At 40.9% G+C, this 64,137-nt stretch overlaps 1 protein-coding gene, 1 long non-coding RNA gene and 1 pseudogene across 2 annotated transcripts; 2 read left to right on the top strand and 1 right to left on the bottom strand.

The window, feature by feature from the left end:
* Window positions 1-5,717: 5,717 nt before the first annotated feature.
* LOC149750615 (N-alpha-acetyltransferase 50 pseudogene) lies at window positions 5,718-10,302 on the top strand (annotated as a pseudogene).
* Window positions 10,303-24,063: 13,761 nt separating this feature from the next.
* LOC149750614 (uncharacterized) lies at window positions 24,064-46,410 on the bottom strand. Its single transcript, XR_016393831.1, has 3 exons — window positions 37,790-46,410; window positions 37,077-37,296; window positions 24,064-26,979 (listed from the first exon to the last, which is right to left on the bottom strand). It is a non-coding gene; the product is annotated as an uncharacterized LOC149750614 (long non-coding RNA).
* On the top strand, window positions 45,076-47,100 carry LORICRIN (loricrin cornified envelope precursor protein). Its single transcript, XM_030759550.2, has 2 exons — window positions 45,076-45,170; window positions 46,409-47,100. Exon 2 carries the CDS (start codon window positions 46,433-46,435, stop codon window positions 46,859-46,861), a length of 429 nt encoding a protein of 142 aa, XP_030615410.1. The 5' UTR covers window positions 45,076-45,170; window positions 46,409-46,432; the 3' UTR covers window positions 46,862-47,100.
* The last annotated feature ends 17,037 nt before the right edge of the window (window positions 47,101-64,137 follow it).

The raw sequence follows: 64,137 nt of genomic DNA, 5'->3' as shown, positions 1-64,137 counted from the left end.
GGAACTTCTCTAGGCAGGAAATACAAGAGACAGAAAAGACCTACGATAACAAACCCAAAACAATTAAGAAAATGGGAATAGGAATATACATATCAATAATTATCTTAAATGTAAATGGATTAAACGCTCCAACCAAAAGACATAGACTGGCTGAATGGATACAAAAACAAGACCTGTATATATGCTGTCTACAAGAGACCCACTTCAGACCTAGGGACACATACAGGGTGAAAGTGAGGGGATGGAAAAAGTTATTCCTTGCAAATGGAAATCAAAAGAAAGCTGGAGTGGAAATTCTCATATCAGACAAAATAGACTTTAAAAAAAAAGACTATTACAAGAGACAAAGAAGGGCACTACATAATGATCAATGGATCAATCCAAGAAGAAGATATAACAATTGTAAATATTTATGCACCCAACATAGGAGCACCTCAATACATAAGGCAAATGCTAACAGCCATTAAGGGGAAATTGACAGTAACACAATCAGAGTAGGGGACTTTAACACCCCACTTTCACCAATGGCCAGATCAACCAAAATGAAAATAAATAAGGAAACACAAGCTTTAAATGATACATTAAACATGATGGACTTAATTGTTATTTATAGGACATTCCATCCAAAAACAACAGAATACACTTTATTCTTGAGTGCTCACTGAACATTATTCAGGATAGATCATACCTTGGGTCACAAATCAAGCCTTGGTAAATTTAAGAAAATTGAAATTGTATCAAATATCTTTTCTGACCACAATGCTATAAGACTAGATATCAGGGCTTCCCTGGTGGCGCAGTGGTTGAGAGTCCACCTGCCGATGCAGGGGGTGCAGGTTCGTGTCCCAGTCCGGGAGGATCCCACATGCCATGGAGCGGCTGGGCCCGTGAGCCATGGCCGCTGAGCCTGCGCGTCCAGAGCCTGTGCTCCGCAACGGGAGAGGCCACAACAGTGAGAGGCCAGCGTACCGCAAAAAAAAAAAAAAAAAAGACTAGAAATCAATTACAAGAAAAAAACTGTAAAATATACAAACACATGGAGGCTAAACCATACACTACTAAATAACCAAGAGATCACTGAAGAAATCAAAAAGGAAATCAAAAAATGCCTAGAAACAAATGACAATGAAAACACGGTGACCCAATATCTATGAGATGCAGCAAAGGCAGTTCTAAGCGAGAAGTTTATAGCAATACAATTCTACCTCAAGTAACAAGAAACAGCTCAAATAAACAATCTAACCTTACACCTAAAGGAACTAGAGAAAGAAGAACAAACAAAACCCAAAGTTAGCAGTAGGAAAGAAATCATAAAGATCAGAGCAGAAATAAATGAAATAGAAACAAAGAAAACAATAGCAAAGATCAATAAACCTAAAAGCTGGTTCTTTGAGAATATAAACAATATTGATAAACCATTAGCCAGACTCATCATGAAAAAAAGGGAGAAGACTCAAATCAACAGAATTACAAATGAAAAAGGAGAAGTAACAACTGACACGGAAGAACTACAAAAGATCATGAGAGATCACTGAAAGCAACTATATGCCAATAAAATGGGAAACCTGGAAGAAATGGACAAATGCTTAGAAAAGCACAAACTTCCGAGACTGAACCAGGAAGAAATAGAAAATATAAACAGACCAACCACAAGCACGGAAATTGAAACTGTGATTAAAAATTTTCCAACAAACAAAAGCCCAGAACCAGGTGGATTCACAGGTGAATTCTATCAAACTTTTAGAGAAGAGCTAACACCTATCCTTCTCAAACTCTTCCAAAATATAGCAGAGGGAGTAACACTCCCAAACTCATTCTAAGAGGCCACCATCACCCTGATTCCAAAATCAGACAAAGATGTCACAAAAAAAGACAACTAGAGGCCAATATCACTGATGAACATACATGCAAAAATCCTCAACAAAATACTAGCAAACAGAATCCAACAGCACATTAAAAGGATCATAAACCACAATCATGTGGGGTTTATCCCAGGAATGCAAGGATTCTTCAATACACGCAAATCCATCAATGTGAGAAACCATATTAACAAATTGAAGGAGAAAAACCATATGATCATCTCAATAGATGCAGAAAAAGCTTTTGACAATATTCAACACCCATTTATGATAAAAACCCTCCAGAAAGTAGGCATAGAGGGTACTTACTTCAACATAATAATTGCCATATATGACAAACCCACAGACAACATCATTCTCAATGGTGCAAAACTGAAACCATTTCCACTAAGATCAGGAACAAGACAAGGTTGCCCACTCTCACCACTATTATTCAACATAGTTTTGGAAGTTTTAGCCATAGCAATCAGAGAAGAAAAAGAAATAAAAGGAATCCAAATCAGAAAAAAAGAAGTAAAACTGTCACTGTTTGCAGATGACATGATAATATACATAGAGAATCCTAAGGAAGCTACCAGAAAACTACTAGAGCTAATCAATGAATTTGGTAAAGTAGCAGGATACAAAATTAATGCACAGAAACCTCTTGCATTCCTATACACTAAGGATGAAAAATCTGAAAGAGAAATTAAGGAAACACTCCCATTTACCACTGCAACAAAAAAAATAAAATACATAGGAATAAACCTACCTAAGGAGACAAAAGACCTGTATGCAGAAAACTATACAACACTGATGAAAGAAATTAAAGATGACACAAACAGATGGAGAGATATACCATGTTCTTGGATTGGAAGAATCAACATTGTGAAAATGACTACACTACCCAAAGGAATCTACAGATTCAATGCAATCCCTATCAAACAACCAATGGCATTTTTTACAGAACTAGAATAAAAAATTGCACAATTTGTATGTAACACAAAAGACCCCGAATAGCTAAAGCAGAGTTGAGAAAGAAAAACGGAGCTGAAGGAATCAGGCTCCCTGACTTCAGACTATACTACAAAGCTACAGTAATCAAGACAGTATGGTACTGACACAAAAACAGAAATATAGATCAATGGAACAGGATAGAAAGCCCAGAGATAAACCCATGCACATATGGTCACCTTATCTTTGTTAAAGGAGGCAAGAATATACAGTGGAGAAAAGACAGCCTCTTCAATAAGTGATGCTGGGCAAACTGGACAGCTACATGTAAAAGAATGAAATTAAAACACTCCCTAACACCATACACAAAAATAAGTTCAAAATGAATTAAGACCTAAATGTATAAGTTCAAAATGAATTAAGACCTAAATGTAAGGCCAGACACTATAAAACTCTTTGTGGAAAACATAGGCAGAACACTCTATGACATAAATCACAGCAAGATCCTTTTTGACCCACCTCCTAGAGAAATGGAAATAAAAACAAAAATAAACAAATGGGACCTAATGAAACTTCAAAGCTTTTGCACAGCAAAGGAAACCATGAGCAAGGTGAAAAGACAACCTTCAGATTGGGAGAAAATATTTGCAAAAGAAGTGACGGACATAGGATTAATCTCCAAAATACACAAGCAGCTCATGCAGCTCAATATCAAAAAAAACAAACAACCCAATCCAAATATGGGCAGAAGACCTAAATAGACATTTCTCCAAAGAAGATATACAGATTGCCAGCAAACACATGAAAGGGTGCTTAACATCACTAATCATTACAGAAATGCAAATCAAAACTACAATGAGGTATCACCTCACATCAGTCAGAATGGCCATCATTTAAAAATCTACAGACAATAAATGCTGGAGAGGGTGTGGAGAAAAGGGAACCCTCTTGCACTGTTGGTGGGAATGTAAATTGATACAGCCACTGTGGAGAACGTTACTGAGGTTCCTTAAAAAACTACAAATGAACTACCATATGACCCAGCAATCGCACTATTGGGCATATACCTTGAGAAAACCATAATTCAAAAAGAGACATGTACCACAATGTTCACAGCAGCTCTATTTACAATAGCCAGGAGATGGAAGCATCCTAAATGTCCATCAACAGATGAATGGATAAAGAAGATGTGGCACATATATACAATGGAATATTACTCAGCCATAGAAAGAAATGAAATTGAGTTATTTGTAGTGAGGTGTATGGACCTAGAGTCTGTCATACAGAGTGAAGTCAGAAGGAGAAAAACAAATACCATATGCTAACACATATATATGGAATCTAATTTTTTTTAAATGGTTCTGAACAACCTAGAAGCAGGACAGGAATAAAGACGCAGATGTAGAGAATGGACTTGAGGACACGGGGAGTGGGAAGGGTAAGCTGTGACAAAGTGAGAGAGTGGCATGGACTTACATATACTACCAAACGTAAAATAGCTAGCTAGTGAGAAGCAGCCGCCTAGCACAGGGAGATCAGCTCCGTGCTTTGTGACCGCCTAGAGGGGTGGGATAGGAAGGGTGGGAAGGAGACACAAGAGGGAGGATATATGGGTATATGTGTATAAGTATAGCTGATTCATTTTGTTATACAGCAGCAACTAACACAACCAAGTAAACGATTATACTCCAATAAAGATGTTTAAAAAAAAAAAAGATGACACTATCTGCTGATAAAGGATGGATGACAGAGCAAAGCATGAAAGGCCCTGTTACTGTTATTACGGGTAAAGATGATAGATGGCAGCCGTGGAGACAGAAGAGGATGCATCTGAGAAATGCTTGGTAGGAAATTTTAACAGGTGGATTCTATGTATGGAGTAAAGGAGAGAAAAAAAATAAAGAAACACTCCCATGTTTCAGGCTTGGTGGATGGTGGAGCCTTACAGAGAGATCAAAACTAATAGATAATTGGATATTTAACTCTGGAGCTCAGAGATATTTCGGCCAGAAATACACATTTGAGAGTCATCATCACATAGAAGGTAATGTGGGAATAAAGTTGTGGGAATAGCTGCGATCACCCAAGGAGAAGAGAAGCAGCCCCACAGAGCAGGGGACACTGCAGGGTCTCAAGGCTGGCAGTGGAGGAGAGGAGCTGGTCAGCCAGCTGATCAGGAGCATCCAGGGAAGGAAGGCGAGGTCTGGAGAGATTGGAGGAGAGAGGAGCCCAAGAAAGCAAGGAGAATCAGTTGGGTCAAACAACACTAATAGGTCAGGGAACACAGAGGTCGCTGGTGCCTTGACAAGAGTAGTCTGGGTGATGGCACAGAAGCCAGTATAGAATAGGGGAGGGGACTGAGGAACAAAGGGTGGTTCGGAGTCAGGGATGGTCTTAGTGGACTGTTTTTCAAGATGTTTGGCTGTGAACATGAACAGAGAAATGGGGTGATAGCTGGAGGGAAACAAGGAGCCAAGGAAACTTTTGATGTTTCTTTTTTAGGATAAAGGACACTAAGAAATGATCCGGTGGAGAGGGGAAGATTGAAGATAGAAAAGGAAGGAGAAACTGAGGACTGGAGTACTTAAAAAACAGGCCTGGCAGCCGCACTGTCTTAAGTCTCAGCTCACATGCTAATTCTTCAGAAAGGTCATTCATGGCCTCCCAAGCACATACACACATGCACCCTCAGCATCACCATCACCATGCTCTTTTCTATGTGTTGAGTTCATTTTCTTCTTAGCTCTTGTCTGAAATAATATCATTTTTTGCATGTTTATTATCTGACTTTTCCCACTAGAATATGAGCTCCAAGAGTGCATGAATTTCTCCATCTTCTTCACGATTCTATCCCTACCATCAGAGCAGTGGCTGGTCCACAGCGTGTATTAATAAGCGTGTGTGAATGGAAGGACCCGCGTGGAGGGACAGTTCTTTAGGAGGAGGAGGGGCACCTGCTCAGCTTTGACCGGAGGGAGGATGAGGAAGACAGGCGCAAAGGCAGGCAGGCCGGTTGCTTTGGTGGAGGGGAGACAAGGAAGCTCTCAGCTGAAGGCTTCTATTTTCTTAAGCGCAAGTTGAGGTCCAAAGTCTTGGGCTGGGGGTAGGGGCAGGGAGTGTAGGAGTTGAGGAGAAAGAACGGATGAAAGACTCATCCAGCACAGCGTGGCGGCGGGTCTGGCTGGCGACTGCTGCGGCGGCGGGCTGGAGGCGAGTGCCCCGTGTGCACGTGTGGAGAAGCAGCGGCAGCAGCGCGGCGGCGGGAAGCACCCCCGCCCCCTCTGGAGACGCAGGGCCGCGCTAGGCTCTCGCGGCCTCCGTCACCCGCTCAGCTCCTTGCCCTAAGCGAGGAAGCCGGCTTGCGGGGTGGAGCTGCGAGGGCGCGGAGAGCTCAGGGCGGCGACGACAACGGCGTTGCTATCGGTGGTAACAACGGCCTCAGCAGGCGGGGAAGATGAAAGGGAGCCGGATCGAGCTGAGAGACGTGACACCACATGTTATTAAACAGTTGAAGAGATTAAACAAGGTCATCTTTCCAGTCAGCTCCAATGACAAGTTCTATAAGAATGCGCTGGAAGTTGGCGAGCTAGCAAAACTTGCCTATTTCAATGGTATTGCAGTAGGTGCAGTATGCTGTAGGGTGGATCATTAACAGAATCAGAAGGGACTTTACATCGTGACACTAGGATGTCTGGCACCACACTGAAGGCTAGGAATAGGAACTAAAATGTTAAATCATGCCTTAAACATCTGTGAAAAAGATGTCACTTTTGACAACATGTATCTACATGTCCAGATCAGCAATGAGTCTGCAATTGACTTCTACAGAAAGTTTGGCTTTGAGATTATTGAGACAAAGAAGAACTACTGTAAGAGGATAGAGCCCGCTGATGCTCACGTGCTGCAGAAAAACCTCAAAGTCCCTTCTGGCCAGAACACAGATGTGCAAAAGACAGACAACTGAACAAATTACAGATGAACTTTCTTGCACTTGCTTGTCGCCAAATAAAAGAGAGGCCCATTGATTTCCCACCCCCCTCCTTTCTTTTAAAGCTTTCCCCCTTCCTTGTTCTTGTGTTTCCTCCTTTCAAAACTTCCTTCCCTTTCCTCTAAAAGTTTTAAACTTTTAAGGACTTATTAATCATGTTTGGATAGTTTTAGTTTTCTTATTTTTGTGAGGTGGTTTGATTGTAGGAAGGAGAAGGTATAGATCTGTTTAGTTTCACAGTTAAGATATATGGTCCCAAAAATCTTGAGTGTCAATTTCAATTTTTTTTTAATGCCCTGCTTTCACATTGAAGGGCAGAGTCTACAAAATATTGTATATTTCAAAGGACAAGAAGCAGCAGCAGCAATATCTTGTTCTCTAACTCATAGACAAGTTTAGTGTGTTTGTGGTACTTTGGGGTTTTCAAGATTTTGTGGGATACTAATCCCTGTACATTGCCTTCACTCCACCTTTTGTCCTTCTGAGTATTACCTCAGGAGTTGGACCATTGTTATCCTTGTAAGAAATACTAAGCTTATTTTGTTCTGTTAAGCAGTTATTTCTTCCTTCCTCGCTGGTGGCTGACGGTGGGTGGGACTGTCTGAGTAGGTAGTATTATACTTTGCTCTCAGTATTTGAGTTAAACTGCTTTTCTCTAATGAGTGGGCTGGTTGTTAGCAGGTTTATTTTTCCTGCTGTTGATTGTTAGAAGTGGCGTTAACTTTTAGAGTGTGGGCTGGTGAGATTAAATTTTTTTAATATCCCAACTAGAGATATGGCCTTTAACTGACCTAAAGAGGTTTGTTGTGATCTGCTTTTTTTTCTCCTGTCCTTTTTTGGTAAACCCACAATAGTTAGTCAAACCTTAAAAATGGAGTTGATGTCCTTATAGGTCAACGCCCCTAAATAAACCTGAAGCAGGTGTTGTCTCTTGGACATATTAAAAAATACCTAAAAGGAAGCTTAGATGGACTTGTGGCACAACAAATGCATTTAATGTCAGCTAATGCAGACTGTTAGCAGTGTGGCCACTGAGCATTTGATTTTAGAGGAAAGAATATCTAGACAGTATTTTTGAGAATGACATAGCTGTGCTATGGCTTATCTGTTGGAGAACATCCCAGATTTGCTTACATTCTGTGCCTGTGATATTTAGTTTAAGGATTTGGGGATGGGGGAATTATTAAACATATTGCTTCTATTCTTGGAAAAAGTGGAAGTCTAGAAGTGTTAATAACATAAATGTCACTGTGACCTCCTCTACTGACAGGACTGGTTTATTCCAGATCGTTTCCTGGCACATATGGAGTGGCTTTGACAGGTTGATAACTTTTTGTAAGATAGAAGACATCTGAAATTTTCATGTTTTCCTCCATAATCCCATCTCCAATATTTAAAATATTCTACACTGCCAATACCATTGCCCAAGAAATGTTTTCATTAGACTTTAAAACAATGCACAGGGCTTGAATTTTCTGTCATTTGACTTTAAAAGGAAGGTTGATTCATAATATTTATCCTCTTATGTAAATTCTGGCATAAAAGTTCCATCTCTTCAAATATTTTGAATGATAAAATTATTTTATAAAATGTTTATGCACATTTTATAATCTTAAATTCTTATTTGAGAATGTAAAAATACAAGGTACAATAGACTTCAACAGTCTTAGTTGAGTGCCAAGAATAATATAGAAAAGGAAGATAGTTGATAAATGAGTTTATAGGGTTATAATCTTAAGGTAGTAAAAATGTGGAAAGACCATGCTGGTTTCTTGGGCATCAGTTTCTTAAGCAGTCCAAATCTAAGCTTAGAAGAAAAGTTTAGCATTAAGCACATTTACCTTCATGGATAAGCTTCAGCTTGCTCTTGCCAAGAGAAGAGTTCTTGAGTTGCAAAAGCATAATTAGTTTGAAAATTCAGCCTTTTTGTAAACTTCATATATCAAAATAGATTTTGATATATAAATGAGTTTTGTGAGATGGCACTGCCTGTATTTCTATAACCATTTCACCTGGACTATCTAATCAGTCCTATGAATGTATCCCTGAATGTGGTTAATGAAAACCGAATAGCTGCCTCATGACAATTAAGTACATATTATTTATGGAGGAAAAAATATTAAATTTTGAATTGAGTGTGTAGGCTCCCTATCATTTTAGTGTTTCTTTTTCCACACTAGTCACTGACTTTAACCTAAATTGTAAGTGTTTGTAAAGGGTGAATTGTCCTACATCAAACTTACATGAAATAATTCCATCCACTTATGGAGGAGGAGGATGTAGAAGAGGTAGAAGCTGGGCAATAGATCATGTGCCTATGAGTCAGTAAAGACTGAAATAATGTCCCACGTTCAGTTGGTTATTTTCATAAAAATTATTGTTGAGGTAAAACAATTCTATTAACTGGAAGATCACAGGATATATCCATCATATTTTTCAGGACAGATAGTTTTTTTCTGTGGGGCAAATAGGTAAAAATTATATTGTATGGTAATTGCATTTAGGTTCTAAAGAAAAGAATCTGCAGAGAAATCTATGCAATATATAATTTGTCCAGATTAGTTTTCATTTGGAGAAAGAAGTTCAGAAATATCCCCAAAGCAGTTTACTCATCAACTGAAAGTCCTCCAAAAATAGAACTATTGGGAAACCATGACATATGGAGTGGAAAAGAAAAGCTCCCTCAGTTTTTTGGAGGGAATAACTTTAAAAATACTTAAATAGCTGAGTTTACTTGGTGCAGTTAAGATTTAAACTTGTTGATTTTAACGTTGCCGTTACATCTGAAATAAACTTACATGATGTTCTGATAAAACAAAACAAAAACAAAAACAAAAAGACTCATCCAATAAGCAGTGACTGACAGCCCTAACTGTTCCAAACTAGACTGTGCATATGTTCTTCCCTTTGCTGGGTTGGTCTTTTCACTGCTTGTCTTCCAGGCAAATGCCTTCATGTCTTAGCCCAAGTGTCACATCCTCTGTGGGGCTGTCCTGACAGGGCTGCTTCTCCTGACAGCCTGAGCTCTGCTCACCCACTTTGTGTCCCCAGTTCACCTGTTCACACACATGCTATCCCTTGGAGGTAACCCCATTGGATGCAATGTATTTCTTGGTATGGTTGTCTCCCCTATCGGACTATGTGCCTCCAGAGAGCAGGGCCTGTTATTTTCTCCCCTGAATCCCAAAGGTCAACATGGAACCCCACACAGTGGTACTAAATATAGGGCCTCTGGATTCGACTGGATTGATTTGCAATTCAGAGAAAACCCCAGACCAGAGCTCCCCTGGGACCTCAGAGGCCTCAATGAAGGATGTCTGGCTGCAGGTGTCAGGTGTGGGCAGGCTAGTGGGCAGAAGCAGGGCTGGGCAGCTTCTTCCCCAAACGAGGAACAAACCAACACTTAAGCCTAGGTTTCCATTTATAGGGCTTCCAGGGGTGGACTTGGCACTCGCATGAACGCTGCACCCCAGTTACAGAGGCAGCCCCGCCTGGGCCTTTAACACCACAGAGGCTGAAGCAGGTCCAAATGGCATCCATGCTTCAGGCCATGGTCAGATACCACATGGGGCTGCACCATAGAGTCCAACTAGCCCAAACCCGCCTCTCTGCCTCCACTGTGTTCTCCTGAAAGAGGGAGTACCTCCCCCTCTTTACCCTTTAGAGCCTCACAAACACAGGCGGTTTACACCCTGCACCCACACACACACACACCCTCCACACCACACAACATAAATGTGCACACACGTACATGCATACAAAATACACACACATACAGACACACACACACGGAGAGACTCCCCACTCCCTGAGCCAGTGCAGACGACTCTGGGTGCTGGGACCATGTCTGTCCCCAGCCGTTGCCTTCTGCCTGAAGCACAGGCCCTGTTGGCCGCAGAGGCAGAAGAAAAGTGACAGTTCTGCCATCTGATAACGTACCTCTGCCACTTGTGTCCATAACAGGGTCCTTCGCCTGAGGCCTGAGTGGCCATAGATTTCATCTAGTGTTGGAGAAATATCCCCTCTGATGACTGAGCCCTGACTGTCAGAGACCTGCAGTTTGAAGACAGGACACAGCAAACCTCAGGGAGACCCCAGCCCTACCCTCTGGACCCTCCAGAGGGATTGGAGAGACATGGTCCTGGCCTTCAGGCCACCCCCAGTTTGAGGGGCAAGGAAAAGACCCTGGCCTCAGAAGACACCCACATGCTAATGTTCCTACAAAGTTTGAGAAGACCCATCTCACGCACCTTCATCTTCACCCTTTCAAAACTTTGGTCTTTAAGAAGATATGGTATAAAAAACAAAACAAAAAAACCCTGAATAACTTCTTTATCACATTTAAAAAGCCCTGTTCAAACTATGGTAAATGTTTTTCCATCCATATATTCAATACTCTACTGAGGTTTAGCCCAGACTGGGGTTGCAACATTGATTCTGACACTCCCAGTCCTTATATCACTGCAGTTTAATATATCTATCATTAACACCATCACCCACATTTTAAATCTGACCCAATTTTAAGTGTAAGAATTTTTGTGTCAGAGGTGGAGCAGTGGTCAGGAACCAGGGATGGTGCCAAGCTTCCCGGAATGTGAGCTGCCTGTGTTCACACACCCATGGCAAAGCATTCATCAGGGCCACCACACTTCTGCTCTCTACCCTGGCCCTCAGCTTTCCAGACCCCAGGTGACACTCCTGAGACCACACCCTCTTGAGTGGTGACGCCGCTCAGTGGAGCTGACTCACAGAATGAGTTTCCCCAAGTGAATTTGAAAGAAGAGGACAGTTGTGCAAGGTGTGTTTGACAGGCTCTGAGGAGGGGCCAGATGTGAGGCAGCAAGAAGGAGGACCAGCTGATAATTACCATTGCTCCTACTAGAATCTCCAGGTGACAAAGCCACCTTGGTGCCCACAGCCCCACATGTTGCTAAAGCCCAAAGTTGGTGGGTCTCATTGACTATTCCACCCACAGTCTCAAATAGTATAAAGGGATCACTCTATTTCAGCTTCATCTAAAATCAAATCGTCCATCTCTTCTGCCTGCCCTCTGGGTTCCAGCTCTGGGGTAGGTTGGTACAAGAGTTAGGGATATAAAGCCTGTTCAGCCCCCTTATCTGTGAAAGGAAGGGATTGTACCAGATGCCCTTTCAGGTCCCTTCTACCCTGGACATCCTGCGGCTCTTAGCAGGAGTCAGGAGGGACCCTGGAGTGGGAAATCAGCCATACATATATGAAACAGTGGGGGAATCCAGCCAGAGCACCCAGGTCCCAAGAGCACAAGGTCCCAAGAGAGATGGGTCCAATCTCCAGCTCCACACTATAGATTAGTGGTACATCCCTGGTATAAAGAATGCTTGGCAGGACTTCCCTGTTGGTCCAGTGGTTAATAATCCTCCTTAAAATGCAGAAGAGCCAGGTTCAATTCCTGCTCGGCGAACTAAGATCCCACATGTCCCAGGGCAACTAAGCCCGAGCCCACAAGACACAACTAGAGACCGCACATGCTGCAACGAAGATCCGGCGTGCCTCAACTAGGATCCGACGCAGACAAATAAATAAATTTTTTAACATCTTTATTGGAGTATAATTGCTTTACAATGGTGTGTTAGTTTCTGCTTTATAACAAAGTGATTCAGTTATACATATACATATGTTCCCATATCTCTTCCCTCTTGTGTCTCCCTCCCTCCAACCCTCCCTATCCCACCCCTCTAGGTAGTCAAAAACCACTGAGCTGACCTCCCTCTGCTATGCGGCTGCTTCCCACTAGCTATCTATTTTATGTTTGGTAGTGTATATATGTCCATGCCACTCTCTCACTTTGTCACAGCTTACCATTCCACCTCCCCATATCCTCAAGTCCATGCTTTAGTAGGTCTGTGTCTTTATTCCCGTCTTACCCCTAGGTTCTTCATGACCATTTTTTTTCCTTAGATTCCATATATATCTCTTACCATATGGTATTTGTTTTTCTTTCTCACTTACTTGACTCTGTATGACAGACTCTACGTCCATCCACCTCACTACAAATAACTCAATTTCGTTTCTTTTTATGGCTGAGTAATATTCCACTGTATATATGTGCCAATCTTCTTTATCCATTCATCTGTTGATGGACACTTAGGTTGCTTCAATGTCCTGGCTATTGTAAATAGAGCTGCAATGAACATTTTGGTACATGACTCTTTGAATTATGGTTTTCTCAGGGTATATGCCCAGCAGTGGGATTGCTGGGTCGTATGGTAGTTCTATTTGTCCTTTTTTAAGGAACCTCCATACTGTTGTCCATAGTGGCTGTATCAATTTACATTCCCACCAACAGTGTAAGAGGGTTCCCTTTTCTCCAAACCCTCCCAAGAATTTATTGTTTGTAGATTTTTTGATGATGGCCATTCTGACCGGTGTGAGATGATATCTCATTGTAGTTTTGATTTGCATTTCTCTAATGATTAATGATGTTGAGCATCCTTTCATGTGTTTCTTGGCAATCTGTATATCTTCTTCGGAGAAATGTCTATTTAGGTCTTCTGCCCATTTTTGGATTGGGTTTTTTGTGTTTTTGTAATTGAGCTGCATGAGCTGCTTGTAAATTTTGGAGATTAATCCTTTGTCAGTTGCTTCATTTGCAAATATTTTCTCCCATTCTGAGGGTTGTCTTTTGGTCTTGATTATGGTTTCCTTTGCTGTGCAAAAGCTTTGAAGTTTCATTAGGTCCCATTTGTTTATTTTTGTTTTTATTTCAATTTCTCTAGGAGGTGAGTCAAAAAGGATCTTGCTGTGATTTAGGTCAGAGTGTTCTGCCTATGGTTTCCTCTAAGAGTTTGAAAGTTTCTGGCCTTACATTTAGGTCTTTAATCCATTTTGAGCTTATTTTTGTGTATGGTGTTAGGGAGTTTACTAAGCTCATACTTTTACATGTACCTGTCAAGTTTTCCCGGCACCACTTATGGAAGAGGCAGTCTTTACTCCACTGTATATTCTTGCCTCTTTTATAAAAGATAAGGTGACCATATGTGTGTGGGTTTATCTCTAGGCTTTCTATCCTGTTCCATTGATCTATATTTCTGTTTTTCTGCCATTACCATACTGTCTTGATTACTGTAGCTCTGTAGTATAGTCAGAAGTCAGGGAGCCTGATTCCTCCAACTCCATTTTTCATTCTCAAGATTGCTTTGGCTCTTCGGGGTCTTTTGTGTTTCCACACAAATTGTGAAATGTTTTGTTCTACTTCTGTGAAAAATGCCAGTGATAGTTTGATAGGGATTGCATTGAACCTGTAGATTGCTTTGGGTAGTAGAGTCATTTTCACAATGTTGATTCTTCCCATCAAAGAACATGGTATATCTCTCCATCTATTTGTAGCATCTTTAATTTCTTTCAACAGTGTCATAGTTTTCTCCATACAGGCCTTTGTCTCCTTAGGTAGGTTTATTCCTAGATATTTTATTCTTTTTATTGCAATGGTAAAAGGGAGTGTTTTCTTAATTTCACTTTCAGATTTTTCATTAGTGTAAAGGATTGCCAGAGATTTCTGTGCATTAATTTTGTATCCTGCTACTTTACTAAATTCATTGATTAGCTCTAGTAGTTTTCTGGTAGCATCTTTAGGATTCTCTATGTATAGTATCATGTCATCTGCAAACAGTGACAGCTTTACTTCTTCTCTTCTGATTTAGATTCCTTTTATTTCTTTTTCTTCTCTGATTGCTGTGGCTAAAACTTCCAAAGCTATGTTGAATAAGAGTGGTGGGAGTGGGCAACCTTGTCTTGTTCCTGATCTTAGTGGAAATAGTTTCAGTTTTTCACCATTGAGGACGATGTTGGCTGTGGGTTTGTCATATATGGCCTTTAGTATGTTGATGGAAGTTCCCTCCATGCCTACTTTCTGTCGGGTTTTTATCATAAATGTGTGTTGAATTTTGTCGAAAGCTTTATCTGCAGCTATTGAGATGACCATATGGTTTTTCTCATTCAATTTGTTAATATGGTGTATCACGTTGATTGATTTGTGAATATTGAAGAATCCTTGCATTCCTGGAATAAACCCCACTTCATCATGGTGTATGATCCCTTTAATGTGCTCTTCGATTCTGTTTGCTAGTATTTTGTTGAGGATTTTTGCATCTATGTTCATCAGTGATGTTGGCCTATAGTTTTATTTCTTTGTGACACCCTTGTCTGGTTTTGGTATCAGAGTGATGGTGGCTTCATAGAATGAGTTTGGGAGTGCTCCTCCCTCTGCTATATTTTGGAAGAGTTTGAGAAGGATAGGTGTTAGCTCTTCTCTAAATGTTTGATTGAATTCACCAGTGAAGCCATCTGGTCCTGGGCTTTTGTTTGTTGGAAGATTTTTAATCACAGTTTCTATTTCAGTGCTTGTAATTGGTCTCTTCATATTTTCTATTTCTTCCTGTTTCAGTTTCAGCAGGTTGTGCATTTCTAAGAATTTGCCCATTTCTTCCAGTTTGTCCATTTTATTGGCATAGAGTCGCTTGTAGGAATCTCTCATGATCCTTTGTATATCTGCAGTGTCAGTTGTTACTTCTCCTTTTTCATTTCTAATTCTATTGATTTGAGTCTTCTCCCTTTATTTCTTGATGAGTGTGGCTAATATTTTTATATGAGATTCTGATATGAGAATTGCTACTCCAGCTTTCCTTTGATTTCCATTTGCATGGAATTTTGTTTACCTTCTCAAAGAACCAGCGTTTAGTTTTATTGATCTTTGCTATCGTTTCCTTCATTTCTTTTTCATTTAGTTCTGATCTGATTTTTATGATTTCTTTCCTTCTGCTAACTTTGGGATTTTTTTGTTCTTCTTTCGCTAATTGCTTTAGGTGCAAGGTTAGGTTGTTTATTTGAGATGTTTCCTGTTTCTTAAGATAGGATTGTATTCCTATAAACTTCCCTCTTAGAACTGCTTTTGCTGCATCTCATAGGTTTTGGGTCGTCGTGTCTCCATTGTCACTTTTTTCTAGGTATTTTTAAATTTCCTCTTTGATTTCTTCAGTGATCACTTCGTTAGTAAGTAGTGTATTGTTTAGCCTTCATGTGTTTGTATTTTTTACAGATCTTTTCCTGTAATTGATATCTAGTCTCATAGCGTTGTGGTCGGAAAAGATACTTGATACGACTTTAATTTTCTTAAATTTACCAAGGCTTGATTTGTGACCCAAGATGTGATCTATCCTGGAGAGTGTTCCATGAGCACTTGAGGAAAATGTGTATTCTGTTGTTTTGGGATGGAATGTCCTATAAATATCAATTAAGTCCATCTTGTTGAATGTATCATTTAAAGCTTGTGTTTCCTTATTTATTTTCATTTCGGAAGATATGTCCATTGGTGAAAGTTGGGTGTTAAAGTCCCCTACTATGAATGTGTTACTGTCGATTTCCCCTTTTATGGCTGTTAGTATTTTCCTTATGTATTGAGGTGCTCCTATGTTGGGTGCACAAATATTTACAATTATTATATCTTCTTCTTGGATCGATCCCTTGATCATTATGTAGTGTCCTTCTTTGTCTCTTGCAATAGTCTTTATTTTAAAGTCTATTTTGTCTGATATGAGAATTGCTACTCCAGCTTTCTTTTGATTTCCATTTGCATGGAATATCTTTTTCCATCCCCTCACTTTCAGTCTGTGTGTGTCCCTAGGTCTGAAGTGGGTCTCTTGTAGACAGCATATATATGGGTTTTGTTTCTGTATCCATTCAGCTAATCTGTGTCTTTTGGTGGGAGAATTTAAGCTACTTACATTTAAGGTAATTATTGATATGTATGTTCCTATTCCTATCTTCGTAATTGTTTTGGGTTTGTTATTATAGGTCTTTTCCTTCTCTTGTGTTTCTTGCCTAGAGAAATTCCTTTAGCATTGTTGTAAAGCTGGTTTTGTGGTTCTGAACTCTCTCAGCTTTTGCTTCTCTGTAAAGGTTTTAATATCTCCATCAAATCTGAATGAGATCCTTGCTGGGTAGAGTAATCTTGGTTGTAGGTTTTTCTCCTTCATCACTTTAAATATGTCCTACCACTCCCTTCTGGCTTGCAGAGTTTCTGCTGAAAGATCAGCTTTAACCTTATGGGGATTCCATTGTTTGTTATTTGTTGTTTTTCCCTTGCTGCTTTTAATATGTTTTCTTTGTATTTAATTTTTGATAGTTTTATTAATATGTGTCTTGGTGTGTTTCTCCTTGGATTTATCCTGTCTGGGACTCTCTGTGCTTCCTGGACTTGATTAATTATTTCCTTTCCCATATTATAGAAGTTTTCAACTATCATCTCTTCAAATATTTTCTCTGTCCCTTTCTTTTTCTCTTCTTCTTCTGGGACCCCTATAATTCGAATGTTGGTGTGTTTAATGTTGTCCCAGATGTCTCTGTGACTGTGCTTATTTCTTGTCATTCTTTTTTCTTTTTTCTGCTCTGCAGTAGTTATTTCCACTATTTTATCTTCCAGGTCACTTATCCATTCTTCTGCCTCAGTTATTCTGCTATTGATCCCTTCTAGAGTATTTTTAATTTCATTTATTGTGTTGTTCATCATTGCTTGTTTCCTCTTTAGTTCTTCTAGGTCCTTGTTAAATGTTTCTTGCATCTTCTCTACTCTATTTCCAGTATTTTGGATCATCTTTACTCTCATTATTCTGAATTTTTTTTCAGGTAGACTGCCTATTTCCTCTTCATTTGTTAGGTCTGGTGCGTTTTTACCTTGCTCCTTCACCTGTTGTGTTTTTTTCTGTTTTCTCATTTTGCTTATCTTACTGTGTTTGCGCTCTCCTTTTTGCAGGCTGCAGGTTTGTAGTTCCCATTATTTTTGGTGTCTGTCCCCAGTGGCTAAAGTTGGTTCAGTGTGTTGTATAGGCTTCCTGGTGGGGGGGACTAGTGCCTGTGTTCTAGTGGATGAGGCTGGATCTTGTCTTTCTCGTGGGCAGGTCCACATCTCGTGGTGTGTTTTGGGGTGTCTGTGGCCTTATTATGATTTTAGGCAGCCTCTCTGCTAATGGGTGAGGTTGTGTTCCTGTCTTGCTAGTTGTTTGTCATAGGGTGTGCAGCACTGTAGCTTGCTGGTCGTTGAGTGAAGCTGGTTGTTGGTGTTGAGATGGAGATCTCTGGGAGATTTTCGCTGTTTGATATTACATGGAGCTGAGAGGTCTCTTGTGGACCAGTGTCCTGAAGTTGACTCTCCCACCTCAGAGGCACAGCACTGACTCCTGGCTGGAGCACCAAGGGCCTTTCATCCACACGGCTCAGAATAAAAGGGAGAAAAAGTAGAAAGAAAGAGGAAAAAATAAAGTAAAAAGTTATTTAAATGAAAAATAATTATTTAGGAAAAAATATTTTTTAAGTAAAAAAAAAAACGGACGGACATAACCCTAGGATAAATGGTGAAAGCAAAGCTATACAGACAAAATCTCACACAGAAGCATCCACATACACACTCACAAAAAGAGGAAAAGGGGATAAAATTATATATCTTGCTCCCAAAGTCCACCTTCTTAATTTGGGATGATTCGTTGTCTATTCAGGTATTCCACAGATGCAGGGTACATCAAGTTGATAGTGGAGATTTAATCCGCTGCTCCTGAGGCTGCTGGGAGAAATTTCCCTTCCTCTTCTTTGTTCGCACAGCTCCCGGGGCTCAGCTTTGTATTTGGCCCCGCCTCTGCGTGTAGGTCGCCTGAGGGAGTCTGTTCTTCACTCAGACAGGACGAGGTTAAAGGATCAGGTGATTCGGGGGCTCTGGCTCACTGAGGCCGGGGAGAGGGAGGATTATGGATGCAGGGTGAGCCGGTAGAGGCCGGCGTGATGTTGTACCAGCCTGAGGCACGCCGTGCATGCGTTCTCCCGGGGAAGTTGTCCCTCGATCATGGGACCCTGGCAGTGGCGGGCTGCACAGGCTCCAGGGAGGGGAGGTGTGGATAGTGACCTGTGCTCGCACACAGGCTTATTGATGCCCGTCTCTGGGGTCCGTGCTTTTAGCCGCGGCTCACGCGCGTCTCTGGAGCTCATTTAAGCAGCGCTCTTAATCCCCTGTCCTCCCGCACCAGGAAACAAAGAGGGAAGAAAAAGTCTCTTGCCTCTTCGGCAGTTCCAGACCTTTTCCTGGACTCCCTCCCGGCTAGCCGTGGTGCACTAACCCCTTCAGGCTGTGTTCACGCCACCAACCCCAGTCCTCTCCCTGGAATCAGACCTCCGAAGCCAGAGCCTCAGCTCCCAGCCCCCGCCCGCACTGGCAGGTGAGCAAAGCCTCTCGGACTGGTGAGTGCCGGTTGGCAACGATCCTCTGTGCGGGAATCTCCCTGCTTTGCCCTCCGCATCCCTGTTGCTGTGCTGTCCTCTGCGGCTCCGAATCTTCCCCCTTCCGCCCCCCGCAATCTCTGCCCGCGAAGGGGCTTCCTAGTGTGGAAACCTTTCCTCCTTCACAGCTCCCTCCCACTGGGGCAGGTCACATCCCTATTCTTTTGTCTCTGTTTTTTCTTTTTTCTTTTGCCCTACCCAGGTACGTGGGGAGTTTCTTGCCTTTTGGATGGTCTGAGGTCTTCTGTCAGCGTTCAGGGGGTGTTCTATAGGAGCAGTTCCACATGTAGATGTATTTCTGATGTATCTGTGGGGAGCAAGGTGATCTCCGCGTCTTACTCTTCAACCGTCTTCCTCCTACCCACTTCTTTATACAATTTTTAAAAGTTGCACTCCATTTACAGTTATTACAAAATACTGACTATATTCCCCGTGTTGTACAATATATGTAGCCTGTCTTACACCTCCTGTAACTCTAAAACTATTCTAAAATTAAAAGTTTGTTTTAAAACATGTTGTTTATTCAGAAGTAACTTCTATGTTTCTAGGTAAGAAAATGCAAAAGCAGTAAAAATATCAATTCTCCCCAAATAAATTTATAAAATTAATGCAATTCTAATCAAAACTAATATTCTTAGAAATGACAAAAATATTCCAGAGTATTTTTATAGAAATAATCAGATAATAGCCAAGAAAATATTTCTCAAAAATTAGTGAAAGTAGGCTTGTATCAACAGATATTAAACTATTTTATAAAGCTATAAAAAATTAAAATACAAGCATAGGAAAAGACATACAGATTAATGGAACAGAGAAGACAGTCAAGAATACATAATTTAGTCTATAATAATTAATTGATAAATAATTAAACAAAAAGTGGAATAGTTAATTATTAAAATTCCAGATTAATTTCATTTGAATTCAAAAGTGAAATAAATAAATAAATATTTTTTTAAAAAAGTTAAAAGTAAAAAATCATTAAAAATTTGAAAATTGGGAAAATATAAGTAATATATTTCATGGTGAGCTTTTCGTGAAAGTAGAGGCAAGGACAATAAGGAAAAATACAACTTTTGTGTCCACAAATAGAAATGAAATTAAATAACACAAGAAAAACTGGGAAGAAATACATTTACAACATACATGACCAGCAAAAGATTAATATCCTTAATATATTAAATCCATAAGAAAAAGATGAGCAAATCACACAAAACAGGAATAAAATCAGGAACAGGAAATTCACTCATGAATAAATTAATGCCAATAAAGCCATCAAAAAAAATTCTCAACACGGGTAAACAAAGAAGTAAAATTAAAGAAACAAGTTTCCCTACCAGGCTGACAAACAATGAAACAATAAGAGGAATGATAACACCCAGTGTTGACAAAGGTGTGTGGAAATGAACACTTTCATACAATGCTCATGGGAGTTAAACTTGGGACACTTTCAGGAGGACAAGTTGGCAATGATTAATAACAGTAATAATAGCCAAGAGTTCTGTGCTCACTGTGGGCCAGGCCATGATCTAAGGGCTTACCATGTATTGCACCACATGCATCTCCTAGTAACTCAATAAAGGAGGTACTGTTATTATCCACATTCACCAGGAAGGAAACTGTGTCTTGTGAGATCCTCTAAGGCCATTCAGTTAGCAGGCGGCAGAGCTGAGACTCAATCCTAAGTGGTCTGACTCCTGAGCCTGCATCCTCACCTGTGATGGATGTGCTGTTACCCAGGGATCCTGCTTCTAGGAATTCACCTTAAGAAAACAATTGGCAATGTTTCCACACTTATATGTGCAAGGATGTTTATTGCAACAATTTTATTTTAAAAAGGGGGAAAGGCAAAAATGTAAATTATCAGCAGTAGAAAACTGATTAAATAAATTCACATCTATCTATACAATAGGATATTTATTTTTTTAGTCATTAAAACACACTGTGGAAAAATAATGACATATTATTGTTAGGTGAAAAGCAGTAGGCTTTAAAATAACCAATATGCAGTTATATACTCTAAAGTAATGACAATGTAATGTAGGCCATAGATGAGTAAGCATGCATTGCTTTTGTAATAACAAGTTGTATACTTTGTTCCTTGCTTTAAAATGATAAAGAAAAACTGTTTCTTTTGAGTCCCATCTTTGATGTGTCTTCCTTCCTTCATTCTAATTTCTATTTCACAAAACTTGTAACACAGGTACCCCTTGCCCTGGGTTGGAGAACAGTATATTAAGAAACAAATGAACAAAATACAATACAATAAATGATCCTTGACTGAGGCCTTTGAAGGACCAGGAGATGACAGGTCACAAACACAAATTAGTGAATTCAGAGTTAATTCATGAAGCCTCTCCAGCTTCCTCCATGTGCTTGTGCTTCTCAGACCTTCAAGCACAAGTCCAGGGAACAGGGATTCAGGACCGAGTGGACGGGAGCAGTCCCCGGCCCCACGCCAGGACGAGCACCTGGCCTTTTTCTGCTGAGCATCCTCCTGGCCCCAGGCAGACACGGTGGAAGAAGCTGGAAAATGGCGGGGGTGGGGGGGGGTGTCCCCTCATAGCTTGTGAAAGTTGGGCAACAAGTACAGTGCTATGTCTGACCCCTAGAATCTTGCAGGCCAAGACTACGAGGAGCCCAGCTGAAGTGGTGTGGTGGGGCAGTCACAAGTGACAGGTCTCCTAAACTTTCTGATCCACAGTGTTATCCAGTTTTCACAGTGTGCTGAACCTTTATTCCTGCCAGGATGTCCCCTAGAGGCTTGTGGCACTTTTTGGTCTATCAAACACATTCATGTCCACTATCTCTTTCCATCCTGGGAACAGCCTGCCTGGTGCCACTGTAATCAAGTCCTTGTGGCCACGTTCTCTGCTGTCTCCCCAGCATCCAGAACAGCACCTGTCTGTGTCCGCTGAATGGCAATGGATACAGCATCAAACGGATATTAATGGCAATGTGCATCACATTCTTATCTGTTAGATGGAGGCATCAGTACCCACTCTTCTGGGTTATTGTGGACATAAAATCAGGTCCTGCTTGTAAAACCCTTGTCGAGACGGCTGACACATTGTATGAGGAAAATGAATGTATCTGAAGAACCAAAGAAATTAAGTGTGGAAGGCATCCCCCTTTCCTCAATTCAGAGGTGGAGTAGCCTGCCAAGTTCCCGAGACCCAAGCTTTCCACATGCGCAGGAAACCTTGCAGGGGGTGGTGAGGCTGTACCCCAGTTCACCAGTGCACCCTCCACCCATTCATTATTACAGCTGTTAAGAAATCCCTTTTTCTTGTTGCGGAAACTTTGCAGAAGAAAGGCAGCACCTGAGGGGCTGTTTTGCCAAACTGACCTGCTGAGCTTTGTTGGCAGAGTCAGCATGTCCTGGGAGAAGTTTTTGCAGAAGGGGTGATGGAGTTATGCCGATCTAGCCTTTCCCTTGTGATGAAAGCCACAAGCCCCTCTTCCATCTGCAAACTCTGGAGGTCTCACCTGCTGCCTCGGCCCTGGGGAGAAGGGGAACCGCCTAGAGGCTATGCAGGATTTCTGGGTCTCCCCACACCCTTCCTCCTTAGTAGGATATCTGGTCATCACCTCGGATACCAAATGGGGCCCCATGGGGCCATTTTACCAGAGAACTAGTCGTCCCTGGGCGTAACTGCCCTCCATAGCTACATAAAGTGATGCTCCATAGGAGAACGTGGCATAACAGACTCTGCTCTCACTTCTCCTGGCCTCTGATGACAGCCAGGGAGCCCTGGATGGTGCAGGGCTTCAAATGAACACTCTAGCCCTCACACGCTTGTGTGGTTTGAAGCAACTTCCTCAGCCTTGCTGAGCCTTCATTTACTCAGCTGCCCCATGGTCGTAACAACAACGCCAAAATCACAAGCTAACTTAAAGATTAAATAAGGGCTTCCCTGATGGCACAGTGGTTAAGAATCCACCTGCTAGTGCAGGGGACATGGGTTCAAGCCCTGGTCTGGGAAGATCCCACCTGCCGTGGAGGAGCTAAGCCTGTGCACCACAACTACTGAGCCTGCGCTCTAGAGCCCACGAGCCACAGCTACTGAAGCCCACACACTCTAGGGCCCATGCTCCGCAACAAGAGAAGCCACTGCAATGAGAAGCCCGTGCACAGCAATGAAGGGTAGCCCCTGCTCGCTGCAACTGGAGAAAGCCTGCGCACAGTAATGAAGACCCAACACAGCCCAAGTAAATAAATAAAATTATTTTCTTAAAAAAGATTAAACGGAAGAACTCTGTGACAACTGGTCAGGGCAAAGGTTTTCAACGATTTATTTGTTTGTTCCACGTGACAAGGGAGCCAGTCAAACGCGGTCATCATGGCAAGGTCCACCTTCTAACATTTTCCGGGGCCACTGCCAGCCCCTGCCTGGAACTGTTCCCACTGTGCTTTCTCTCCAGCAAGCCCGCTCCCACCTCCAGGCAACTCAGCTTTTCCTCTGGATGCCAATATTTGAAGAAATAACTTCGCTAACAAAATTAAGATAAAAGTCAATTCTCCTCGACATGGCTTTCAGCCCCCTCCGTGATGCAACCCAGCGGTGCCTCACCCTCCACTCCGCACATGCGCCATCGCGCCGTCCTTCCAAACCCAGGATGACTTACACTTGCTCTGCTGTCTTACACCCACACCTTCGCACATGCCCTTCCCTCTGTCTTGAATTCCTCCTCTACCCTTTTGTTCCTCTGACATATTCTGAAGGATCCAAGCTCTAGGAAGACCCCACCACTCTATGCGCCTCTAGTGCAGCCTCTAGAGGGTGTCCTTGTGTATCACCCCGTACTGCAATCATTCATCTACGCATCTGTCTTCCGTGCTTCCATGCAAGCTCCTGGAGGGGCTGTGTCTTCTACATCTCTGTATCTCCGTATTCTACCCCAGAGTAAATGTTCAATGAGAGAGTGAATGCCATTTCCTTCTTGGTCCAACACAATTTTCTGGGTCAGAAGGAAAGTCCTTTTCTAGTCCACCTCCACTCTGACATCTCAAACCAGCTGACCTCTCCTCAAGTCCCAGGTACAGTGTTCCCCTCATTCATCTCGTTCCTGGGCATCCAGTATAAGTCAGCTCCCTATCCACCAGCAATGAGATATTATATGTACCCACATTTGCATTTAACTATATTTGCATTTATCTTCTTTGTGGGCAAACACAGAGCAGAGGGTGTTAATTTCAGCAGGTGCCCTCCAAGGGTAAGTATGTGGTCTGTGGCTATAGAGTAGAATCAGAGAGATTGGTCAGCCAAGGCTTGAAACCACAATTTCCTATTATTTTGTTAAGACAAATGAAAGAAATGCCCCAGAGATGAGCTCCATCACAATCTGAGGACAGTAAGGGTAACAGTAAATAATAATTCTGGAGGCTTAATAATATACCAATCAACCCTAGAAAAACGCTAACACTTACTGAATGTTTTCTAAGTGCTGAGCAGAATACTAAGACGTTTACATGGACTAAGGACTCAACATCCATACCTGTATAAAGGATCTACCACTTATAGTTGTGCAACCCAGAGTAATGGCATTGCTTCTTTTTGCCTCCATTTCCTCAGGGGTAAAATAGGGATAGTCAGGGTACCTGCATCATAATGATTAAATGAGTTATTATATGTAAATATTTAGTATGCCTCCCAAAAATGTGACCCCACCCCACCCCCAAAGTTAATCTGAACCTGAGGTTATTAGTCCTAACCACTGGGGTCTATCACTTCAGAGCTGCAGTGTGGTTCAGGCTGCCAAAGGGAGGAGAATTAAACCAACAGGTGGGAGGAACAGGAGGCAGCTATCTACTCATTATAATTATGTTTTTCTAATAAAGCCTTTAAAATGACAAATGCACGCAACAGGGAGGAGATATGGGGATATATGTATATGTATAGCTGATTCACTTTGTTATAAAGAAACTAACACACCATTGTAAAGCAATTAAACTCCAATAAAGATGTTAAAAATAAAATAAAATAAGTGCAGCAATTTGACTTCTTCTCTACCTTTGAGATACTATCATTCATGTGTATAAGTAGGCATATATGAAAACACGCATAGAAGCCATGTTTGCAATCATGAAAATTGGAGTAATCTCTATGTCCATCCATTTAGGAATGGTTAAATAGACTGTGGCAGATCCAACCTATAAATTACTAAGGAATACCAGCAAGCAATAATATGACTTTATACCTGTCAACAGTATGGTTGAGGCACTGTTCTAAGTGCTTACATAAATTAACTCATTTAATCCTCACAAGAACTGTATGGGTATAGGTATGCTATAGTCCCAATTAACAAAGGGGGAAACTGGAGACTAGGGGAGTTTAATAATTTAGATCATGCAAATAGCAAGTGACAAAGCTGTGAACTGAAGCCAGGCAGTCTGGCTCCAGAGTTCATCGTCTTAACAATTGCACTAATCTATTGTTGAGTGGGGGGAAAAAAGTAAGGGACAGAAAGACACATAAGACACATGGTATTCATGTAAAATGTACATATACTACTATATTGTTTCTAAATATGTACATAATGGCAAGAAAATGATCTACCAAAAAAATCATACCAAATTATAACACTGGTTGCCTGTGAAAAGGCAACATGGATTTAGGAACAAGGATTGGGAGGGATGACCAGGAAGAATATCACCCTGATCCAAAATGTCTTAAATTTTTAAAAGATAATGTATTTCAGTATTGTGGAATAATCAGAAACTTATAAAAATAGCCAGAAGAAACCAGATGTTTCAGGATTAAATGACCTCCCAAATACTAAAACAATTGAAGATATATACCTTAGATTGCCACTCTTAAGTGATTCTATAGCAGGGATTCAAACATCAGTGAGTGACTGGTTGTCACCTTAGGTAAGTAAACTCAACATGCTCCAAATTACTCATCAAATTCCAGATTTTATCATCAAACTTCTCACCCCTCTTGTCTCCCCTAGGTCCATGAAAAACATTGCTTACATTTACCTAAATGTCACTATAATTCCTTTAATTCTGTCCATTTTTCCAACTCTAGCTTCTTTGCCCCTACTAAGACCTTTATTCTTCTGTAGCCTTTTAATCCTTTGAAGATGGCTCTTCAGCAAGCCCTAAGTCTTTTCTTCTCCGTGCTAGTCGTGGTGCTGGTGAGAATGAGAAGCAGTAGTGATGGTGGTGGCAATGGTGGTAAGAAGAGAATGGATTGTGGTAGCAGTGGTGGTGGTGGAGTTGCTGGTGGTGATGACAGTGGTAGTAGTGCTAAAGGCGGTAGATGTGATCGTGGTGATGGCAGCGGAGGTGGTGACAGGGGGGATGATGAAGGTGATAGAGGTGGCAGAGGTGGTAGTGGTGGTGAGAATTAGTGGAGATGGCAGTGGTCGTGCTTGTAATTGTGGTGGTGTTCATGGTAGTGGTGAAGGTGATAGAAGTGATGGAGCTGGTGGAGGTGGTAGTGATGATGGTGAGAATGAGCAGAGGTTGCAGTGGTAGTAGTGGGGTAAAGATGATGCTGCTGTAGCAAATGATAACATATAGTATTTGGCACTTGTTGTAGTATTGAAAGGAACGGCAATGTAGACATGGTGGCAGTGGGGCTGGAGATCATGAAAATAGGGGTGTTGAACTGAAACTAGGCACATTGCAAAAAGCAACTCTAGATGTAGGGCTGATTACCTGTCTACTAAGACCAAAGTCCCTTCCCCATTTCTGCTGCTCCCTTTGGGCAGGATAAGCAGAGGGAAGGGTACATGAGCCAGAATGAGAGGAGCAAATGGGATGATGCTTCCCAGGCAGGGTGGTCTCTAGGACTTTCCTCACCTCTCCACAGCCACAGCAGTTTGTTCTGGATCTCAGCTTCCCATGTCTATTCCATTTTGTGTTTGTCCATTATGGCAATTTCCTGGGTGCTTCTGAGAGAAAGAAGAATGGGAAGAGAATAAGGTAAGTCTGCCAAGGGAGGCCCTTAGAGTCTCTCTTAGCCCACCCTGGGCAAACCTTGGCCAGACCTGTGAGAGCCTAGTCCTTCTAGTTGTCATTTCCCATGTGGAGAAGTCAACAAGAAGCAGTGTGAGCCCACGTTCCAGAGGTGGTGGCCACGCCCCGCTAGCCACACCTGTCCAACGCCCCCACAGACACTGAGCCCTGCAGAGGGACACTCGGCCTGTTCTGCCACAGAAAGCAAGGTGAGCAATTAGGCTTGGAAATCAGAAACAATATATTTTAAAGGAAAACAAATCACTGTGCCTATAACAGCCTGTCCAAACAGAGCAACCACAACAGCCATGGCATCTCTGGAACTCACTGGCATTGCTGAGACTCATTCCAGCAAAGAAAACAATTAAGTTGGACTTGAACCAGGTTAATTCCATCTGAAGCAACTTAATTGTCTCACATTTCATTCATTAGGGGTTTAGGCATAACGAACAGCAATTCATGTCACCCTGCTCTTGCTGGTGCCTTCCTCTGGATTTAATTGGGTTTCCAAGATCTGACACTTCTGAGCAAGGCTTGGGATGAAGTGTGGCATCAATATCTCTTGTCTGTAGCCAAGTCTTAAGTGGTGATGATAATGATGCTGATGGTAGTGGTGCCACTAAGGACTCCCAACCAGAGCTGGATGACCTACTCACCAGGACAAACTCATCTTCCAATGAATAATAACATCCTCCTAGGGCCACAAATTCCAAGCATCTCCTAAAATTATTACTCTTTCTTTTCATTCTTCCTCTTATTCTCTCAAAAATCTGATTATCTGCTCCCTATTAGGTACAATCACCTTGGTTATGATGTTTCCCCTTATTTTGTTTAACCCACCTTTACAGGGCACCACTACATGACAGACACTGGAGTAAGTACTGAAGGTTCAATGATCAGTAAGTTTCAGTTCTACCCTCAAGGAGTTCTTAGTCCAGCAAGGTAGACAGACATTAACACAGAATGTAAACACAATATGGAAAGTGATTTTTAAAATAATAATAATAAGCTCAGAATATTTCAGGGGTTCAGAAAGAGGGCACATAGCATTAGAAGAGGCTTCATGGAATGGGTAATATCTGACTTGGCTAAGAATCTCTTTTCCAACCAACCCAAAGCAAGGATGACTTGGGGTCCCAAAGCCAGGACATCCCCTGCTGAAGGGAGCCACAATAGTCCCCCCATTCTATCATGGAAGCTTAATAAGTCAGCTTGAATTCCAGCTTCTAAGGGTCCTTATTATGTGGGTTCCTTGGAGATCTCGGCCTGGAAGGGGATCTGTGTATGTGTGTTTTGTCCCTATTTAGAGTAATGTGACAACTGGACAGCTCTCAGAAAATATTAGCTGATGTTGATGTTGATACAGAATTGTATCACACAGGATGGTAGAGTCTGAAAAGCCTGGGCTTTGGAGTCAGACAGACCTGCCTATAATCCTGGCTCAGTTACTTTTGAGTGTGTGACCTTGGGCACATTATGTTTTACATTATGTGTTAATGTCTGTCTCCCTTGCTGGACTAAGAACTCCTTGAGAGTAGAACTGAAACTCATCATTGAACCTCCCATACTTAGCCCAGTGTCTGTCATGTAGTGGTGCTCCTTAGACTTCACTTTAGTCATCTGTAGAATGTGGATAATAGTCCCCGGGGTGTGGTGAGGTTTAAATTAAGAAACACTAGAGTATTCAGCATAGCATTTGTCACACAGTATGAGCTCAACAAACAGTAGTTGCTATGATTGGAAATAATAGTGTTAAGTACTGAATGAGTGACTCAGAGAAGAACATGGGAGAGAACTGGACAAAGGGACAGGCTAGTCAGACCTCCAATCCAACTTGAACCGTAGGGAAGGCAAACCCACTGGAGAAAATCTGTCCATGAAAGATTTCCCCTGTTCACTTTCCACTCTCATCCCCTCAATGACACCTGACATTTCACTGTAAGAACTTCAACCTTTCTACTATAATTCTGACCCTAATAAACTGCATGCCCCCAATGAAGACCCACTTTGAACTACTATCAAATGTCTACACTCTGATTTAACTGAATTGTACAATCTTTCCTTGAATACAGCATTTAATTAAACGCCTACCATTTTCCAATAGCTTTTCCAAATAGTAGATCTTGTTTAATCCCCACAACACCCTCAAAACATAGGCAGATCAAACCCATTTTCACACAAGGACATAGGCTCAGAAAGGTTCAGTCACAGTACATGTGGTCCCATGGCAGGCAAGTGATGAAACCGGTCTGCTGCCTCACATATCCTCACGGTCCCCAGAGTCTCCTCACAACCCAGGGATCATCTTCAAGAATGAGTTGGAGGCAGAAAGGAAGAGGCTGGGGCACTAACAGTAGGACTAGAGGCTCAGAGGACACGCAGCCTACTTCACGATGTGTCTCTGGCTTGCCTCCAAGACAGCCCCTCCTGAGTCTGCATCTCCCTCAGGTCCAGGGATCTGCTTCAGCAGGGAGAGAGGTGGACCTGCCCTCACACTTATGACCCTTCCCCCTGCCCTTAACTGAACATGGGGTCAGGTCTCCTACAGCACAATCTGTATAACCCAGGAGGACGTTTGGAACCCCCCAAATGGAGATAGCAGGGCCCATGTTAAAATCTAGGTTTTATGAAACCTTAATCATTCACAGACCTCCTTCATAGATTTTCCCTTATCCATGCATCATCTGTATTATTAATACTTTTCTCTAGGTCAACTCACTGTTTACTTAGCCAAATTTATTTGAAAAGGTGTATGACCGCATAGCACTTTCTTTTTCCTCATCCTAAGCAATAATATCCATAAAAGTCATAAATAGGAGGTGTTTGTTCTAATACACATTAAAAGTAGTGCATAGCTATAAACAGTTCCGGAAAATATATCAAATGTTATGATAATATCACCTTTGCATTCTATTCAAGGCATGAAGAGATGATTAAAATAAAATTTTACTTTGACAATCTATCCAAATTAGCAAATGAGTGAAAACATTAAGCTCATTAAGATCTTTTTGAAAGTCAGAAGTAACATTTGAATAGTATTTTCTTCACTCTCTTTGCAAATTATCACCCAGTTATATATTTACACCTGTATAATAAATATTTTCTACCTCTCTCCACAGTCTTCAAATATAAACAGGTCATTTTTTATTTTTAAAGGGAGGGATGGGGAGAAGTATCTCTTCTCTTTTGCTCTTCCTTCTCAAGTGTTCAAACGAGTGGTTTATATTCCCAGATTGCATTTCCTAATCCTTTCTCCCAATTAAAAATGTTCATTCTCATATTTCCTGGAGGAAGATAATTCAAAGTGCAATGTAACATTGACTTCAGGGACACTGAAATTCAGAAACTGGAGATATATGTCTGGTTGTGAATGAAAGAATCCCCTATAGATTTATATAAAATACTAGGTATTATATAAAGATCTAAAGAAAAAAATTTTAATTTAAAAAAATTAAAATGCACAGGGAACTCTACTCAATACTCTGTAATGACCTATATGGGAAAAGAATCTAAAAAAAAAGAGTGGATATATGTATATGTATAACAGATTCACTTTGCGTACACCTGAAAATAACACAGCATTGTAAATCAACTATACTCCAATAAAAAATTTTTTAGTTTTTTTAAAAATTTAAAAATAAAAATGTTCATTCATTGTCCAGGGTTGGAATTTGGTTTTCTCATATGCTAACCCAATAATTGTGAGGTTGGTATTATTTTATGCCTTGTTTTAAGGTAAGGTCAAGTGACTTGTCCCAAATTCCAAGACTAGTAAGGAAAGAACTCAGGATCCAAACACACAGCCTAGCACAAACTTCAATATTTTCCTAACAGGAAAAAAAGTAGTGCATAGCTATTAAAATAAGGAGGGTATGTGATTCACCAGTAGCAACCACACCTCACTTTATATAACTCTTCTCTAATCTATATAGGATACAATGGGGATTATGAGGAGTAAATTGTCCTAATGAATCATAGAGAACAATTAAATACATGAATTTAATCAGATATTAATAATTAGTAGGTTAATATGTAGTAATCATGTTGATAATGAAATCACATCAATAATTCAAAAGCCTGTTCTGACATCCACTTTAAAACTTCTTTTTTTTTTAATTTATTTATTTTATTTATTTTTGGCTGCATTGGGTCTTCGTTGCTGCACGCAGGCTTTCTCTAGTTGCAGTGAGTGGGGGCTACTCTTTGTTGCGGTGAGCAGAGTTTCTCATTGCGGTGGCTTCTCTTGTTGCAGAGCACGGGCTCTAGGCGCGCAGGCTCAGTAGTTGTGGCTCACAGGCTGTAGAGCACAGGCTCAGGAGTCGTGGTGCACGGGCTTAGTTTCTCTGTGGCATGTGGGATCTTCCTATACCAGGGCTCGAACCCATGTCCCCTCCGTTGGCAGGCGGATTCTTAACCACTGCGCCACCAGGGAAGCCCTAAAACTTCTAAAACTATATAATCTCAATTCTCTCCATCTTTGTGGGCCAAACAGGCCTTATAATTTCTTGGAGTTGCCAGAATTAGATCAGAGAACCCAAATTTGTGTAGGGAGAGAAAGACATTCTGACCAGACTCAAACCAGCATTGTTATAAATCCTGAAACAATCCTTCGGTCCCTTCTCTCTCTCCTTCCCTCCATTCTCTACTTCATTCTTTCTTTTTTTTCTTCTCTTTTCAATAAACACTGACTCAGGGCCTGATGTGTCCATGGGCTCCAGGTTTACTAAGAGCTACAGTGCCATTCCCTACCCTCCAGGAGCAGTCTTGTTGGGGAGGTGAAAATAGGGCGAAGACTTAATACTCTCCCCACCCAGGCTAAAGCAACTACTATCCAGGCCACTGACAATCCCAGGAGTAGGCAGATGGGGAGCAGTTCATTCATTCATTCATCCATTCTACACGCATTCCTTGTGGGCTGTGCCAGGCATTGTGCTGAATGCTTGAGGTACAAGACAGTGAACAAGACCTGACACCCCCTCCAAGGAGACCTCATTCTAGTGGGAAACAGGATGACCATCCTGCAAGTGAAATGCTCTCTCCATCAGACTGGGGTGCTCGGGAAGTTTTCCTAGAGGGGTGATGTCTGACAGAGTGTTGAAAGGAAAATAAAAGTTTGACAAATGGAGGAAAGAGGGCATTCAGAGATGCAGGGGAAAGCACAGGAAAAAACACAAAGGCATTAAACACAGCCTGGCTCAGCAGGGGAGAATGTCATTGAGTTTGTCTACAGCAAAATGCCTCTCTATAGCAATAGTCAGAAGTGGGCAGAAACTGACCCACAAAAGGCCCTTTGAACTAAGAAATCTGGACTTCATCCTGATGTGGGGACACTGAAGATTTTTAGGAGAAGAATGACATAATAGGGCAAATCCACTGTCACGGCTAAAGACACAGGTGATGAATGATGTCGGTCAGTTCCACACACAATACAGTTGTTGTGGACACCAAGGACTGGCTGACAAGTGAGGGTCGAGAGCAATCCCAGGGCCAGGGAGGAGTGCCCACAATCCTGTCTGCCTTCCCAGGAGAGAAGGAGCAGGTTCTCCAAGAAAGAGTGAGGCATGAAAAGAGGAGACAAACACATGTACCCATACATGGACTTATATACGCACATCACATGTATAAACACACATACACATACACATATGTACACCCATCCCATGTATACACATACACATACATGTGAAGGCAGTGCCAGAGCCAAAGCCTAAATCTGGAGAAACCTATCTAAAGTTTAAACTGTTTTCCAATCCTAACTCAAAACTTACCTCTTTAAGAAAATGGGAATAGGAACATACATATTGATAATAACCATAAATGTAAATGGATTAAATGCTCCCACCAAAAGACACAGACTGGATGAATGGATACAAAAACAAGACTCATAAATATGCTGTCTACAAGAGACCCACTTCAGACCTAGAGACACATACAGACTGAAAGTGAGGAGATGGAAAAAGACATTCCATGCAAATGGAAATCAAAAGAAGGCTGGAGTAGCAATTCTCATACCAGAAAAAAAGAGACTTTAAAATAAAGACTATTAGAAGAGACAAAAATGGACACTACATAATGATCAAGGGATTGATCCAACAAGAAGATATAACAATTGTAAATATTTATGCACCCAACATAGGAGCACCTCAATACATAAGGAAAATACTAACAACCATAAAAGGGGAAATCGACAGTAACATATTCATAGTAGGGGAATTTAACACCCCACTTTCACCAATGGACATATCATCCAAAATGAAAATAAATAAGGAAACACAAGCTTTAAATGATACATTCAACAAGATGGACTTAATTGATATTTATAGGACATTCCATTGAAAAACAACAGAATAAAAATTTTCCTCAAGTGCTCATGGAACATTCTCCAGGATAGATCATATCTTGGGTCACAAATCAAGCCTTGGTAAATTTAAGAAAACTGAAATTGTATCAAGCATCTTATCTGACACTATGAGACTAGATATCAATTACAGGAAAAGATCTGTAAAAAATACAAACACATGGAGGCTAAACAATACACTACTTAATAACGAAATGATCACTGAAGAAATCAAAGAGGAAATAAAAAAATACCTAGAAAAAAATGACAATGGAGACACGACCCAAAACCTATGGGATGCAGCAAAAGCAGTTCTAAGAGGGAAGTTTATAGCAATACAATCCTACCTTAAGAAACAGGAAACATCTCAAATAAACAATCTAACCCTGCACCTAAAGCAATTAGAGAAAGTAGAACAAAAAAACCCCAAAGTTAGCAGAAGGAAAGAAATTATAAAGATCAGATCAGAAATAAATGAAAAAGAAATGAAGGAAATGATAGCAAAGATCAATAAAACTAAAAGCTTGTTCTTTGAGAAGATAAACAAAATTGATAAACCATTAGCCAGACTCAGCAATAAAAAAAGGGAGAAGACTCAAATCAATAGAATTAGAAATGAAAAAGGAGAAATAAAATTTGACACTGCAGAAATACAAAAGATCATGAGAGATTACTACAAGCAACTCTATGCCAATAAATAGGACAACCTGGAAGAAATGGACAAGTTCTTAGAAATGCACAACGTGCTGAGACTGAACCAGGAAGAAATAGAAAATATGAACAGACCAATCACAAGCACTGAAATTGAAACTGTGATTAAAAATCTTCCAACAAACAAAAGCCCAGGACTAGATGGCTTCACAGGCGAATTCTATCAAACATTTAGAGAAGAGCTAACACCTATCCTTCTCAAACTCTTCCAAAATATAGCAGAGGGAGAAACACCCCCAAATTCATTCTACGAGGCCACCATCACCCTGATACCAAAACCAGACAAGGTTGTCACAAAGAAAGAAAACTACAGGCCAATGTCACTGATGAACATAGATGCAAAAATCCTCAACAAAATACTAGCAAACAGAATCCAACAGCACATTAAGAGGATCATACACCATGATCAAGTGGGGTTTATTCCAGGAATGCAAGTATTCTTCAATATATGCAAATCAATCAATGTGATAAACCATATTAACAAATTGAAGGAGAAAAAGCATATGATCATCTCAACAGATGCAGAGAAATCTTTCGACAAAATTCAACACCCATTTATGATACAAATCCTGCAGAAAGTAGGAGAGGAAACTTTCCTCAATAAAATAAAGGCCACATATGACAAACCCACAGCCAACATCATCCTCAATGGTGAAAAACTGAAACCATTTCCACTAAGATCAGGAACAAGACAAGGTTGCCCACTCTCACCACTCTTATTCAACATAGTTTTGGAAGTTTTAGCCACAGCAATCAGAGAAGCAAAGGAAATAAAAGCAATCCAAACTGGAAAAGAAGTAAAGCTGTCACTGTTTGCAGATGACATGATACTATACATAGAGAATCCTAAAGATGTTACCAGAAAACTACTAGAGCTAATCAATGAATTTGGTAAAGTAGCAGGATACAAAATTAATGCACAGAAATCTCTTGCATTCCTATACACTAAGGATGAAAAATATGAAAGTGAAATCAAGAAAACACTCCCATTTACCATTGCATCAGAAAGAATAAAATATCTAGGAATAAACCTACCTAAGGAGACAAAAGACCTGTATGCAGAAAATTATAAGACACTGATGAAAGAAATTAAAGATGATACAAATAGATGGAGAGATATACCATGTTCTTGGATTGGAAGAATCAACATTGTGAAAATGACTCTACAACCCAAAGCAATCTACAGATTCAATGCAATCCCTATCAAACTACCACTGGCATTTTTCACAGAACTAGAACAAAAAATTTCACAATTTGTATGGAAACACAAAAGACCCCGAATAGCCAAAGCAGTCTTGAGAATGAAAAACAGAGCTGGAGGAATCAGGCTCCCTGACTTCAGAGTATACTACAAAGCTACAGTAATCAAGACAGTATGGTACTGACACAAAAACAGAGATATAGATCAATGGAACAGGATCAAAAGCCCAGAGATAAACCCACGCACATATGGTCACCTTATCTTTGATAAAGGAGGCAGGAATGTACAGTGGAGAAAGGAGAGCCTCTTCAATAAGTGGTGCTGAGAAAACTGGACAGGTACATGTAAAAGTATGAGATTAGAACACTCCCTAACACCATACACAAAAATAAGCTCAAAATGGACTAAAGGCCTAAATGTAAGGCCATAAACTATCAAACTCTTAGAGTAAAACTTAGGCAGAACACTCTAAGACATAAATCACAAGATACTTTTTGACCCACCTCCTAGAGAAATGGAAATAAAAACAAAAATAAACAAATGGGACCTAATGAAACTTCAAAGCTTTTGCACAGCAAAGGAAACCATAAACAAGACCAAAAGACAACCCTCAGAATGGGAGAAAATATTTGCAAATGAAGCAACTGACAAAGGATTAATCTCCAAAATTTACAAGCAGCTCATGCAACTCAATAACAAAAAAAACAAACAACCCAATTCAAAATGGGCAGAAGACCTAAATAGACATTTCTCCAAAGAAGATATACAGAATGCCAACAAACACATGAAAGAATGCTCAACATCATTAATCATTAGAGAAATGCAAATCAAAACTACAATGAGATATCATCTCACACCAGTCAGAATGGCCATCATCAAAAAATCTAGAAACAATAAATGCTGGAGAGGGTGTGGAGAAAAGGGAACACTCTTGCACTGCTGGTGGGAATGTGAATTGGTTCAGCCACTATGGAGAACAGTATGGAGGTTCCTTAAAAAACTACAAATAGAATTACCATATGACCCAGCAATCCCACTACTGGGCATATACCCTGAGGAAACCAAAACTCAAAAAGAGTCATGTACCAAAATGTTCATTGCAGCTCTATTTACAATAGCCCGGAGATGGAAACAACCTAAGCGCCCATCATCGGATGAATGGATAAAGAAGATGTGGCACATATATACAATGGAATATTACTCAGCCATAAAAAGAAACGAAATTGAGCTATTTGTAATGAGGTGGATAGACCTAGAGTCTGTCATACAGAGTGAAGTAAGTCAGAAAGAAAAAGACAAATACCGTATGCTAACGCATATATATGGAATTTAAGGGGAAAAAAAAATGTCATGAAGAACCTAGGGGTAAGACAGGAATAAAGACGCAGACCTACTGGAGAACGGACTTGAGGATATGGGGAGGGGGAAGGGTGAGCTTTGACAGGGTGAGAGAGTGTTATGGACATATACACACTAACAAACGTAGTAAGGTAGATAGCTAGGGGGAAGCAGCCGCAAAGCACGGGGATATTAGCTCGGTGCTTTGTGACAGCCTGGAGGGTGGGATAGGGAGGGTGGGAGGGAGGGAGACGCAAGAGGGAAGACATATGGGAACATATGTATATGTATAACTGATTCACTTTGTTATAAAGCAGAAACTAACACACAATTTTAAAGCAATTATACCCCAATAAAGGTGTTTAAAAAAAAAAAAAAAAAAAAAAAAAAAAAAAGAGGAATGGACAAAGAAAAAAAAAAAAAAAAAAAAAAAAAAAAATACTTACCTCTTTCAAGAAGAATTTTCCAGCCACTTCTTTTCTCTGCGATCCCTTGACCCTCAGTCACTCGGCTCCCATTACACTCTAGCATCCTGAGTGACTTCTTTTCCAAATGCCCAACTAAACTGTGTACTCCTTCTCTGCCCCTCCTGCAAACCCTCTTACACACAAATTAGAAGATGTTGCTTCCAACCACACATTCCCAAGGGAGTGGTGGCCCAGCAGCCTGTGAAGAGAAGATGGCATTGAAGGAGACAAGATTAAAACATCTGGAGGAAAACAATGATACTGTGGAGTTAGACAGAATCTAGGGGAACTGAGGCACTAGATCCTGCACAAGGAGAGTCAGGGGAGACGAGAAGTAAAGGTTGACGGGGGTGTCCTCACATAACAAAACTTTCTCCTCCGCTACTGTGCAGCCATCCTGCATATAAAGTCCCAGCCAGCAGTCCATCAGGGAGACAACCAAGACCCAAAGAAATTCAGTAATGAGGTCTCGAGGGTACAGAGGTTCCAGCACAGCTGGAAGGTCTAAGTGGTAAGACTCGGAATGGGCAGTGGAGCACAGTGACTAAAACTAGTGGTTAATAGACCATGGAGGGAGAAGGGGGTATGTGCATGATAACAAAGTCATATGGAGAAATCAGCAGCCAAACCTGAGAATTTATATGAAAGAGAAGGATAAATGAAAAGAAAAAAGAGCAAGATAAAATACTCACCAAAACTTTAACACCAGTTGTATTTGAATACTGGAATAATAGGTGACTGTTTTTCTTTGCTTTGTTTTTCAAATTATTTGTAGTGAGGCTACTTTTATTTTTCTTTGCATTTTACAGCATAATGACTCACTAGAGGGTAGTGAGGCCAGTTCCACCACCAGGGGATTCACTGCCAAGGATAGTTCAGGAGCCAATTAATCCCTCCTCTAAGACTCAAATGGATAGATGTCAATCGCAGGAAGATCTAAATCAACACAGGCTGTTCACATGCCTTTCTTAATTCCGAGCAATTATATCCACCCTGGGTAATGATAAGCTGCAAAGATTACTCATAACACAGGCCAACTTTCCTCACCCTGCCCTCCTGCTGTACCCCTCCCTCTTCCTCCACAGTCAGCTCAGGTGGAGAAATGCTCTTGGGTGGAGAAGTTCCCAAAATGCCTCTGATATGAGCCTGAGGCTGGCACCCAGGGAGATATGAGAGTTTCTATGCTCTTTTCCAAGAGGCCCATGATTCTTGTCATCCCATCTAGTTTTTTCCCTGTCACTGCCTCTGACACCCCTCATCTTTCCCTCCTCTCTGTCCAGAGAGGGGCCCTGGGAATGGAGCGGGGGCAGAGTGGGGAGGGGGGACAAAAGAAACCAGGACAGGAGCAAGTCAGATTGACCTTATCGGTGAAGAAACAGAGGTCTGTGGGGACCGTGCCTTGCTCAAACTCACAGGTCATTGGCGGTTGGTCCAAGTTTAGAGCACAGGTCCTCCCCGACCCCAAGTCCTCAGAAAAGATTCTGATCCCTACCCTTCAGAACAGATCAGAGACTGGCAAACCTCACAGCTCTCCTGGAGCTGCTTCAGACCCAGCCAAAAAGCTACCACTGGACCATAGGTGGTAAAGATCTCTGGAAGTCACGATCCAAGGCATATTCTGAAAACTAAGAAACAAGAAACAATGCGGGAATCAGGTGCCTTGGATGGAAGAGGGGGTATGGCAAGGGAGAACAGTTTGCCATGGCCAATTTAGATAAACTACTTTCCATGGAAAAATAAATCAAGTTATATATGCCCTGGGATCACCTTCTTGGCTGATCAACAAATATTTATCAAATATTCAGGCTGAGGCCCAGCCCTGAGTTAGATGGGGATTTGGAGGTTTAGGAGGATCCCATCTTGCCTGGATGGTGCTCGTAGGCCAGAAGGAAAGGCCCTGGGAACCTACACAGATGTGAACAATAGTTGCATAGTCTCTCACCTTGGGATTCTCTGAGCACATGGATGGAACTAAACAAAGAAGTCACTAGAGACCCACCAAAAAAACTGTGATCATTTCCACTCCTTAAGCAGTGGGAAAGTTTGCTCCAAGTCATCCACCTAATTTCAACAGTTTCAGCTATGAAATAAAGAGTGTGGTTGGAAGAATGAGTAAAAATTAAGAGTAACCAGCAAGTCTGAAGAACAAGGTTTACTGGCCAAGACAGAGACTGGATCCAGGTTCTGATCTTCAGTAGTAAATCCTATGAATAGTTTGTGGGTAAGAGAGAAGTCACACCCAAAGCCCACTGCAGCCCAGGCAATTCCTGAAAGTAGCACATAAGTACCAAATAGGATTCAAAACCAAAGTGAAGAGAGCACTGACCTTGCCTTGCTTTTCAATAACCCTCAGGAAAGAAGTGCACGCCTGAAAAACTGCAGTTAAAGCTTTAGGCCAAAGAGCCTACAAGCCTATGGATTTGAAATGCTTTTGCTTTTTTCTCTGTGTCGTATTGACTTCCAGATTCCTTTTGACTTGGGATTCTGTTAAAACAACCTGGATTATCCACCCACAGATATCAGTGGAGAGGGTGGTCAAGGAGCCAGCATTCTGGGACCTCCAACTACCACCATGCATAAAAGTCCTGAGAGGGATCAAATGTCATTGCCTATCTCAGAGCAGGGCTGGGGGCCACAAATGCTGCTCACTGCTCCTCCCTGCTATAAAGTTTATGTGTGAGCCGAGGAAGTAGGCCCTGAGCCCTCAGGCTACAAAGCAGCTGCCCACCTGTGAAAGGACCTCATGACATCAGCAGTTAACGTCCAGACCCAGAGGCTAAAATGCCCAGGCCCAGCAGCTTCCTTGAGCATGTCTACTCAGCTCTGAAATACTTTTACTGTTGTTTTAACGACTCTCTGGTCTCACTGCCAACACCTGGAGGTACTCTTGTCAGGAGAAAGCAGAAACTCACAACCTGGATCTGCAGTAGGAGTACTGAGCTGGGAGGCCAGAGACCCAGGTTCTAGCCTTGGCCCTGCTGTGTGCCCTTGAGAAGTAGGTTAGCCTCTCTGGACTTTGGGCTTGTCATCTACCTCTACAAATGACAGAAGCTGATTGGATGATCTCTACTGTCCTCCCATCTCCTGCCATCCACCAATGCATACAAGCGTCCCTGAGAAGCTGGAAGCACCGTTGCTGAGAGCAACCTCTGTCCCCTACCTCCCAGAGGGCAGAAACCTGAGCCTGACTGGGGGAGTCATCCCTTAATTCTGCCCATATTGATCCAGAAAGAAGAGGTATGTAGTGCTTGGAAAGAACACAAGATTTAGAATCAAAAGAACTGAGTCCAAATCCTGGCTTTGGGAATTTGAGCAATTGTGTTGGCCTCTGTGAGCTGCTTCCTCATCTGGGAAATGAAAATAACATATCCCCGAGCACACAGGACCGTTGTGAGAAATAAACAAGACATGTAAATGACAGTGGTCTATAAATCCGAGTCTGTCCAGACAAGAAGTCCCTAGGAGCACAGCTCACCCAGCAAGCAGCTATAAGCTCCTCGGGAACGCGGAACAACTCATCTGTGGTCCTCCCCCTTCCTGAAAGGATGAGCTCCAGGAGCACACAAAAGAGACTCATCTCAAGAGTCAACATGTCCTGAGAAGGCCCCAGGGGACTATAAACTCTTTAAACCGTAAGATGCAGACTAAAGAACTAAAGGGGACCCTGGTCTCAAGGTTTGTCCGTTGTAACTTGATAAAGGGGACAAGGCTACTGGTTGTGTCATTAGCAGGCTGTAACAGTACAATCATGCCTTAAGGCCTTGGCAAGGGAAACTGGCAAGAAAGATGGAGCCGGTGGTTGGGATAAACCCAGGGAAGCTTCCTGGAGAAGGAATTCCAGCAGCTGGGAGCCACCGTAGAGCTGTCCTTCTCCCAGACCTCTAAGTAACAACCAGAGACTGCTGACCCAGGAGAGCTGGAGAGAGAACGTAAATGGCAGCCCAAAGGGTTCCCGGGGCTCTGAGATACCTCCTGGGTCGCTACCCTAAGAGAAAACTTTTCCCATTGAATATAAACAACACCAAGGGCTTGCAAGCTCTATACCTGCCCTGCCAATGTTCACAAACCCCTGCCCTGTGTCCATTTTATTCTTTACAAACCATCCATTGCCCTTTTTCCCTCAGTTAGGTAGGTTGTCAGTACTCAGTCATGAGAATGCATGTGTGAAACTTTAGGTACTTAAAAACTGTGATGAACAGGGTTTCTATCAGATCGGGGGCTCCCTCAGCTCAAGAGCTGTGATCTCCCCTCACACTGGGGACTGCCTGGGGACAGAGACCAGGTCCTGCCTCCTACAGGGCTGTTAGTCAATGGGACTCAAGAATTCCCTTCAATTTTCCATCAAGATTTACTGCATACCTACTAATGCCAAGTTGTGAAAGATTTGCTTTATGGGCCATCCCCTCTGAAGATACAGGTATAGGCAGGAATTATGACCTAATTTGTGAGGCTGCTGAACTCCGACGAGCTAGCAAGCACACATGCAAGTTTAAGAATGTAAAGGCTAAAAGTCTTAGAAATCTGACATGCCAAGGCTTGCAAAACTCCAAATACCTAAGTGTCATAATTCTAAAAACTTTCATCATTTCCTCATTGATATGATAATACGTGATCATCAACCTCTGTCCACACAGATATCCCCCTACTTCTGGACTAGAGGGATAAAACGGAGAACTAGGTTCACATACTCACACCTCAGGCAAGGCTAACTCAGAGCCACAAGATCGAGCACTGCTGTCAATACCATGTTGCATCAGCCTCTTCTATATGTTAACAAAGTAGATGCACTAGCTAGAAGATTTTCCTTATTAAATGTCATATAGGGTGGCAGAGGTAGGCATGGAGTACCCCTCCCCCAAATCTACCAGGGAGATCCATATACAGCTCTGAAAACTCTCCTCCATAATCCTTAGCATACTTCCCAGTACACTGGTGTTGGCTGGATTAATGAATAAAGCATTAGGACATTAAGTCTGATAAAAAGAAAGAATATATCATATCTTTCTTATAAGAACATGAGTCCTCCAAACCAATATGGGCAATTTCAAGATTATTAGCTCTTTAGAGTCACCTGCCCTTGAGGTTCCCAAACTTTGGAATTTCATGGAGAAGTAACACATCTCCCTCAAAAAGAATGTGATAACCAAATTATACGATAGCCAAATTCTCATTTTGACAAGTAAGGACATGAAAGAAACAACTACAACATCTTGTCAGCATCACTTTTAAAAGAAATGAAGTTTTAACACACACCAAAAAAAGGTAGGAGGGCTGTGACTTCAGAATTAGACCTTCTTTCTCATGAACACTCTGCTGGCATCCTTTTACTTACATTTTCCTAAGGACAAAGGTACACACAGTAATGGGACAACATTAGTGTGGGATTAGTGTGGGAACCATGGTCCACATCTTCTCCACTTCTCCAGTGAACCCAGCTAAATAAAACTGTTCGTTATACCCATGACAATCATCTAGTTGGAGCCTGTTTTCCTCCAAAATCTCCATGGTGCCTCAGCTTCAAGTTGAAACATGCTGGCTTCTCCCTCCTGGCTATTCTCTCAGAAGGGGAGCACCTTCATGCTGTCCAAACTAAAACTGTCCAAACTGAAACTAGTGCCACAAGTGTCTGAAGGCCACAGTCTAATCAGATCATTTGGATCATTAAAACTCCACCATAATTAACCACCAATTTATTATTATTTACTATTATGTATGCCATTTCAATACATAGCTGTGTGGAACTAACTTCAAATGTAGTATCTGAAACAATAGCAGTTGAGTTCCAGTGATGAAAGAAGAGGGCAAAATGCTGCTCTTCGAGAAATGCAAATCAAAGCTACAGTGAGATATCATCTCACACCGGTCAGACTGGTCATCATCAAAAAATCTAGAAACAATAAATGCTGGAGAGGGTGTGGAGAAAAGGGAACCCTCTTGCACTGTTGGTGGGAATGTAAATTGATACAGCCACTATGGACAACAGTATGGAGGTTCCTTAACAAACGACAAATAGAACTACCATATGACCCAGCAATCCCACTACTGGGCATATACCCTGAGAAAACCATAATTCAAAAAGAGTCATGTACCACAATGTTCATTGCAGCTCTATTTACAATAGCCAGCACACGGAAGCAACCTAAGTGTCCATCAACAGATGAATGGATAAAGAAGATGCGGTACATATATACAATGGAAAATTACTCAGCCATAAAAAGAAATGAAATTGAGTTATTTGTAGTGAGGTGGATGGACCTAGAGTCTGTCATACAGAGTGAAGTAAGTCAGAAAGAGAAAAACAAATACCGTATGCTAACACATATATATGGAATCCAAGAAAGAAATGAAAAAGGTCATGAAGAACCTAGGGGTAAGACGGGAATAAAGACACAGACCTAGTAGAGAATGGACTTGAGGATATGGGGAGGGGGAAGGGTAAGCTGTGACAAAGTGAGAGAGTGGCATGGACATATATACACTACCAAATGTAAAATAGATAGCTAGTGGGAAGCAGCCACATAGCACAGGGAGATCAGCTCGGTGGTTTGTGACCACCTAGAAAGGTGGGATAGGGAGGGTGGGAGAGAGGGAGACGCAAGAGGAAAGAGTTATGGGAACATATGTATATGTATAACTGATTCACTTTGTTATAAAGCAGAAACTAACACCATTGTAAAGCAATTATACTCCAATAAAGATGTTAAAAAAAAATGCTGCTCTTCATACACAGAGTTTGAAGCTACTCGTCCAGGGTCAACTAGGAATTTTTGAGTTATTTTTCTAGATAAGAGCTTGCCTCAAGCCATCTGTGGACTCCCTCATGGCTTTGGTGAAACAGGTATTACCATTCCATTACTATTTGATAGACAAGGTAAATGAGCATCAGAAACGTTGTTCATTCAACAGTCAGCAAATGCTTACTAAGTGCCTCCTGTGTGCAGGCACTGGGTAAGGTGCTATGACTTTGCCCAAGGTGACACAGGTGACACAGCTAGCAAGTAGCATAGGGAGCACCCAAACCCAGTCACCTAATCTCAAGTCCATTCCATTCCGAGGCTGCCTCTTAGGCTGAGGTCAGTGTTACTGCACAAGACAACAGGACCCCAGAGCCAAAGGGCTATGGTGGGAAGGACCACATGGTTGATCTCTTTAGCTTGTTCCTCCACAAAGAAAGTCAGTAGTGAGGATCAGTATTTTTAGACATTCACTGCCTTCAGGAATAAATCAAAGTAGGTACCAGTGTCCCATTATTTATGGCACTGTCCATGGTGTGCAACACAGAACTGGGTACTGGGGGCTCACACACTCTCTTGGGAGCAACAGGAACATCCCAGTGAAGCACACATGAAATCCTGGGGGAGAAAATTTTTGGAAAGGAGAAACAGGATCTCTCTAAAGTTCTGAGAAGCTCCAAAACTCTACTCAATACTCTGTAAAGGCCTATATGGGAAAAGAATCTAAAACAGAGGCAATATATGTATTTGTGTAACAGATTCACTTTGCTGTACACCTGAAACTAACACAACATTGTAAATCAACTATACTCCAATAAAATTTTTTTTAATCAATAAATAAAATTCTAAGAAGTTCCAAGCAATAGGATCAGAAGCCAAACAGTGGGATTTGAAAAGTCCTACTCCTTGGATCAAAGACTAAGATCTCCAGTGTGACTCTCTTAGGCTGCCTGAAGAGTCTGAGACCTATTCCTCAAGCACAGCCCTCTGGTTATGGCATGCACCCCATGCCATTGGTTTTGGAAACAAAGTCCGCCATCCACTCTGGCTGGCCGTCCCCGCTGGCCAGCCTGCCTCACAGTTGCATCAGAGAAGGGGCCAGTCACACATGAGGCTTCCCATTTCAAGAATGCCAAAATCTTCGTGAATGTTTCACCCTGTGACTGCAATCACAGGGAGGTGGGGTGACAGCCATAGATCACGTAAATGAGGCCAAACATGAGAGGCTGGTCCAGATCAATAGATGAGTCAGGACTCAAGAGTATAAAACCTCAGGAGCTCCAGTGCTCCTCACATAGCCAGCATCTCCTCTCCTCACTCACTCTTCCTGGTGCTTTAGGTAAGTGTGGGTTCTACTGGCTCTCATCTTCCCAGCTGGTCTTGCTCAGGCCTGCATGGGCTATGTGGACCAGGGGACAGGTAGGCAAGTCCTCTTTCCTCTTTGGGACCTACAGGACCTCTGCCTTTCCAACTGCATTCATCTTTAGAGGGGCTTCAGACAGGAAAGAGAGCTGAGCTGCTGCTGTGCAGATGGTGTTTCTGATCTTCTGGCCAGAATGTAAATACCACAAAAACAAGATTATCTCCTGTCTCTCTGGCACCCTTGTAAGGGACATGCCCTGTGCCCAGCACAGAGGTGCATTCTGCAGAGATTAACCCAGGCAGCCTGTGAATGGGCTGGATGGGACTTGTGAACTTGTAAGGACTACAGGCTGAATGTATTCTCAGAGAACAGGAAGAATGATTCAGAGAATGCTGCAGAGGGGGAAGGTTTTAGGAGTCATAGGAACCCAATGCCTGTTTTACACAAGATGTTCTGAGAGGGAAATGACTTGTGAGATGCTGGGACACAGTTTCCTCCTAGTTAGGGTTCCCTCAACCAAGCTTGGGTGTAAGCAAAGCCGATATCTTCTGGTCAGAGATGCTGGTCCAAAGGACCATGGGGGTCCTTCATCTGTTTCCAGACAGGACCATGGGGGAGCCTGCCTTTTCTGATAACTGGTCAGAGATCATGGCTGAGGTCAGTGGAACAGACCAAGAGTTTGAACTAATTCTCTTTTGCAAGGAATGGGGTACAACAGCCCTCTGACATTCAGACAAACCTCCCTCTGTTGTGCCAGGGATAGATAAAATCCCCCACCCTAGGTGGAGGTTTGTGGTCATTTTATATTTGCACTCAGAGAATCAGTGTTGGGATCAGAGGAGAACTGAGAAGTGAAATACTCAAACCATCTCATCTTACAGGAAGTGAGGAAACAGGCAACGTGTGGGTCATTCGCCCCAAGATCACACAGCAGAGGGCAGAAGCAGAGCTGGGAGAGAAAGAGAAATGGGCACCACTAAGTGGGCTATTTAAAACTTGGTAAAGACTTTCGCAGGGGAAACACAACTTTTTTCTAAAAGCACTAATCCTAGGAGTCCCAGCTGAGCGCTCTTCCCCATATCCAGTCAGAGAGAGCTCAAGCCTGGCCCAGGCAGCGCTGCTCAGAAGACGACGGGCGTTGCCATAGATGCAGCTGCCTCTGCCGCAGCATCCTCTTGCAGCTGGTCCAGTGATGCTCTCTGCTTTCCTTCCAGGGTTCCGTTCTTCCTTAGACAAAGATGTCTCACCAGACAAAGCAGCCCACCCCTCAACCCCCAGTGGGCAGCGGGAAAACCTCCGGCGGCGGCGGCAAATCTGACGACGGCGGCTGCGGTGGTTCCGATGGCGGCTCCGGTAAAAACGTCAAGTCCTCCGGGAGCTGTGGCAGCTTCGGCGGCGGAGACCACTCTGCTGGTGGCGGCTCCAGCTGCGGCGGGGGCTCCTCCGGGAGCGACGGCTCCGGAGGCTGCAGAGGAGGTTCCGGTGGGAAGAACTCCGGCGGCGGCGGTTCCTCTGACCAGAATGTCCAGGGCCAGAGCTACGGAGGCGTCTCTAGTGGTGGCTCTTGCGGGGACGGCTCCTCCGGGGGCGGCTCCGGGGGTAGCCAGGGCGTCCCTGTCTGCCATCAGACCCAGCAGAAGCAGACGCCTACCTGGCCAAGCAAATAAGGCCCCCTGGACGCCACGGAGACGAAGGAGCTGGAGGTGTTCTCCGTGGGCGCCGATGGGCTTAGCGCTCTCATGATATTGCACTGATGTTTCTCAACCCCTCACGTCTTCATCCTCCCAGACGAAGCCATTGAGCTCTGGGGCTGCATCTTGTTCTGCAGTTTTCCCTCCTTTGTTTCTGTGCAACTACCTCCCAACCCCACTGCCTCCTCAGTCAATAAATTTGCAATTCATGAGAATTTCTGCGTTTCCAGACATCTTTGTGGCTTCCAAGTTCGTTCATTCCATTCCATTCCATTCCTCTCTTTTCCTCCATCCACTCATCCACAGGGACATTCATTAAACAAATATATTTATTCTATTGGCAAAGAGTGGGTGGATAGGTGGGAGTCAGCAGGGGAGGGAGGAATGGCTGGCAACCAAGGACCAAAAATATAAATTCTCTGATTTATGGCTTAAAATCGTGAGATGATCCCCAAACACAAAGATCCTGGGAGGAGACTTCAATAAACAGCCCCAGGTGGGTTGGGTAGCCACCTTGGGTCTACTCCTTGAGCTCAGTGCTTTTTTAAGACAGGGCTGCCCTGTACCTAAGGCAACTAGAGAAAGAAGAACAATCAAAACCCAAAGTTATTAGAAGGAAATAAATCATAAAGATCATAGCAGAAATAAATGAAACTTTAAAAAAATAGAAAATATCAATGAAACTAAAAAGCTGCTTCTTTGAAAAGATAAACAAAATTGATAAACCTTTAACCAGATTTACCAAGAAAAAAAGAGAGAGGGCCCAAATCAACAAAATCAGAAATGAAAAAGGAGAAGTTACAACCGACACCACATTAATACAAAGGATCATAAAAGACTACTACAAGCAACTATATACCAATAAAATGGACAACCTAAAGGAAATGGACAAATTCATTAAAAAGTACAATCTCCCAAGACTGAACCAGGAAGAAATAGAAAATATCAACAAACCAGTTACCAGTACTGAAATTGAATCAGTAATTTTAAAACTCCCAACAAACAAAAGTCCAGGACCAGATGGCTTCACAGGTGGATCGAAGAGTTAACACCTATCCTTCTGAAACTGTTCCAAAAAATTGCAGAGGAAGGAACACTTTTGAACTCATTCTATGAGGCCACCATCAGCCTAATACCAAAACCAGACAAAGATGGGCTTCCCTGGTGGCGCAGTGGTTGAGAGTGTGCCTGTCGATGCAGGGGACACGGGTTCTTGTCCTGGTCTGGGAGGATCCCACATGCCGCGGAGCGGCTGGGCCCGTGAGCCATGGCCACTGATCCTGTGCGTCCAGAGCCTGTGCTCCGCAACGGGAGAGGCCACAACAGTGAGAGGCCCACGTACCGCAAAAACAAACAAACAAACGAAGATTTCACCAAAAAAAGAGAAAAATTACAGGTCAGTATCACTGATGAACATAGATACAAAAATCCTCAACAAAATACTAGCAAACTGACTCCAACAATACATTAAAAGGATCATACACTATGATCAAGTGGGATTTATCCCAGGGATGCAAGTATTTTTTTAATATCTATAAATCAAACAGTGTGATACAGCACATTAACAAATTGAAGAATAAAAACCATATGATCATCTCAATAGATGCAAAAGCAACAGAAACTAACACACCATTGTAAAGCAATTATAATCCAATAAACATGTGTTTTAAAAAACTGCAAAAAAAGCTTTTGATAAAATTCAATATCCATTTATGATAAAAACTCTCCAGTAAGTAAGAGAGAGGGAACATACCTCAACATGATAAAGGTCATCTATGACAAACCACAGCTAACATCATACTCAATTGTGAAAAGCTGAAAACATTTCCTCCAAGATCAGGAACAAGACAAGGATGCCCCCCTCACCACTTTTATTCAACATAATTTTGGAAGTCCTACCCACAGCAATCAGAAAAGAGAAAGAAATGAAATGAATCCAAATTGGAAAAGAAGTAGTAAAATTGTCACTGTTCGCAGATGACATGATGCTATACATAGAAAATCCTAAAGATGCCACCAGAAAACTACTAGACCTCATCAATGGATTTGGTAAAGTTGCAGTTGCACCAAAATATGGTACTAACACAAAAACAGACATATAGACCAATGGAATAGGATAGAAAGCCCAGAAATAAACCCACGCACTTATGGTCAATTAATCTACAACACAGGAGGGAAGAATATCCAATAAAGAGACAGTTTCTTCAACAAGTGGTGCTGGGAAAACCAGACAGCTACACGTAAAAGAATGAAATTAGAACACTCGCTAACACCATATACAAAGATAAACCCAAAATGGATTAAAGACCTAAATGTAAGACCAGATACTCTAAAACTCCTAGGAAAATGTAGGCAGAACCCTCTTTGACATAAATCACAGCAATACTATTTTAGATCCATCTCCTAGAGTAATGGAAATAAAAACAGAAGTAAACAAATGGGACCTAATTAAAATTAAAAACTTTTGCACAGCAAAGGAAACCATAAACAAAATGAAAAAAAAAAAGAAAACCTATGGACTGGGAGAAAATATTTGCAAACTATGCAACCAACAAGGGATTAATTTCCAAAATATACAAATAGCTCATACAGCTCAATATCAAAAAAACAAATAATCCAATCAAAAAATGGGCAGAAGACCTAAACAGACATTTCTCCAAAGAAGACATACAGATAACCAACAGGCACATGAAAATATGCTCAACATCACTAATTATTAGAGAAATGCAAATCAAAACTAAAATGAGACATCATATCACACCAATCAGAATGGCCATGATCAAAAATTCTACAAATAATAAATATGGAGAGGGTGTGGAGAAAAAGGAACTTTCCTACAGTGTAGGTGGGAATGTAAATTGGTACAGCCACTATGGAGAACAGTATGGAGGTTCCTTAAAAATCTAAAAACGGAGTCACCATATGATCCAGTGATCCCATTCCTGGACATATATCTGGAGAAAACTATAATTTGAAAAGATACATGCACCCCAGTGTTCACAGCAGCACTATTTACTATAGCTAAGACTTGGAAGCAACCTAAGTGTCCATCAACAGATGAATGGGTAAAGAAGATGTATATATACACAATGGAATATTACTCAAATATAAAGAAGAATGAAATAATGCCATTTACAGCAACATGGATGGACCAAGAGATTATCATACTAAGTGAAGTAAGCTAGGCAGAGAAAGACAAATATCGTATGGTATTGCTTATATGTGGAATCTTTTAAAATGATACAAATGAACTTATTTACAAACTAGAAATAGACTCACAGACATAGAAAACAAACTTATGGTTACCAAAGGGGAAAGGGGGGGGAGGGATAAATTAGGCGTTTGAGATTAAAATATACACACTACTATATATGGAGTAGATAACCAAACAAGGACCTACTGTATAGCATAGGGAACTATATTCCATATCTTTTAATAACCTATAACGGAGAAGAATCTTAAACAGAATATGTATATGTATATATATGTATATGTATAACTGAATCACTTTGCTGTACACCTACAGCCAACACAACATTGTAAATCAACTATATTTCAATAAAAAAAATTTTTAAAAAGGGCTGCCCTGGAAAGATGTGCTCTCTCAGAGTCCACAGCCTAGTCTGCAAGTTCTAAAATCAGGTGCTGCACATTAGAAGCAGCTAATGCTAACCAGACTCACAGAAGAAGGAATAGTCCTGTCAGATAATTATGAGCCTCTACATTGTGTAAGGCCCTTTTCTAAGTACCTGCAGGGACAGGAGGAAGTAAAGGAGCTATTTTCTGCTCTCTTGAAGGAGCTTCACCCAACTTGGGAAAATACAGCATAAGTGTATGAGATGTTAAACACCAGCACCAGAGAGTTCATGAGGAAACACAGGTAGCATTCCAATTAACAAGGAAAAGCTACAGTTGCTCTGTTAATTGCATAGCCCTCAAAAGAGATGTAAAACATCAGCCTGGTCAGGAACTCTGCAGGCCCTGTTTCATAACCTAATTCTACCATCTCTAGGTAAATGTTAACATTGATTCACTCAAAGCAAAACACCTCCTATCTCAAAAAGCCACAGTACTCTCCCTATCCAGTCACTGCTGGAGACAAAAACACAAAGTATTCCTCCCCAATTTTTCCATTTGTAGAGTCACCACCACCTTCATCACTTTACAACAGTAACTTACAGAAATCAAAACAGCAGCCTTAAAGATCTTATAGTCCATGCACTGTATTATTTTTATATTTTTTAAATGAAAGTAGGACTTTTAGTTTTGTACCAGATAGAGTAGATGCATTTCATTCTATTGCCCCTGCTTAGTATAACTAAAATATCTGGGCATAATATATAACACGAATATAAGCAGAGTCTGGAACTGTGGAGAGAAGAAGGCAGGCTAGCTAGAGTTCTCAGAACTTGAGGATTGACACTGTGGTAAGTTCCCTGGGTTTTCTTTTTGCCTTCTATATAGTCCAGGTTGAGCTCTAGAAAGTCTGCAGCCAAGAAATACCAACAGGTACAGGCAGAAAGTAGCCCCAAGAATACCTGCTTTCTCCATTCAAAGGACTGAAAAAGAGGTGACCTGGCAAGGCAGAAATTTTTTTGACAATATCCATCCTACTTTAGCCAGCCATCTGAGAAAAAAAGATTGGGAATATTAGACTTCCACCTGTACCCAGTGGAGAGTAAACACCACCACCACCCATACCTCACTGGTGCAGTATTAGCAGAGAGAGGCCTGCTATAATAGAAGATTTGAATAAGATCCAGAGTCTTATAACACAATGCCAAAAATGTCTAGCACACAATCAAAAATTACTCATCAAGAACCAGGAAAGTCTCAACTTGAACAGAGAAAGATACGATCGATACTAACACTGAAATGATAGTAATTGGGGGATTATCTGAAAGGGATTTTTAAAGATAATATTACAAAAACACTTCAACAAGAAATTACAAACACACTTGAAACAAATGAAAAAAATACAAAGCTTTGCCAAAGAAATAGAAGATACAAAAAAGAATCAAGTAAACATTTTTAGAACTAAAAAATGTAGTAGCCAATTGTAGAATTGAATTTTAGAATTGAAAAATATAAGTCTCACTGGATAGGCTCAACAGCAAAATGGAGATGACAGAGTAAAAGAATCAGTGATTTTTCCCCTGGGTGTAATATGTTCCTTTTCTCTGACTGGTTTTTAAATGTATTCTTTTCATCCTTGGTTTTCAGTAGTTTTGACTAAAATAGGCTGAATAGCATCTCCTTTGTATTTGTCCTGAATGGCATTCTCTGAGTTTCTTTTACCTGTGGTTTGATGTGTTTCATTAATTTTTTAATATTTTTAACATTATCCCCTCAAAGATTTATTCTTCCCTTTCTCCCTTGTCTCTTTTCCTTCTTTCTGGGACTCTACACATTTGTTGGCTGATTTGATATTGTCCACAAGTCTTAAACACTTTGTTCTGTTTTATTCATTCTATCTTCCTCTTCTATTTCAGTTTGAGTAATTTCTATTTACCTTTCTTTAAGTTCCCTGATTCTTCTGCTAAATTCAGTCTTCTGTAAAGCTGATCTACTGAATTTTTCATTTCAATATGGTACTTTATATTTTAGAATGCCCATTTGTTTCTTTTGTAAGGAACCCATTTTACTACTGAGATTTCGCATCTGATTACCTATTTTGACCACTTTTTCCTATATACTTTTTATCCTACAGCTAACTGTTTTAAAGTCTGCTAACTCCACCCTCTGGTCATCTCTTGATCTGCTTTTTTGGGGGGTGGGGGATGAGAATACATGTAGTAATGTTGAGAATTTTGGTTCTACTTTCTTTCTCTAAAAGACTGTTGATTTTTGTTCTGGCAGGCAATTACATTACTAGCAGATCACGTTAATTTTATAAGCTGTTTTCCTTGCATTATAGTGGTTTTTTTACGGGGAAAATATATACATTTTTGTTTTCTTTTTAAGAATTGTTAAATATTTCATATATTCAACAGGTATTATTGTATAGTTACAATCTAAAAATAATAATAAAATTAATACCTCAACTATTTAATATACTCAACACACATCTGAAGAAATAGATAATTACCAGTAGTGTGGAAGCCTATTGGGTGCCTCTCCCTAGTAACAGCCTCCAATCCCACTTCACCCTAAATTTAATAAAATCATTTCCTTAACTGCTAACTGTATGTGTAATATATACCTAAATCATATGTTTCGTTTTAATCACATTTTTATAGTTATATAAGTAGATTCATACTTTATGTTATCTTCTATGACATGCTTATTTCACTCAACAGTAAGTTTGGGGGATTTTTAGTTATTTTTTTTAATTTTTGAATTTTATTTTATTTATTTTTTTATACAGCAAGTTCTTATTAGTCATCCATTATATATACATCAGTGTATACATGTCAATCCCAATCTCCCAATTCATCCCACCACCACCCCCAGCCCTGCCACTTTCCCCCCTTGGTGTCCATACATTTCTTTTCTACATCTGTGTCTCACTGCCTGCCTTTCAAACCGCTTCATCTGTACCATTTTTCTAGGTTCCACATATATGCGTTAATATACGATATTTCTTTTTCTCTTTCTGACTTACTTCACTCTGTATGACAGACCCTAGATCCATCCACGTCTCTACAAATGACCCAATTTCGTTCCTATCCATGGCTAGTAATATTCCATTGTATATATGTACCACATCTTCTTTATCCATTCATCTGTTGATGGCCATTTAGGTTGCTTCCATGACCTGGCTATTTATTGTAAATAGTGCTGCAATAAACATTGGGGTGTATGTGTCTTTTTGAATTATGGTTTTCTCTGGGTATATGCTCAGTAGTGGGATTGCTGGGTCATATGGTAATTCTATTTTTTAGTTTTTTAAGGAACCTCCATACTGTTCTCCATAGTGGCTGTATCAATTTACATTCCCACCAACAGTGCACGAGAGTTCCCTTTGCTCCACATCCTCTCCAGCATTTGCTGTTTGTAGATTTTCTGATGATGCCCATTCTAACTGGTGTGAGGTGATACCTCATTGTAGTTTTGATTTGCATTTCTCTAATAATTAATGATGTTGAGCAGGTTTTCATGTGCTTCCTGGCAATCTGTATGTCTTCTTTGGAGAAATGTCTATTTAGGTCTTCTGCCCGTTTTTGGACTGGGTTGTTTGTTTTTTTAATATTGAGCTGCATGAGCTGTTTATATATTTTGGAGATTAATCCTTTGATTAGTTTGAAAATATTTTCTCCCATTCTGAGGAATGTCTTTTCATCTTCATTGTACTTTGCAAAGGCTTTTAATTTCTATTAGGTCCATTTTTTAATTTTTGTTTTTATTTCCTGTACTCTAGGAGGTGGATCAAAGAGGATCTTGCTGTGATTTATGTCAAAGGGTGTTCTTGCTATGTTTTCCTCAGAGAGTTTTATAGTGTCCAGTCTTACATTTAGGTTGCTAATCCATTTTGAGTTTATTTTTGTGTATGGTGTTAGGGAGTGTTCTAATTTTATTCTTTTACATGTAGCTGTCCAGTCTTCCCAGCACCACTTATTGAAGAGACTGTCTTTTCTCCATTGTATATCTTTGCCACCTTTGTCATAGATTAGTTGACCATAGGTGCGTGGGTTTATCTCTGGGCTTTCTATCCTGTTCCATTGATCTATCTTTCTGTTTTTGTGCCAGTACAATACTGTCTTGATTACTGTAGCTTTGTAGTATAGTCTGAAGTCATGGCACCTGATTCCTTCAGCTCCGTTTTTCTTTCTCAAGATTGCTTTGACTATTCGGGGTCTTTTGTGTTTCCATACAAATTGTGCAACTTTTTTTCTAGTTCTGTGAAAAATGCCATTGGTTGTTTGATAGGGATTGCATTGAATTTGTAGATTGCTTTGGGTGGTGTAGTCATTTTCACAATGTTGATTCTTCCAATCCAAGAACATGGTATATTTCTCCATCTGTTTGTGTCATCTTTAATTTCTTTCATCAGTGTCTTATAGTTTTCTGCATACAGGTCTTTTGTCTCCTTAGGTAGGTTTATTCCTAGGTATTTTATTCTTTTTGTTGCAATGGTAAATGGGAGTGTTTCCTTTATTTCTCTTTCAGATTTTTCATCATTAGTGTACAGGAATGCCATAGATTTCTGTGCATTAATTTTGTATCCTGCAACTTTACCAAATTCATTGATCAGCTCTAGTAGTTTTCTGGTGGCATCTTTAGGATTCTCTATGTATAGTGTCATGTCATCTGCAAACAGTGACAGTTTTACTTCTTCTTTTCCAATTTGTATTCCTGTTATTTCTTTTTCTTCTCTGATTGCCATAGCTAGGACTTCCAAAACTATATTGAATAATAGTGGTGAGAGTGGACAAACTTGTCTTGTCCCTGATTGTAGAGGAAATGCTTTCAGTTTTTCACCATTGAGAATGATGTTTGCTATGAGTTTGTGGTATATGGCCTTTATTATGCTGAGGTAGGTTCCCTCTATGCCCACTTTCTGGAGAGTTTTTATCACAAATCGGTGCTGAATTTTGTCAGAAGATTTTTCTGCATCTATTGATATGATCATATGGTTTTTATTCTTCAATTTGTTAATATAGTGTATCACACTGATTGATTTGTGTATATTGAAGAATTCTTGCATCCCTGGGAGAAATCCCACTTGATTTATGTGTGAATAGGTGTATGATCCTATTAATGTGTTGTTGGATTCTGTTTGCTAGCATTTTGTTGAGGATTTTTGCATCCATATTCATCAGTGTTATTGGTCTGTAATTTTCTTTTTTTGTAGTATCATTGTCTGGTTTTGGTGCCAGGGTAATAGTGGCCTCATAGAATGACTTTGGGAGTGTTCCTTCCTCTGCAATTTTTTGGAAGCGTTTGAGAAGGATGGGTGTTAGCTCTTCTCTAAATGTTTGATAGAATTCACCTGTGAAGCAGTCTGGTCCTGGACTTTTGTTTGTTGGAAGATTTGTAATCACAGTTTCAACTTCATTACTTGTGATTTGCCTGTTAATATTTTCTATTTCTTCCTGGTTCTGTCTTGGAAGGTTATACCTTTCTAAGTATTTGTCCATTTCTTCTAGATTGTCCATTTTATTGGCATAGAGTTACTTGTACTAGTCTGTTATGATGCTTTGTATTTCTGTGGTGTCCATTGTAACTTCTCCTTTTTCATTCTAATTTTATTCATTTGAGTCCTCTCCCTGTTTTCCTTGATGAGTCTGTCTAAAGATTTATCAATTTTGTTTATCTTCTCAAAGAACAGCTTTTAGTTTTATTGATCTTTGCTATTGTTTTCTTTGTTTCTATTTCATTTATTTCTGCTCTGATCTTTAGGATTTCTCCCCTACTGCTAACTTTGGGTTTTGTTTGTTCTTCTTTCTGTAGTTCCTTTAGGTGTAAGGTTAGATTGTTTATTTGAGCTGTTTCTTGTTTCTTGAGGTAGGATTGTATTGCTATAAACTTTCCTCTTAGAACAGCTTTTGCTGCATCCCATAGGTTTTGGATCGTCGTGTTTTCATTGTCATTTGTCTCCAGATATTTTTTGATTTCCTCTTTGATTTCTTCAGTGATCTCTTGGTTATTTAATAACGTATTGTTTAGCCTCCATGTGTTTGTGTTTTTTACGTTTTTTCCCTGTAATTCATTTCTAATCTCAGAGTGTTATGGTCAGAAAAGACGCTTGATATGATTTCAATTTTCTTAAATTTACTGAGTCTTGATTTGTGACCCAAGACGTGATCTATCCTGGAGAATGTTCCACGCACACTTGAGAAGAAAGTGTAATCTGCTGTTTTTGGATGGAATGTCCTATAAATATCAATTAAATCTATCTGTTCTATTGTGTCACATAAAGCTTGTGTTTCCCTATTAATTTCCTGTTTGGACGATCTGTCCATTGGTGTAAGTGAGGTGTTAAAGTCCCCCACTATTATTGTGTTACTGTCAATTTCCTCTTTTATAGCTGTTAGCAGTTGCCTTATATATTTTGGTGCTCCTATGTTGGGTGCATATATATTTATAATTGTTATATCTTCTTCTTGGATGATCCCTTGATTGTTATGTAGTGTCCTTCCTTGTCTCTTGTAACATTCTTTATTTTAAAGTCTATTTTATTTGATATGAGTATTGCTGCTCCAGCTTTCTTTTGATTTCCATTTGCATGGGATATCTTTTTCCATCCCCTCACTTTCAGTCTGTATGTGTCCCTAGGTCTGAAGTGGGTCTCTTTTACATAGCATATATATGTGACTTGTTTTTGTATCCATTCATCAAGGCTGTGTCCTTTGGTTAGAGCATTTAATCCATTCACGTTTAAGGTAATTATCAATATGTATATTCCTATAACCATTTTCTTAATTGTTTTGGGTTTGTTTCTGTAGGTTCTTTTCTTCTCTTGTGTTTCCCACTTAGAGAAGTTCCTTTAGCATTTGTTGTAGAGCTGGTTTGGTGGTGCTGAATTCTCTTAGCTTTTGCTTGTCTGTAAAGCTTTTGATTTCTCCATCAAATCTGAATGAGATCCTTGCCGGGTAGAGTAATCTTGGTTTTAAGTTCTTCCCTTTCATCACTTTAAGTATATCATACCACTCCCTTCTGGCTTGTAGAGTTTCTGCTGAGAAATAAGCTGTTAACCTTATGGGAGTTCCCTTGTATGTTATTTGTCATTTTTCCCTTGCTGCTTTCAATAATTTTTCTTTGTCTTTAATTTTTCCCAGTTTGATTACTATGTGTCTCGTCGTGTTCTCCTTTGGTTTATGCTGTATGAGACTCTCTGTGCTTTCTGGACTTGGGTGGCTATTTCCTTTCCCATGTTCCAGAAGTTTTTGACTATAATCTCTTCAAACATTTTCTCGAGTCCTTTCTCTCTCTCTTATCCTTCTGGGACCCCTATAATGCGAATGTTGTTGTATTTAATGTTGTCCCAGAGGTCTCTTCAGCTGTCTTCATTTCTTTTCCTTCTTTTTTCTTTATTCTGTTCTGCAGCAGTGAATTCCACCATTCTGTCTTCCAGGTCACTTATCCATTCTTCTGCCTCAGTTATTCTGCTATTAGTTCCTTCTAGTGTATTTTTCACTTCAGTTATTTTACTGTTCATCTCTGTTTGTTTCTTCCATAATTCTTCTAGGTCTTTGTTAAACATTTCTTGCAACTTCTCGATCTTTGCCTCCATTCTTTTTCCAAGGTCCTGGATCATCTTCACTGTCATCACTCTGAATTCTTTTTCTGGAGGATTGCCTATCTCCACTTCATTTAGTTGTTTTTCTGGGGTTTTATCTTGTTCCTTCATCTGGTACAATGTCCTCTGCCTTTTCATTTTGTCTATCCTCCTGTGAATGTGGTTTTTGTTTCACAAGCTGCAGGATTGTAGTTTTCTTGCTTCTGCTCTGTGCCCTTTTGGTGGATGAGGCTATTATCTAAAAGGCTTGTGCAAGTTTCCTGATCGGAGGAACTGGTGATGGGTAGAGCTGGCTGTTGCTCTGGTGGGCAGAGCTCAGTAAAACTTTAATCCACTTGACTGCTGTTCCGTGGGGCTGGGTTCCCTCCCTGTTGATTGTTTGGCCTGAGGCGACCAAACACTGGGGCCTACCTGGGCTCTTTGGTGGGGCTAATGGAGGACGCTGGGAGGGCTCACACCAAGGAGTACTTCCCAGAACTTCTGCTGCCAGTGTCCCTGTCCTCACGGTGAGGCAGAGCCACCCCCCACCTCTGCGGGAGACCCTCCAACACTAGTAGGTAAGTCTGGTTCAGTCTCCTATGGGGTCACTGCTCCTTCCCCTGGGTCCCGATGCGCACACTACTTTGTGTGTGCCCTCCAAGAGTGGAGTCTCTGTTTCTCCCAGTCCTGTCGAAGTCCTGCAATCAAATCCTGCTTGCCTTCAAAGTCTGATTCTCTAGGAATTCCTCCTCCAATTGCCAGACCCCCAGGTTCGGAAGCCTGACGTGGGGCTCAGAACCTTCACTCCAGTGGGTGGACTTCTGTGGTTTAAGTGTTCTCCAGTTTGTGAGTCACCAACCCAGTAGTTATGGGATTTGATTTTTATTGTGATTGTGCCCCTCTTACCATCTCATTGTGGCTTCTCCTTTGTCTTTGGATGTGGGATATCTTTTTTGGTGTATTCCAGTGTCTTCCTGTTGATGATTGTTCAGCAGTTAGTTGTGATTCCAGTGTTCTCGCAAGAGGGAGTGAGAGCACGTCCTTCTACTCTGCATCTTGAACAAATCTCCTCAACATTAAGTTTTTGAGGTTCATCAATTTTGAAGCATAAAATTAATTTTCACTGCTGTATAGTATTCTACATGTGACTATCACACAGTACATTTATTCATTGTACTGTTGATGATATTGAATTATTTTCAAGTTTTACAATACTACTGTAATATTCTAATACATATTTATTTGTTACATATGTAAGAGTTTCTGTAGAATTAGCAGAATTACCAGGTTTTAGACTATGTATATCTTCAACTTTACTCTTACCAATGCCACTTGTTCTTCAAAGTGGTTGTTACAATTTATATCTCCACTAGAACTACATAAGAGTTCCTGTTCCTCCACATCCTAACCAGTACTTGATATTGTCAGACACTTTAATTTTTACTAATTTATGCATATCTTATGGTTTTAACTTGAACTTCAGGTTTATTCTTCTGTTCATTTTTAGACGTCTCAAATTATATAGTTAGCTTAATTATCAGCATGATCACTAAGAAGACCAAGCTTTTTCATGTATTTATTGGCCAGTCATATTTTCTCTATTACAGAATGTCTTTTCAAATATTTTGCCCATTTTTCTACTAGGTTGACTGTCTTTCTCTAGTTGAATCATAAGAGTTCTCGATATTCATGGACAGGAATTTGCATTCCTGGAGTGAAAGTCAAGTTATTGCATATCATTTTGTGCATTTCTAGATTTGGGTTACTAATAATTTTCTTTAGGATTTCGCATCTGAATACATAGGAGAGATTGGCTTGCAATTTTTCTAATTTTATTCATTTGAATAAAATTACTACTGCCCATCTGTAGTTTTGGTGTCAAGAATAACCTAGCTTTAGGCTTCCCTGGTGGTGCAGTGGTTGAGAGTCCACCTGCCGATGCAGGGGACACGGGTTCGTGCCCCGGTCTGGGAAGATCCCACATGCCGCAGAGTGGCTAGGTCCGTGAGCCATGGCCACTGAGCCTGCGTGTCCGGAGCCTATGCTCTGCAACAGGAGAGACCACAACAGTGAGAGGCCTGCATACCACAAAAAAAAAAAGAATAACTTAGCTTTACAAAATGCATTGACATATGAGGACTTCTTTTAATGCAGTGTAAGAATTTTTATCATCTAGAAAAATCTATATCTGGAACACTAGTAAAACATGCTAATTCTACCCCATACATCTCTTCTGAAGCAATGACCTCTGACTCCATCTATTTTGCACCCACTCTCTGCTGAAAGGAAAATCTAACTTAATTGACTATGGTTAAAAGTGAGTCATACACACACATTCACACAGCTAAAGGTTAACCTTTCAGGTCATTTTCTTTTCTGGGTCTATCTATTATGAATGCTTTTACTTTTTTAGCTACTCTTCCCTTTGTCTCTTTCCCTGTATCCAGAGCTCTGATTTCATACACATAACAGTGTAATAACAATGACAAAATTTACACAACACTTTCACAGCTACATCCTATTTGACTCTTCACTCCTGTGATGTAGGTAAAGTGGAAACTATTGCCATTTTATAAATGAGGAAACTGAGGTCCAGAGTAGTTAAACTCATTTATGTAAGGTCACTCCTCGAAGCTGAATTTGGACCTAAAGCACTGAGTTGGATGATTTGAAATCCAAATCCCAATGCAAATTCAAGCAAAAGCTGTGTGTCCTCATACAACTTGTTCAGAGTCATCTCTGAACCTAAATTTCTTAATTTTACAAAAGAGATGAACTAGATAAGCACCTCTAAATCTCTGTGTGCACATAAAACGTACCTGAAGTGATCATAATAAATGCAGATTTTCAAGCTTCACCTCTCAAAGAGTCTGGAGTGGAACCTAGGAATTTGCATTTTAATGATTACCCTAAGTATTGCTGATGCATGTTGACCTAAAACAAATAGCAAGCCAGTTATTTCTCCAGCAAAAATTCGTTTATTCAGGATCAGCAAAGAATTGCAGTTTGGAGTCTGCACACCACATGCATGTCCCCACACAGCAAGAAGAAGAGAATGCTTTTATAGAGGGGAAAATGAAGTTAGGAGGGCTATAGCAAAAAAGAATCCATTGGAGGAATTGAGAGTTCAAAGTATAGTGGCTTTTCATTGGCTGATTTATGACAGTCTCTCATTGGCTGAGCTCTTCCCAGGCAAGAAGAGGAAGTCTTTCTTTTTCCACTTGGGCTCTGCTGTTGTTGTAGAGCATAGGAGCTCCCCCTTCTGGTCTCATAACTTTATTTTAACTGAAGTTTCTCTTTATTAATTCTCACATGCAGATGGTCCAAAGTGCGTTCTCTGAAAAACACTGAGTTAGATTTTATCTGAGTGCCTCCAGCTCTGACAGTGATTTGTTCTAAGATTTGACCATCACAGAGCAGGGATGTTCGTTGATCTAGTGTTTTGTGTTCTTTGTGGCCAGGTGGTGAGACACAGCAAAAATCATTTTGGATGTGGTGTGAGAGAATTGCACTTAGTTTCCCTAAGGCTCCTTTTTCAATCACAAAATGCAGATAATCACTCTTATGTACAGGAAAATGTGAAATTGAAATGAAATAATGTAGGTACAAGTGCCCAGCCCATTGTTGGTGCTCAGAAAATATTAATTTATCAAAAGAGTTTTAAGGTGTGTTTTGACTTCCATTGTGAACTATCCCTTTCTTTAATCCCAACTCTTCAGCTTCTCATAGAAGGCCATCCACATCTTCTACCTGCTTGCCCCATCTCCCATTATTCCCTCTCACACCCTTTTCTCTGATCATGTCAAATGCTGCCCATTCCATGAAACTTGATGTTTTCTTTGATGGTTTCCTATGAGCCCTTCTCATCCTTCACCTAGTTACTTCCTTTTCTCCTAGGATGACTTTCTCAATCCCCCAACCTCTCATCTGTGTTATCTTAGAGCCCCATATACCTCCATGGTAGCACTTACCAGGTTGCATTTTTTGACCACTGATATGTTTGTTTTATTCACCTGCCACATATTAATATTGGGTTATCACTTAGAATAACCCTGACTGACAGGACAGAGGAGAGTCTACACTGACCCGTATCAGACTTGCCATGAGTGACAAGTCAATGTTTGTTGTATTAGGACACTGTAATTTGGAGGGCTGTGATAGCTAGCGAAGCCTATCTTGACTAATTCAATTTACAACAAACAGCATAGAGGAAAATGTCCAAACACGTATGGGGGAAAAGTTAAAATTCATACAAAGAACAGAGGAGAGTTAATATCTGACACCAGTTCTGATGTGTGAGTTTTCCAACACCACCAAGCAATTCTCTGACACCAGCTGGGTGTCCTAACAATTCAACTCAACTCTGATACTATCTACCTGGAAATAGTGTCAGATTCCACAGGTTAAGTGTTCAGTGCTATAAGACTGCCCCACTACCACCACTTCAGATGCCAATCACAAGTCCAGGTTGTCACCTGTGCTGTAGATTGGAGGTTCCAACGACTTCCTGTTGGATTGAATTAATTTCCTAGAGTGGCTCACAGAAATCAGAGGAACATTTTACTTGCTAGATTACAGGTTTCTTACAAAAAGATGTAACTCAGAACAGCCAGATGGAAGAGATGCACAAGGCAAGGTATGAGGAAAGGGTGCAGAGCTCCCATGCTCTCTACAGTGTGCCATTCTCCCAAATCCCCACATGTTCACCAACCCAGAAGCTCCCCAAACCCAGTCCTTTTAGGGCTTTTTCTTTTTTTTTTTATTGGAATATAGTTGATTTACAATGTTGTGTTAGTTTCAGGCGTACAGCAAAATGATTCAGTTATACATATACATATATTCATTCTTTTTCAGATTCTTTACCCATGTAGGTTATTACAGAATATTGAGTACAGTTCCCTGTGCTATACAATAGGTCCTTGTAGGTTATCTATTTTATATATAGTAGTGTGTATATGTTAATCTCAAACTTCTCATTTATCCCTCCCCCACTTTCCCCTTTGATGACCATAAATTTGTTTTTGAAATCTGTGAGTCTGTTTCTGTTTTGTAAATAAGTTCATTTGTATAATTTTTAATTAGATTCCATGTATGAGTGATATCATATATCTGTTTGACTTACTTGATAATCCCTAGGTTCATCCATGTTGCTGCAAATGGCATTATTCATTCTTTTTTATGGCTGAGCAATATTCCATGTGTATACATACCACATCTTCTTTATCCATTCCTCTGTCAATGGACATTCAGGTTACTTCCATGTCTTGGCTATTGTAAACAATGCTGCAATGAACACTGGGGTGCATGTATCTTTTCAAATTATGACTTTCTCCAGATATATACCCAGGAATGGGATTGCTGGATCATATGGTAGTTCGATTTTTAGAACTATCATATGTGTAATGGAGCCTTCGTTACACAGGCTTGATTGATTACACATTGACCATTGGTGATTGAACTCAATTTCCAGCCCCTCTCCCCTCCCTAGAGATGGGGGTGGTACTGAAAGTTTTAACCCTCTAATCACATGGTTGGCTCCACTGGCAACCAACCCCCATCCTTAGGTAATTTTCCCAAAGGGGTGTTAACCCCCCTCATTAACATAACAGAAAAACATTTTTATAGCTCTCATCACAGGAAATTCCAAAGGTTTTAGGATCTCTGTGTAAGGATCAGAGATGAACAAATATGTATTTCTTATAAATCACAGTGTTACAGGATATAACTTTATACTAATGGGCATCTGAACAGCTATGGGCTTAATTGAGTCCCGCTCCTCAAATTCATATGTTGAAGCCCTAACTCCCAAAGTAATGGTATTTGGAGACGGGGCCTTTGGGAGATAATTAGGTTTAGATGAGGTCATGAGGATGAGGCCTTCATGATGGGATTAGTGCCCTTATAAGAGGAGACGTGCTCTCTCTCCCTACCAAGTGAGGACACAGCACAAAGGCAGCTGTCTGAAAACCAGGAAGAGAGCTATCCCCAGAACCTGACCATGGTGGTACCCTGATCTCAGACTTCAAGCCTCCAAAACTGTGAGAAAATAAACATCTGTTGGCTAAGCCACCCAGTCGATGGTATTTTGTTA

The sequence above is a fragment of the Delphinapterus leucas genome, chromosome 1 (genome assembly GCF_059928025.1).
Source record: "Delphinapterus leucas isolate spDelLeu-1000000601 "Yukka" chromosome 1, BTC_Dleu_Yukka2, whole genome shotgun sequence".
In the NCBI taxonomy this organism is placed as follows: domain Eukaryota; kingdom Metazoa; phylum Chordata; class Mammalia; order Artiodactyla; family Monodontidae; genus Delphinapterus; species Delphinapterus leucas.
The sequence above is the reverse complement of the archived record's forward strand: the minus strand, read 5'-3'. Positions and strand labels throughout refer to the sequence as shown.

Coding starts and splice junctions, on each gene's coding strand:
- LORICRIN (XM_030759550.2), top strand. CDS start 46,433: ATGTCTCACCAGACAAAGCAGCCCACCCCTCAACCCCCAGTGGGCAGC.